Source organism: Dermacentor silvarum, unplaced genomic scaffold (genome assembly GCF_013339745.2).
Source record: "Dermacentor silvarum isolate Dsil-2018 unplaced genomic scaffold, BIME_Dsil_1.4 Seq22, whole genome shotgun sequence".
Lineage (NCBI taxonomy): Eukaryota > Metazoa > Arthropoda > Arachnida > Ixodida > Ixodidae > Dermacentor > Dermacentor silvarum.
In genome coordinates, this window is record NW_023605880.1 from 1 (window position 1) to 60001 (window position 60001).

The following is a 60001-nucleotide window of genomic DNA, read 5'->3' on the forward strand; positions in this document are numbered from 1 at the left end:
TGTCATTATGGACGCTGCGTTTGCACGCAGAGCTTGCAGGATAAACATCAACACGAGTACTGCCGCCATCATAGTTAACCTGAACAATGAAGAAACATTTTTAGCAACCAAACTCTAACAAGCATGAGCTGTAAAGAGCGAACAGCGAATGCTTTTAAAGGAAGACCTCTCAAAGCAGCACCCATTTAAGGCACACCAACCAGAAATTTCCAGCAACCCCCGCAAGAGAAACGAAAAGGTGCTTAAAGTGTGTTCAGGTTAAATATGACGGTGCCTGTACGTTGCTGTTTGTCTAAGGCTCTTACTTCGGTGACACTTTTTTTAGCACACCGTTGAGCGCAAGGACAGGTCGTCCTTGTTGCGAGTGGCAGAAGCTTCCCGAGATGCAACGGAGCTTTGCAAAATTTTTTTGTCCCGCGGAAGCACTTAATCACTTAAAGTACGTTCAACTGACGCAAGTCAGAGTAAACATCAGGGTGCTATATGATCTATGCAAATCACGTTTTTCTCATGTGAGAGGTTCAAGTGCGACAAACCGAAAGACGAGCCAGGACGCAAGAGTAAACCTTTAGAAGAACGGACGTATCACGTTAGGCGTGCCCCTACAGAGCTTGCTGCTGTCAAGCTAATTTTTTAGTGACGACAAAATTTGAATTGTGATGAAACATATCAGTATTTTGACAAAATTAGTGCAAATGTCTCAATATTAGTCTCTTACCTCGAGCTACACTTTCGTTCAGCTTTTTCTCGCCCATTAATTATACCATCTAGAAATTTTCTGCGGGCGATGCACTAATATACTGTGCGCATCTATTCGTTATCAATCAGGCACTCTCTTGCCTACCTAGTTCTGAAACAAGGTGCGTTTACCCGTGATTGTTTGTAGAAATTTCCCACAAATCTTTGCCACTGCCTGCGGATAGATGATCAATATGGAGGACCAAGAAGTGGAGGGGGAACCAGTGGGACATCAAGAAGCACGTAATGTCGGAATAAAGAATAACAGATGAAGGAAAGCAGCTGCCTGATAAAATTGCCATTTTGACTCATTTAGGCAACACTTTTCAAAATTTTCGTTTGGCATTATTTATCTCTGCTGAGCCTAAAAAAAGAGCCCCAAATGAAGAGTGTTAGAAGTAAATGTGCCTGGGTCTTGTATAATTTTTAATTAACATAATTCTAATGGGAGTCATTGGGACCTGTTGGTTTCTTCGTGCAGGGCACGTGTGAAAAGTGTAACCGTAAAATTTAGCTTTCTGGAGATGTATTTCTCCTCTCCTTATTTGTCCTGTTATCTATCAAAACAAAATGTTTGTCCTTCCACAATTGATAGCATTAAGCACTAGCTGCTGTTATTTTTTTTTTCTCGACAAGTTGAAAACCAACAACTTTGTTTTTATCACCAAGAGGCATCTCATACATGCACACGGTGTCCTCATTCGTAATGAAGGAAATTAGCTAAACTACAAAAACAAATGAATGTTCCAGGGTACGTCTAAATTATACTGTGTTTTATTATCAAGACTCATCATCATGATGATGGCTATTATATAAAGGTGAAAGTAATGAAGCAGTGCTAACACAATTTCAAACAGCTCCACGCCTACAGTATATGGACAGAAAAACGTCGTAAGGGGGAATTGCCACGCTTAATATGAGGTGATAGGGGTTTCGTTGATACTACCTTCGTTTCAAAAAAGCAGACCGCGACCATTCGAAGCTGTATCGTCTTGCAGCAGAAAGTTCTTTTACAGACGAATCAATAGCAAACACCAGTACGTCTGTGAAGACGACTGCGAAGCAAAAAGAAAAATTTTGGGGGAATTGAAGTTTTACCTGGCGTTGTAAAAGTTCCCTCGAACAAAATGTGTTGGAATGAGTCGACAGCGTTCAGAATGGTTGCTCACGTAATGACAATAGATAGGTTCTGCAAATAGATGTGACGATTTCGTGTACATGGAAAAAGTAGCATAACCCCAATTGTAGGTCTTATGCACAAATTTTTCAAGGTGCGATCATTTCTTATCATATTTATCACACATTCAGGTTCAATGAAGTGCTCATTTAAGTACCACCAAGTTCCAGTAATTCAACTGGAATCATGCAATAAATTTCTCCTATAGGAGTATGCAGTGTCTCTTGGTATTTTATCGATGTATGACTCAGGATGACTTTATACAAACAGTTCGTATTAACGTTTTTGCAGCCGAGCAATGATAATTTGAAATCAAAAGTGTTAGTTATCTTCACTGGCTCAAAAATTAAAATAACTTGTACGCAGTTCTTCAAGCTGCGCATTCCCCTCGACCAAGGGCCGTTGGATGTGGAGGCGCTGACGCGGCAGCTGCTCAGCATCAAGCAACAAGCAAAAGACCCCTCGGAGAGGCAGCCTTCCGTAGGTGCCTTCACTACCGAGCAGAGGCGCACATGGGCCGGCATCTACGTCAAGCTGGCACGCAGTGAGTGCATGGATTTCTATTCTGCTGTTCATACAGTAACCCTGCATTTCGGAAACATCTTTCGAGCACCTGGATTGAACACGCGATTCTTAATCCAGGTGTTCCTCTCTCACGTGGTGGTGCATCTCTCGTATCTCCAATTCGAGTTGTTCACATGACTCGCGAAGAATAGCTGACAAAAGACACTGTAGGGCCGCCTTTGAGTCACCGAATATTGCCCAATGATTAGCCGATTGTTGGTTAACGTAACCAACGGCACCTCGGAGGGCAGCAAGCTCCGAACCCGTCAATGTTGTGACGTGGGAAACCCTGTATTTCATGCTGTTTTATCTTGATTGGATAACCAATGCGCTGCTGAAGCTGGTGTGAGTGGAAGAACCATCCATGTGTATGCGGACTCGGTCAGTAGAAAACATGCGAAAAATGAAGAATTGCTGGCTCCACATATTGGCTAACGAAACAATTAAAATCATGCAGAGCGAACGCAATCCACGTAAGCGAAGCTTTGGTGAGCCGGCAAGACAAAACGGCGCATCACAATAAGAGAACCCTGACGCATTTCGGCGACGATCGGTTCCCGTAACTATCCCCAACCATGGCATCAGACCTTGCAGAAAGGTGACCCAGCGGCACCACCTACCACAGTATCTAAACCTTGGATAAAGCACGTCATCCCAACCGCAGCCAGCTTCCAACTGGAACTGTAGACGTGGAGCTCAGTAAATATTGTTCTGAATAAATAACGCGCGGTTGCATAGGCTTTTGCTTTTACGTTTTTTTTTTAGTTTATAATTGTTTCTATGCGACGGGCCAAGCGCCTCAGCGCAGTAGCTTGCATCGAGAGAAGCTGCTAAAGGTGTTATTCTGCCTTTTTTTTTAGCGTGCATCTGCGATCTATTCAATGGGTAGAGCTTCTGGCTTGTGCACCCGAGTGCAAAACCCACTATGGGACGCGTAATTTTTTTCATTCAGGTATTTTACTCGGTGAGACAGATGCGGCGGAGGTAGGCAAAGAAAGCTTCGCTGTAAAATAGCGTTTTTGTATAAAGCACTCCTTTTACCGAGTACATCCAACTTCTACGGCGGCCTGTTCAGCCTGGATCGCTTGGAGGAGTGGACGCAATCCAAGATATCCCGGCTTTGTGACACACTGAGAGAGTGCAAGGACGATGCTATGCAAATGCAATAAACTATACATTCACTGAAGGAGATGCGCCCACGGGCCATCTCGTGTTTTGGCTTGTTCTTGCTGTTTTTTGTTCTGGTTCTGAGACATCTCGCGTTATGGCCCCTGACTTTTTCGCGTTACGTTTACGCACCTGTATTTCCCTACCATGTTTGTAAGAAACAATGCTAGTGCAGCATTTACGTGCGGATTTCTATTTACACTTTCTCCTTATAGCCCCATTCATACTGTTAGGCCATTGCAAATTGTTTTTGTTCACTTATGCTGAATAAAAAAAAAAGGTGGGCATTGAGATGCCAAAGAAGCAGTGCAAATTGCGCAGTCACGCGGCATATGCGTCAGTAAGTCTAAGAACTATTGCTTGTTTGAAGGAAGGTACAGCACGCGGCAGACTAAAAAAGATATACTAAAGTATATGTTTTTTTTTAGTCTTGAGTTATTTGTTTGTCACTATAAAAATCTTCTGTTTCAGTAGATTGTAAATTCAGCACTGCTAATGAAATCTCAGTGGGAAGTCAGCGCTTGTCTTCGTCCCATTTACATCCTTGTCGACCTTAGCACTGTTTACTTACCAAGACCATAGGCCATCTCAATTCTAAGGAAGACAGGTGTCCAATAGATTTCCTCATCAGGATTCAGGACACCGAGTGCTTTCATGCGCTAAAAGATTCTTATGTTGCGTGATGGCCACGCGCGGAGTGCACATTCAATATCGAACGTTATTGAAAATAGCTATATAATAAATAGGACGCGGCACCAGCAACGGTGCGAAATACCACACGCGAAAGCATGTACGGCCATCGGCTGTAGCATTTCGGTCACATTTTACAACAGTAAACTCCAGGCTTCTCTCTCTCTCTCTCCAAGTAACTTCTTTATTCAAGAATATAAGGCAATCCGCCTTTTTCATTTTCGTGTGCTGCCCTCTGCCGCGCGCCGCTGGAAACGTTTTGGAAGGGTGTTGGGGCTTTCGCCGGTTGATTTGTGAACCTGCGTCCGTGTTCAGTGCGCATCGGTTGTGCGTTTCGTGGATCGCGAATAATTAATTATTAATGGCTTCTGCGAGGCAGCATGTCGTTCCTGGAAGACATGTAGCACTCACCAACTATATACATGTAGGGTGAGCAGAGGCGCTATAACGTAAAATGATTCCAAACTGTTTTGATTCCAATTTCTGCAATCAGCCTCCACGATTGGTCAAAACATTTTCGGGCCGCTCCCAACTTTGCCTGTCTGTCACGCGACGTCACGAAAACCGCAATAGCTCCCAATCTGATATAACGTGTACACACTGATGATGCATGATTAAATCGCACAAAAGAAAAAAAAATCATTCCTGATTCGATGTCTTTTCACCAGTAGCTCTCTGCTATTGGTCCAAAGTTTTCTGGCTACGCCCACTTCGCCTGTCTGTCACGCGACGTCACAAAACCGCGAAAACTCACCACGTCAAAGTGACGTGTACGCGAAAAAAAGGCATTAATATGCCGAACAAAACTGAAAATTTTTCTGAATAGCCACAGACTGCCCCGTTCCGAAAGGAATCAAAGATGGCTGCCCACCGATCGCTCAGGCCCTCGCTACTCGCACCTGCCGGTGAGCATGTATTTATTTGCGCATGATAAACTTTTTTGCATGGCAGTAAAACGTTATCGAGCCCTTTCGGCATGCATACGACATCGCTCTGTCAACTCTTCCTTGTTGAGGATCCATTTTAGCGGCATTCTTATCCTTCCGTTTCACGCCGCCGCGATTTTCGACCAGCCACCGCTAGCTAAGTAAGGCGAAGCGGACCAATCGGAGAAGCCGGCACCACCCTCTTCATGCGGTTATCTATTTTCACTGTGCTGGCTCGGCCCCATCGAAACCCTCTCCACTAGAGCGTGCTCCTCGCCTCTTGTCAGCCAATTAGATAAGAAAAACCGCTGAGTGTAGACAATGTTATTGGTTTTGAAAGCGAACAAAGGTGAGATCCTATAAACGAGGAGAGTGTTTGATTGGGTTGTTCAGACAACGCTGCGGGTCACCGCCCGATGCTTGCGTCGGTGGTTACGTAAATTTGACGTCAGGAGTTTGGAATCAAAATGGTTTGGAATCATTTTACGTTATAGCGCCCCAGGCCTGAGTGGGCTGTTTTGTTTATAGTGCGGCCGATAAAGGCACGCTGAGTTCCCTCTGCCGTCGCGGCTGCTTTGGAGTTTGTTGTCGCTAACTCCTGCACTTGCACCTCGCTTTTTTTGTAATTCTTTTTACACATTCTTTAGACATTTGGCATAAATAAGATGTTTTCGAGTGCGCAGCCTTCCGCGTCGGATTTAGCAAAGCGATGCACTTAATTGTTTACATCGGCATCTACAACCACAGATCGTTGTTAGCGTCAAAAAATGGGGGAAAGGCGCTGATATGAAAGAATGTCAAAACGTAGAATAAAACACACATATCTGCTCATATGAGCCGCGTTGTTCCATCGTGAGACGAGTCAGTATAAGCGGCTGAGCCACTTAAACAATGGCGGCTGTGATCCAGTTACAAATGTCGGTCTGTTAATTCTTTACTGATTCTCGCTTTTCTTTAACTTCGCGATAGTTAGTTTGCACGTGTCATAAAGCATTATTAGAGCAAACTGTGCTCGCACAAGCGCTCATTTAAAGGCCCTGTTGTTCTCCTGCAAAAACGCGGATGTCATCGCTGACACCGTTGGTATATAACTGAGCCAAGCAGCTGTTTATGCTGCTGTGCCGAATGTACCGTCTCTTGTTTCGGGTTTGACGCAGAGATAAAGAGTACATCTCAGGAATTATGAAATGTTTCAGCAGGCCAACACGTAAAAACCCACCCATCTACGTTGCGAATACGACCGGCAGCCTACGGGAACGGTGACGTACAGATGTTGGCACAGGCGTTGGGCACAGCGCTGTGTCCCCGCTTGCAGCTTATTGCGTACGCGGCGATCGAAGCGAAGGGTAGTTTATTTCAAATCGCTAAGGCTAGAATTGGACTATAAAAGCAGTTTCCTTCATTATAACTTGCTTACTTTTCAGTACCGGTCCGCCGTTAGCGGGTGCGCGAACTCAACGGTGCCAGGCCTAACCTTCGCTGAGCAGGATCAACATTGGCTCAAACCTATGTGCACGGATTGAGAGGGTCGAATATTGTGCATTTCAACTTCATAGGCATGTCTTGACTCACTTTGAGCGCGATTATTATTTATATATACTAACGAAGCCGTTGCGGCTATCGCGATATCGGTTTGACGGCCGATCGCGCGGGGTTCGGTCGAACGATGGTCGGCACGCTGATTTTATCGGTGCCGTCGACAAGAAAGTCCGTCGCAGTACGACAACTCGCGCTCGTCGGTTACGTCTTGTAGGCCCTGGTATGATAAAATGGTCTCAGCGACACAGTGCTGAATGGTCGGTCAATCGTAGGCGGGCGCGTCTTGTCGGTCTCGTATCGACCCAGTGTTACCGCGCCTTGAACGAGTACGTGAAGTCGGGCACACGCTGCCACTACCAGCAAGCGAGGACCGACGCTGCGAGAAGTCTTCGTCAGCAACGTGTTTTTAAGTGTCGTCCAAGTGTAACGCAGGGGTTTATTGATAACTTTGCTATTACAGCCATGAATGCAAGGCGGCAACTACGTGGTTCCCTGTGCAGTCCGGACGTGCCCTCACCGCTTTCTGTTAAAAGTGGAGTTGCAGTCTTACGCTACGCACGTTTTCGGTACCTCACCGACGTCGAGCTACCAGTGAAGTTTCAACGAGGTACACATGCAGCACGAGTTTGCACTTGCAGTAGAGCGCGTGCGAGCGCATTTTTTTTTTTTTTTCCCGAGACGGGGCCGCACGTTTCCCCGAGACGGGGCCGCACGGCCGCGCGCGCGACCCTACCAAAACGTTTCGCGACGAATGCGCCAGGGAAGGGCGCATGCGCCGTAGCGCCGTGAAAAAGGCGGATTTCAGCATTTTCACACAAGTACCACATAATCATCGTCTTGACATCTGAACGGGAACGTCATATACCCCAAATCGTTCATACCGTCAGCGTCTTGCTTAAAGACAATGCTGCAAACATACATGATGACAACGCGGGAGTCTGTACCTTGCTCCCCTTTGGGAGATCGAGCGAAAACAGTGCGTCCCTTCGAAGCAACTCACCACTGTGGGGCTGTCGCTGGCGGTGCAGGTAACGTGAACCAGAGCTCGCTGCAGAGCCTGGAGACGTGCCTATTGGTGGTATGCCTGGACCGGCCGCTGAGCAGCTTGCGGCGCCATTACGCCAGCCTGCGCCGCGAGTCCGTGACGCTCGACCTGGGAACGCAGGCGGCCCACCTACTACATGGAGGCTCGGTGGCAGATGGCAACGCCGCCAATCGTTGGTACGACAAGTTTATGCAGGTAAACGACCCATCAGGTTTTTCTTTCTTTCTTTCTTTCTTTTTTTTTTTTTCTTTCTTTCTTTCTTTCTTTCTTAAGGCTCTACATAACCTTTAGCTTTAAAGCATGTCCACGTGATCAGCGGTGACTGGACGTTGTCATAGGAAATTACACGCCAACGTCACATCTAAGCAATGACCAATGCAGGCAATAGCCTGCACATACGTAATAGCCCTTAACCGCGAGCACTTTAGGCAAGACGCGCTGTGATGCTCTATGTCTGTATGTTGTCAGGGCACCCAAAATATAGCTTCATATTCAAACCAACTGGAAGTTCCGGGCACGAATGATTGTCCCACGTCACTTCTGGAAAATTATACATTCGTATATGATTAATAACAACCCAACGAGTCTGTACGCAACCAGAATACCACACATGCTAGAGCACTTATGGGCGCGTCTCTGTGCATATGTGCATTCGTGTGTGTGTGTACGCCTTTGCAGCAGTGCATATATAAGGCAATGTCTCAGCGACCATTACTGGTGCTGTTCGTTGGCGATTCTTTCCCACCCGTAACAAATCGAGAAGGCACCGAGGGGAAGAGCTGCGCGCAGTGACGAAACCCTCGAGTGGTGGCCGCATATTCAAATGGCAAAGTTGGTCTCTCGCGAGACAGTAAAATCGGGCGCGGAGCACCTGCAGCTGTATTCGTTTCGTCATTGCAGCGTGCATGGCTTCCAAATAGCATGTGACGACCGAAGCGAAGGCGGCTCGTAATGAGCTGAGCACGGTGGTTGCTTAGGAGCGTCGTTCAAGGATGACCGACGAGCAGTGGCAGGCGGTGAAAGCGATAGATATGACACATCCGGTGCAGTTTACCGAGACATTTCAGAGTGTCAAAAGATCAACAGTGCCTCATGCACTATACTCATGGCTACCACGTCCGTTACAGATTCAGCAATGAGCCGCGGATTTTCGTTTTGCTGTTAGCGTAAGAAGCAGCTGTCTGCCAATGTCAACATCGCTCATTCTGCTTTCCTTTTTTCCTTCCTGTTCGACCTTCCACCTCCCGGTTGCCAGATAGTCGTCAGCCGTGACGGAATCAACGGCATCATCTGCGAACACTCGGCCTCGGAAGGAATCACCGTTCTCAGGTTCTGTGAAGAGTTCCTCCAACACATGTGAGTGCGCAAGTATGCAACTTCTGTATTGCAAGTGTTTACAAAGAAGGAAAGGAACCATAGTTCGTATTCATAAAAAAAACGTTTTACACTAAAACCCTTCGTAAGAGCAGGTCTCAGCCAATCGGAATGTTGGGCATATCACCGAAGATATCGACCAGTGGTAAAACGATTTCCAGAACGAAAAGCTTGGTTAATTCGGCCCCCAGGTGTATAGTGTTAAACTAACTGCACTATACACAAGAACGGCACCAAAAAAGCAGTGCTGATATTTAAATCTTGTCGCTATTTTGTCAACTCAAGTTTCTGAACATAAAAAGCTCTGGCATGCTCCAAGCGTCCGTCTCATGTGATCATAGTACGGAAGGAAAATTCGGCAGAACCCAACTCACGATGACTGTCGACGTTATCGCGATTAGCATTGAAGCAATGTAGCGACGCGCCGTATTGCCACCACCTACACGCGTCCCGTATGAGGAGGCGTGTATGCAGCCGGGTTCCCTCTCTTGTGATTCCCAATGAACACGCTGTGCCATCTAACGCCGCCGCCGCGAAATCAACGCGTAGCGCTTGTGTGAATACATATTCAGACAAGATTGCGATTAGCATTGAAGCGCCGGATAAGTTTTAAAACATTTTTTGTCATTGAAAAGCAGCACATAGCCAGTGACCAAAGTTGGCCCGATAGTTAGTTTCCAACCCTGTTCTCTCAGCAGCACAGCAGGCCTTTGTTGTACCTGTTAGACCCGGTCTGTTTTCTCTGCCCCTTGTCTGCGTCTTTATGCGCTGCTTGCAACTTTCTTAAACATGAACCCATTAGACCATGGACTACCCATTGATCCAAGTTGGCGGGAAAATGATTAGAGAATGAGCCCGACAGAAACACAGTCCCTTGAAAGTGCGTGAAGTTCTCAAAGAATGATAATCGCGTATAAAAAAATTACTTTTATGACCACGTTAATCGCATAAAAAACAGCTTTATGACCGCATATTTATAGCAAAAGTACGCGGCACTGACAAAATCAAAAAGTAGGCATTTTAAGTGCCTGTTACCTTCACTTTTACTAAATGATCTGCAGGAACGGTAGTGGATTTACGGAGTTCAGCCGTTTACCAAGAAGTTCAATTCGCCATAACAGGATCTGTTCTCAAGCTCTATAAGAGGCATAAGTAAAAATTGCATCTAAAATACTATGTTCAAAGTATTCATCCTAATGTTCCTTATCTCAAACTCCACAATCAAAGTTCTGAATGGAGACAAAAAAAAACGACTTCACGTAAAAGCTGCAAATATGTGTGCCAGATGCATGTTTCCGCGCCTACCCAAATCGTAGCCTTCCAATTCTTTTGCCGTATAGGCCCTGACGTGGATCCGTTCGCTGAAGAAATAGCCAAAATCACCTGAGTTTGGAGCTGCCATTTATGCTCGTGAGGGGCTGTCCCATGATTGTGCGCTGGCTACACTGATGAGGGCGTAGAGACGGACTAACGGCGAAAAAGCAAAAAGAAAAAAGAAAAAAACGAACAAAGGCAGGCCTGAATTGCCCATAGAATTTTGTTAATAAAAGTGAGATAGAATAGTGTTTAATGAGAGTAAAAGCGGAGAGGTTTACTGAAAGATCCTGCTACTCCACGTGGGAGTAAAGGGAAGTGGAATTTCAATTTTTACTTACCATCTGCTGGTGCTTTTGCCCCATCTTTGTCCCCGTGTGCACCATGTGTGAGTGGGTCATTTCATGCGTCACACTTGTCATCTGGAGTACCATGCTGGGCGTGTATACAGGCAAACAACTCTAGCACCCATATCTCTGTCTCAGTCTACTCCGCTGTCATTGACAAACCAGCTCGAAAATAAATACCGATCAACACAATCCGTGAGGGGAGGGGGGGGGGGATTTTATCCCGCGCATTTGTAGTCTTCGCGACACCAGCGTATTTCTCACACCTGTGTGGTCCTCTCCTCTCGCCAGGCAGCAGTACCAACAGCAGCAACAGACACCTCCTCCTGGGTCCCCCTCGATTCGAACGAGCTCCCTCTGTGCCCAGTACCCTGTTTCGCGACTCAGCTGGGACCTTGGTGACGACATGCTCAAGGCTCTCCAGGACGCCATCAAGGCCATCAACACGTGGGTCACTCTCCCTCTCCGTTGCCTACCCGTACATTGGCATATGCCTGTAACGTTGAGAATTTCAACGAAAAAAAATGGAGGTTGCTCCTACCTCTCGCTTTTAAAATCGCGGAAATATTTTTTCCGGAACTGCAGTTTATGGAAACCCGCCTTTCTCGTCCTTTTGAGCGAGCTGGTTGGTACGGAAGCGTAGCAATGCCTCTTGTAACAGCAGTTCAAAAGTCAGAAAGCACTGATCACGGCAGCTGAGTGCATGACGCCATGCTAGCACGTTGACTGTTCACGCAGTTGAAGGAAGCGTTGGAAAATGAGCAGCAGCGTTCGTTGCTTTCTTCGTCTCGTTCACGCCCGCTTTGCCACGAAAGAATGCGGGGTACACATTACGCGACCCAACAGCTCCGAGCGTTGAGACTTTTTACTATTAAGCTCTCGGTTGGCTCGCCGCGGCACGTTGAATAGCTCGCGATATTCAACCAGCCATGTGCAGTCATCGTGCGCTTTATCCTGTGTGTTTTGTTGATGCACTGCTGAACTTGCTCGATTCTCCTGTACAAGGAAGCCAGAGGCCGTTCTGGATTCCATGATTGGTCCAAGCGAAAATGTCATCCTGAGCAAGGAGCAATTTTGAAGCAATAGACACACCGTAGGGTACACACGGGAGCGTTTAAAAGCCGCTTCAAACCGGCACTGACTTTCATCTTTGATAACGAATGTTGTCATTTCGTGTAAAAGAATAACTATGTACTAACAGCATATTGCCCCAGCAGCTGCATGGTGGTAGCAACAGCATACACACCAAACTGTTCTATTTGTTACTAATTTGGCCCCGGACTTGCACAGCATTTTAACGCGAGAGCGTTAAGGGCCCCATTTCGCAGAAAATCCAGTGCCAGCGTCGACGTCCGGCGTCGGCTCCATTGTCCGTATGGAAAACACCATCCCGAACCACGCCTCCTGAATCACGCAAGTCCTCCGCGTGGTGCATAGGCGTTACTGAACTAATTGAATTTCCCAAAGTAATATGCGTCAGAAAATTCTTAAAGTACGACTTACGCACAACCTATAGACATGATAGCGTCGGATTGTAATTTGAATACACGAGAAAACATGATTCTGTTACGCGGAAATTCAAACACAAATCTCTTTTCCAGCTGCCGTTTGAGGTCTGCCGACGTTGATGTCGATGTTGAATGTGGCTTCCCCCTTTAGAACGGGCGGACGCTAGTGCTGCGCCCTAGCCGTGGTAACAAGAATAAAAAAAAGTTGTCGCAGTTTCACCTGAAAGGCGAAGCATCAATTGCGATAGCAAACTTGTAGAGAGCTATACGGAGTAATGATATTAGCTTTATCAGCTGTATAAACTTGGACATGCAGCAGCATCGGCAACACGCAGAACTGTTGTCGACGCCATCGGCGTTTTGCCCGCGTTCGCTCAAAATGCGTGCGGAGTTGGTGACTGTTGCCGGAGCCTCTGATATAAATAGGCACTGCGTGCCGCAGCTAAACGTCGCCTCCCTTCCCTCCCCCTCCCCCACGGCCTCTCGCTCGTCGGAAGAAGGCGCGTTTGCTCTACATATATGGTGATTGTAAAGGAGAAAAGAGGCGCCTACTTCTGCAGCCCTTAAGCGAGCACGGCGCAGAACGCGCGTTTGTTCTCCGCCGTGCGTTCACTCCCCGTGAAAAACGCGCCCCTCGCGCCTTTTCTCTCGCACATACAGCGTTCGGCGCGCGGCGACGATTTCTTCTCCAAATGACGTCATACGGAACCTCACGGCGACGGCGACGGCGACGCCGACGGCAGAAATCTACTTTTGAGTGTCCATATAATTGCTATCGCAATAAAATAAAATAAAAGTGTGACTAAAGAAAAGTAACAAACAAAACGGTTTAAAACAAAAGAAAAAAAAGAATCAGAGAGCTCGCCTTCGTGCATAGCGATCGCCGCCACCGTTTCCAGGTAAACATTACGGTTACATAAGCTGCACTTCCCGGGAAGCGGTAGAAGCAGTCTGGGATCTTTGAATGCTATCGTATTTCGTTCTTAAAGGCGAAGCTTAAGCGTCCTCCAAGTTTTAGATACAGGATTCGTGTTTCCGAAATAGCGTGCGGTGATTGGAGAGCGAAACAAATTGACAACAGCGCTCCACGCGTCGGGTTTCACGTGCTGTGCGTTCTTTTCGAGCTATAACGAACAACGTGGCTGAAACCTGCTCTCTGTCGCACAGAATTGGAGTTCGCAGTGCCATCGCGTATGCCCCTATACAGCGAGGCATATAGTCATAAAAGGCGGCTAGAAAATTCCAGCTACTGAAAGGTAGAAAATGTTCATTGATGACACGTTTGCGATGTATTTTGCAGCCTGGCCGAAGATGTCGACCTGTACATTCTGCATTTTCCGAACTACGGAAAGAACTTCATCAAAGAGCAACGGATCAGTCCTGATGTGTACATCCAACTGGCTCTGCAGCTCACATATTACAAGTAAGTTTGCCATTGACCGTCTAAAGTACCGGTGCACATACGGGAAATCAATCAATCTGAAAAATTATAATTGTGAGCACACAAGCATGAAGAAAGCGGCAATGCGTCTGTCCTAAAAAATTCGCATGCACTGTGAAATTTCTTTTTATTATCTTATAACGGCTACAGTATGCCTGAAACAAGAACGAAGACTAGACAAAGAGACGTATTCAGATGAATGTAAAGGCTACAATTTTTATGTTCTTAAATATATTGTCTCTTTGATGACATCTCCTGCCTTTATCTCAAGTTTGTACGGAAATCATCAGTACGTGTCATATGAAATTGGATCAAGCTATACTGCCACATCAAATACAAAACTGTAAGTATTCTAACCAGCGATGCATGCAGGAGTATACTCCAGATAAGGAGCCGCCGAATTTTAAACGGTGACAACAGTTGTGTAAAGGCCAATTACTTTCGTGTTCATATTATTTTACAAAATATAAGCGCTGATACTGTTTGACCAACATGGCATTTGTAATACAATATAGCTGCGCCTTTAAATATATAAATAATTTGACAAGTTGAAATGGCTGGATAAAGGATACCTTCAAGCGCAAGTACTATTTAAAAAAAGAAGATATACTAAGAAAAAAAGTCGCAGTTGCGCCCGAAAGGCGAAGCATCAATTACGATAGCAAATTAGTAAAGAGCTATGCGGAGTAAGGATAGTAGTTTTAACAGCTGCATAAACTTATACACATTCGCATACTAACTGAATTAACAAGCATAGCGTCAGCGCGCACAAGCAAACATGAATAGATCACACTCGATGACCGCACACTTAACGCTGTCAAAGCGCGGGCGTGAGCAAGCGCGGGCTTGAGCAAGCGCGGCAGCAGCAGCGAGCGACTGTTCGTGCGGTCTATCGCTTGAACGGAAACTGAGCGGTGAAAGCACAGCGCATACAAAGGTAGGAGCCGTTTTGCAAATCGCTTTCAAGATACGGTGCGCCCGCAGCCGCGCACAGTATCGACACATTACGGAAGCGTTTAGGTGCCTCCATATTGGGCTGATAACGCTTCTGTTTTCTGTCTTTGACAACGAAGTTTACGGTGCTACAGTCGATTCAAAAGCATGAAAACAGTTGTATGAATGCGTTCAGCGTTTCATGATCATGTTAAGTGACTTAACTTCTCATAACACTAAGAAATTGTTTGTCTAGCGGCCCAAGATGACGGCGCCCATGAATGGAACATAAAATCGTCTATAAGTAGGCAGTTGCTCGCAGAGAAGAAGCCGCACCCCCTCCATCCCGCGATGCATTCCCGCTTTCCTCCTTTCGCGTGCTAGATTACAGTTCCCCTTGCGACCGATCGCAAGCGACGCAGTTGGTGCCGCAGCACAACGTCGCCCCCCCCCCCTTCTCTTCCATCTCCCCACGGCCTGTCACGCAACGGAAGACGTCGCGTTTTCTCTCCGCCGTGCGTTCGCTCTCCATGAAAGCTCGCGTCCTTCGCGTGCTTTCACGCGCACATAGAGCATACAGAACGCGACGACGATTTTATCGCCCTTGGACTTTACATGAAACCTCACGGCGACGCCGACGGCAGAAATCCGCTTGGAGTGTCCACATAATTGCTATCGTAATAATAGTAAGTCAGGATCACTTTATTATATAAAACACATAAAACGAATGTGTCGACATGTGGTGGCGGCACCTACTATATTTCACTTGCATGTGTAATTAAAGTAGGATTAAGGATATTTGGTTAGCAGCGCGACATTCTACATGGTAAGTAAGAAAAGTTGCAGAAAATAGCGCTGATTTACAACAATTTTTATTGCGCACATAAACCAGGCTTAAATACCATGCTATGTCACTTGTCTCACTTCCCCTGTAAATCGTCGCGCTGCTAACGAAAGATGCAAGATTACCACCATGCCCGTTCAGCCACCCTTGAGGATTGAGGAGACATGTCCGACTGGGCACAAACTATAAAAAGCCTTTCTCTGGACAACGGAGGGCACAGAAGCAGCTCCCGCAAAAGCGTTTCTTGCAGCGCATTATTATTATTATTATTATTATTATTATTATTATTATTATTATTATTATTATTATTATTATTATTATTATTATTATTATTATTATTATTATTATTTGGTATGTACACATATACACACAAGGACACGAAGGAAACATGGAGGGAGCAAGCTGGCAACTGCCACCGAGAAGGGCCACAACGCCTGCCTACTTTTTCAGGAGGAGGGAATAGAGGAAATGAAAAAAAAGAGGAAAGAAAAGAGGAAATAAAGAAATGACGGAGACACAGACAGAACTAAACAAAACGCAAATGATGTCTATAAACGGGAGGCCAAGTCAGTATCCTTCAGAAATGTTAGCAGGGCTCGATGGGCCTGGTCACGTCGAGCAGCGCACCCCCTTGGAAACAGGCAATCGTCAAGGGTCGCACAGTGCAGTCCAATAAGTCCGTATTCCTTAATTAGCAATCTGCGCTGCGCAACGAATGCGGGACACTCTAAAACGAGATGTTCAAGTGTCTCGCAGGAGCCACAAAACGTGCACGACGGACTGTCCACACGTCCTTGTCGGTATAGGCGTTCGCGCACTAATACAGATCTAACCCTTAACTTTTGCAACAGTGCTCGAGCACAACGGGGCACGCCTCTACCACGAACCCGGGGAGGGAACAATCCGTCTGCAACACGCTGGTCTGGGTGCTGCTTTAGGAGGTGTCGGCGTATCAGAAGACCAGCGTTTTCAAACATACAGGAAATGTCAGGGCAGTCATGTTCGTGGTGGACACAACTTGAAGCGAGGCGATCAGCCTCTTCATTTCCAGTGATGCCCACGTGCGAGTGTATCCACTGGGCAATGAGGGACGCTCCACGCGAAGTAATTTTGCCGGCAGATTCTAAGATACTTCATAAAATTGGGCTATCGGCATTTTGTCTCAGTCTGCTGAGAGCAGCACAAGAGTCTGTAAGAATGACGACCTTCAGTGCGTTTAATTCTTCGTGTACGTCCTTAAGAGCAACATCAATCGCTGTCAGTTCTGAAGTTGTTGATGAGGTCGGATGAAGTATTCTAAACACCCGTCTGATGTCAGTCGACGGGCAGAAAAAAACTACAGAAGTGCCTTGGGCGTCGCTGTGTACAGATGCGTCCGTGAATACTTTAACTTAATCTCCGAATTTTTCAAATTGGTGGGACTGGGCCAATTGGAATAGCGCATGGATTAATAGAGAGCATGCACAATATTCACAAGAGCATCAATGCTAAAATATCTGCATAAGAACAGATGGTACCACGGCGGAATCCATTCGGATCATGTGTGTGTCAAGCACGCGACTGTTCTTTAAACGACTACTCAAATGACTTTGTCACTTTTCAATGCTACTCTGCATGGGCAGCAACAACGTACACGCAAAGTATTTTATCAGGAAGAAAAGCAAGCAAGCGTCGTCAAACGTTTATATGCACCAAAGTGCATAGTGTTTCGTGCACAAGTTATGCAACAATTATGTAATTGTACTTTATTATAAATATCAAGACCAGGTAAATAACCAGCGGCGCAGGGCTGGTTCTTCAGCTCTAAATGCCAAGGCCGCGATTTTATAGCGATGCCTTCCGCTTGATTCTATTCCATTTCATCATCCATCGTTCACGCCCAGCTGTTCCCATCGATAATGCGGGTGGAGCGTCACTCTGACCACTGTTGAAGCGCGAAAAGCGCGAAAAGGAATATTATCGGAAAGGCATCGCTACAAAATCGTGGCCAATGCATCTGACGCGAACGAGCTCGCCTATTCACCTGTGGCCCTTTCCCTCCGGTCGGGTAACCAGTGACATTGTCCTGTAATTATCCTGGAGCACACAAATTCTGGAGTACACAAAATCGTGCAGTCGCCGTCATCGGTCGACACGCGCGAGACATTTTCTAATGACGATTGCTTATTTGGCGTGTGCGTTGTCTCCATAACATTCCACGGACGCTAACCATCCCCGTGTCCTTTGAAAGTTTATAAACATAGGAATAGCAACTACCTTCAAGAGTAATCCACGCCTGGGAGCTCCAACAGATACTGTGAGTGTCTTTCCTGAGCGCTTACCTTGGTAAATGAGCAGCTGACAAATTCTAGTGATTTCTGCGTACGAACGCGCCTCTTCGACCAGCTGGAATTTCGAGGATTTCTTTATAGGCACGCGTGTTTTACGAGCTTGAAGGAAGGAAAGAGTGGAGAAGAAAAGGCAGAGAGTTTAATCAGTTAAGCACAACCGGTTTGTTACCCTACACTTGGGAGCGGGATGGACAAGAATGAAAGATGGGGAGGAGAGAGAGAGATATAGAGCACATAGCACAGCACACGCATCGTCAGTCACAGTCCGTCACTCTTGCGTGGTACGTGACATCACTGTCACAGCCGCTTGTCCAAGCCCGTTTCTTTCAAAAACCTAAGTAGTCCTTTCATCGCCTTCAGCTGTGATGTCTTCTGTCGACGACATGTGAAAATCGTTGCAACTGACATTGACCTATTGTCAAGGTGCGCTAGAATGGTCGCCAGGGACTGTCTCTGAACATTGTATTCAGGACAGTCGCATAGAATGTGTTCTAGCGTCTCCTCGCAAAGACAGGCATTGCAAAGAGCGTTGTTGGCCATTCCAATGAGAAATGAATAAAATTTCGTGAAAGCCACCCCTAGCCATAAGCGATAAAGCAGAGTGACCTCTCTTCGGCGGAGTCCAGTTGGCATACAGAGATGCATCAAAGAGGGCAGGTGGTATTGACGATTGCTCCGGTTGGTCTAGCTGCTTGGTGTGCACCATAGAGAGAGCGTGATCTCCTGTGCAAGCACTCGAAGTCTTCTGGCTGCGTCGGACCGTGAGAGTGCTATGGCCTCTTCCTGTGTGTCTTCAAGAGCTGCCCGAGCGGCGTTATTCGCGTCTTTGTTCCCTATGACGCCGCAGTGACTTGGCAGCCACTGAAACGTCACATGGTGTCCTTTCCCGCGTGATGTATGGAGTAGGTATCTACTATGGAACACGAGCTGTTCGTATAGCCCGTGACGCAGAGCTGATAGCACAGATTGTAGTGCTGCCTTTGAGTCACTCAAGATTGACCATTGTCGAGGGGGTTCCCAATTGACTAAACAAAGTGCAGCGCGCCAAGCAGCTAGTTCCGCAGATGTCGATGTCGTTGGGTGGTCAGTCCTAAAGCTAATGGAAATTGCTCTTGCTAGGACAACCACAGCACCGGACGAACACTGGAGGTTTGTGGAACCATCAGGTACAAATATGTACACTGTCCGCATACATCTCGTGCAAAAGAAGCAGATACAGTTGTTTCAGCACAGGCGACGACAGCTCAGATTTTTTTACTGATTCCTGGTACACTGAGATATACTGTGGGGCTAATAACACACCAAGGGGGTATCGATGGTTTAGATGCAGCGGTGAAACCCGAGAGAAGTTTGTCGTTGTACTTGACTATAGTTTTAGAGAACGATGACTTGGTGCCTGCTCTGAAGGTAGTGTTGCAAGGTGGTGATAGGGGACACGTGCAAAATGTCTGATGTGCGCTCTCAGGGCTTCCACCGTAATGTGAGTTTGCATTGGATGATCCTGAGCAATCGCAATAGTTGCCTCTGTTGACGTGCGTCTGGGTAAACCAAGGTAAACTCTGAGTGCTTGAGCTTGTGCTGCCTGCAGAACACGAATATTTGTCTTGAAAGTGTTGCTCAGTACAGGTAGACTATATCTTAGAAAACCGAGAAAGAGAGCTCTGTAGAGTTTCAGCATTGCGTCTACTGACATCCCCCACGTCTGTCCTGCCAAGTATTTAAACAACTGGGAATTTGCTGTCAGTCGCTGTTTCATGTAGGCTCCGTGCGGGCTCCAACAGAGGTATCGGTCAATTATTACGCGAAGAAATCTGTGGGTTCTGACATAGGAAGTGATCCGCCCATTGATTGAGATGACATAAGGCGTCATTGGTTTGCGAGTAAATGCCACTAGTGCGCATTTTTTTCTGGTGATATGCTGAGACTTTGTTTAAACAAGTAGCTCGCTGTCAAAGTTGCTGCTCTTTGAAGCCGCGCACGTATATGAAGACGTGTGACTGCCGAAGTCTAGACACAGCTGTCGTCTGCGTATACTGAAATCTTGATTGTAGTTGGCAAGGATTCAGCAATTCCAACAAGAACGAGGTTGAATAGCGTCGGGCTGAGAGCACCGTCTTGAGGAACGCCCGTGCTGGTATAGCATCGCGTAGTTGGGCAATCGCTCAGTTAACACAAAGAATGATCTTGCAGCCAGGTAACTTGCAATCCACAAAAGACTCGACCCCAAGGCCAACCTTCGCAAGAGCATCTAGAATGGCCTCATGTAATACGTTATCGTATGCGCCTTTCACATCTGAAGAATAAAGCTGCAGATAACTGCTTACGAGACCTTTCATACTCGACATATGAAACGAGATCAATTACATTCTCTATGGAAGAGCGGTCACGTCGGAAACCAGCCATGGAACTCGGAAAAATCTTGTGTTCAAGGTACCATTACTGGCGCCAAAGGATCATCCGTTCCGTTATCTTTCCTACACAGCTGGCCAGCGCTATTGGGCGGTAAGAGGTGAGCTCGAGTGGGGATTTGCCCTGCTTCAAGAGTGGCACCAGGCGGCTTACTTTCCATTTGTCAGGAACATTTCCCTCCTGCCATGAGGAGTTCTAAAGACTCAAATTCTCTCCGTGCGGATTCTCCGAGATAGCACAAGGCTCGGTATGATATACCATCTGGACCCGGAGATGAAGAGAGCCTGCAGAGAGCTAGTGCCGCCTCGAGCTCCTCCATTGTTAAGGTCCATGCGGCCATCACGGGAATGGGGGACGTCACTTCGGCTGAAGGATTTGGACGAGTCGCTTGGTCAGTGATCCGCGCACAAAAGTCTTCTGTGACATCGATGTCTTGTCACCCTTGGAAGAGCACGAGAGTCTTGAATGGAAAACGCTGTTCCAGAAGGCAACGCAGACCTTGCACCATTTTCCAAATGTAATATGTGCAAATGTACCCACTACAAGCAGTTAAAAATCACTTCAGTATCTGTGAATAAACATAGCAATAATAGAGACGGAAACAAAGGAAAGGCATAAATTGGTATATTCACTAACAACACATTATGTCAGTCCCAAAGTTCCCCACAGGACACATAGGCAGCCAGGTGGTTCAGAACATTATACAGACTCAGCATAAAACAGGCATGAAGTGCACCAAACAAGGTTCTAGTGCAGAAAATCAACATGTTAACCCTTCCGCTATCACAAACAATTATAAAAATCATACCACATCGCCATCTTTACACTAAGGCCAAAAGAATGCCAAAGAAAGGCAACATGCTAACTTTCACTAAACAGAAGATTGCCTCTAGTACACATAATTTGGAAGTAAACTGATAAACTTGGAAATCAACTTTCTTGCAAAACATACTTTAAAGGAGTACTGAAACAAATTTCTGCCTCATTCATTTCCCTGTCTTTGATGCAAAGTCATCCACTTATTAAATATGGCATCAAGCCTTAAGAGGCCAACAAATTATTAGTTCCATCATACCTTAATGCAACCATTTCAAAACTTGCATCAAAAGTAGCATGGGTTCACACTTAAATCAGGCCCTCCTGGCTGCATCATAGAAATCGAAGGTGATTGCAGTGGTGGTTGCATCACAGAAGATGGAAGGTGATGGTTGTGGCATGGCATGAAAAAACCACTGATGTGTGGGTGATTCAGCTCTGTGCAGTGGTCACAGGCCACACTGAACCTATTGCCAAAAGCCAAGTGTGATGAGTACTTGAAGGGATAATCGTGAAGACAAGGTGAAAAGGGTGCCCCATGTTCCCTTAAAAGCTAAAGCAAAGGACCAGGCTTAACCCTTGTCAAATATACGGGAAGCACAGAGTAAAAACATCCTTTACAGAAGTATGCCAATCTGAGCAACTGATACATCAAGGACAACGAGGCTGTGTAAGAGTTCTCACACCCATCAGAAGCCCCAGGGGTCTCTGTAAATGCTTTGAAAAGACTTTGCAAACACTTCACTATATCTGAGCTTTGTACAGAGACATACGTTTCTCCTTCAAATAATCTAAAAGGAAGAAACAGTACAGCATGAACATACTCATAAGAACTGGTACTAATATTGATCTTGGCCAAAAAGCCCAGATGCGACAGCCACGAAATGTTTGTTGATTAGGGCACCTCCTAGCTGACCTCCAAGGTGGAGACAGTGAAACGCGATGCCAGAAACAAAAATTATAGGTTACTGGATAAGATAAACCAATGAAGTTGTCTATTGTGTGAGGTATGCCAAGGTAACTCTTAATTTATAACCATTAATAATTATGTTTCAAAGCAAAATCAGGGTTCTGATGCAGGCTGCATTGCTGGCTGTTGTTTGATTGATGTTATACCAGCCATGCCACAACACGCCGGCCATCAGGACATCAGGTTTCACTGTTGCCACACTGTTGCGGAACTCATCATAACAGCTCTGCTGTAAAATTGACAGAAGGGCTGATTTGGTGGAGCATGCCCAGCTTTCAGTGACACTTTCATGGTGTGGCGTTCAATCACTGCAGCAGGCTGACTGATGGTTATTAACCCTGATGAAGACAAAGCCCTTAGTCACAAGTTGGTGGCTCCAGGATTAATGCTCCAGGATGAAGGTTTTCTTGTTTGTCCAGTGTGAACACTGCCAACAGTTTGTGATAACACATGACCACCAGAGCCAATTTCCAGATACAAACAGAAGGCCTGCTTTGTTTCATAGATGCACTGCACTTGGTGTGCATTTTTAGCTCTTCATGTTAAAAGATAACATAATTAATGACTAGTTGTATGCTCAAGAAACTGAGGCATCATGCATTATTACAAGTTCAGCAGGTACCTAACAAAGTGAGAAACATGAAAAATGAAATTTAGGTCAGTACTTGTATGATATGTAAGAGGATGCTCAGCAGTATAAGCGAATACTGACTCATACTCACAAATATTTCGCAGGTTATGTACTCACTCACACTCGTCAGCACTCACTCACGTCCTACTTATGCCACTCAGACTGATCCAACATTCACTCACATTCAGTCCATTCCATTCACAATTACCCGCACCCAGCCACTCTCACACTCAATCGCATACATACTCATGTCCACTCACACTAGCCGCCAGTCACTTGCACTCATATCTCACATCCACTCAAATTCATCGGCACTCACTTCCGTTCATACTCCAACTCACACCCTTCATCACTCACTAACACATTATCTTACGCCTTTGAAATGAATGTGAAGAGTATGAGTCAGTGTGCTCGTGAATGAGTATGCCGACCTATACTAGTACTACTGGTCATACCAATACAACTCCCTGTGATGACCAAGATTCATCGATGGTTTGGAATTATACACCATGTACAGTGCAGAAACAGGGAGCCTTCTTTTTGACAATTTAAATTACAATGGGGGGGTTAGACAAACCTTTCCCATGCTTGTTCAACGTGTAACTGTTGCTTAAATGGTAACAATATTGACAACAAATGAGCAAATTTAGTAATGTATTCAAAATGCTCACAGGACAAACTGTGGCAAGTTGCAATGTGTCACATGAAGTGCATACATCATTATTTATCACTATACACAACAAGAGTGACTGGAAACAAGCATTCAAAACCAGTATATATGAATGACGTAAACAAGCAGTGCCTGAAACAGCCCTGAGGCATAACCAGCATAACTACCATAACAAAACACAACAACACCCGTCTATATCTGTCCATTCAGCAATGACAACAAAAGTGTAGTGGTATCCGTTCAATACCAGATACAAGTGTCAATGCAAACATAACGTTGTGGCAAAACTGCTTACATTGGCGGCTTGCTGGATGTAAGAGCTGTCATATGAAGTTGCATAACCCTGCATATTGTCTTGCCCATGGTTGTTCTGAAAATTTAACAAGAACAAAATAAAGAGTAATAAATAACTGCCCTTCCATAAGCTGTGCAAGGATAAAAACACATCATAACGTTCACAACAAAACAAAAACCAAGGAACTACTATATATAGTCAAACACAAGATCTCTGACCCTGGAAGTGAACAGAGCAACATAATATAGAAACAATATATCTCAGACATAACAATCATATTACATCTCTTGTAAGTGGCTGGCTCTCATAAGAGCTTAAGAATGGAAAATTAAGAGTTTTGTTTTCACCTACACTCCATCCCCCCCCCCCCCACTTACTTATTATTTTTTTTTTTTACATTTAGAAGCTCACTGCCAGAAGCATTAAATGCCGTATTAAATGCCACATCAATTCTATTAAAGACAACACAATTGCAAACAGTACTTTTCAATCTGCAAGTTCTTTCTTGCACAGGGTGTCAAGAAGCGCTCATAGTTTAGAGCAACAGCGACTGCATAACACCAAACATATGAGGACTTCACCCTATCCAAAAGCACAGTCTTTCAATATTCACAGAGCTGCATCCATGCTAAGATGCATCAATCTCGGATGGCAGACAGTTGAACATTGATGGCAGCGCCATGTTGGATGGATTTGCACAACCATTGAATCATTCCATGGACTGAATGAACAAAGGCGCTGTGGTACTGAACCACCGAGTGATTTCTTTGTTGCTGAAAGTGACTTGGCACTAGTGATCCATGTCACTGAGTTCATCGGATGATTACAGCATCCTGTGAATCTCCCTATGCCAATATTCATGTGTTCGGTAATATTGGTGTCACACGTACACTTCTGATCGCGATCGGGACCGATCCGGATTGAGCTCAATCCGGATAGAGTGTTGCTACACGGTCATTTGCGATCGTGATCTTGCGGGTTCCAGATCCGGACAATCACGATCCGTGAAACGCGATCGCAGGCTGACGTCTGCGCTCTCTACAACGCTAAAAGCAAAAAGTGAAAGCAGCTGAATAAAAAAACGTTTAAAAACTTTGTTTATCAGCAATAGTAAGCTGTAAAATTGAAATATTGGTAAAATTTAACCATATTTTACAAATCTGAATTTGTAGCGAAGGCATTATGCAGTTCTGAGAGTTGCTGATGATCAGAAGATGACAATAACTCGATCCGGATCATTGGACCATGTAGCAGTCACCATTGTTGATTGCGATCAAGTAATAAGAAATCACGCCTGAAATGTTACTGATGAGAGTGAAACATTTTCAAATATATTTTGTGGGCAATAATGTGGGGAATTTGTGCACAAGTAGGGATCTGCAAAAGCTTCTAGTCAAAGGGATCAAACAGTACCGTGTCTATAAAGCAGCACCGCAAAGCATCACATCTTTTAGTTTTACAAGGCTTTCAGTGGCTGCCTACTTGGAACTGCAGTATTTAGAATAATCAGTAATCTTAAACAGAACTTTCATCAATATAGCAAACCATATTTTCTCATTTTTGGCATCCTGACCAGTTGCCGGTACTCAGAGAATCAAGTTCCTCAATCCTACTACCCTTATCATATTAATATTAATATATTAATGCAAACGAGGCAAAATATTCAGGGGCACAAAAGGATGTGAGTGATGGCCTACACTGTAGAAAGATTGAAAGATAAACCTGATTTAGTAGTCATGAACTGCTCGAAAAACTGTGAGAGTTCAACGAACCCACCAGATAAATGTTTGTGCTTGTGCATTGTTACATTCTTCTGCCACATCATTTTACCCCAGCCTATTTCGCAATGCTTTGCAAACTAATGTAGCTGTCAACTTTACTAGGGTGATGCAAAAAAATTTGCAACCTCCACAACCCTGGTTACACAGTATATAATTAATCACAGCACAAGCAATTTAAAAGACCCAATAAAAACTTCAGTCACCTGCATTAGGTCAGACAACTCAATTTTTATAAAAGAAAGTTTAATGCAAATTGCAGCACGGTATGAATGTAATAAGTATAGCATATGGCGGATAAGCATTGTGCGAGACGCAATAATAAAAAGAATAAGTAAGGTCAATCAGTAACGTTTTCCATGACATGAAAGAAAAGACTAAGCAAAGCACACTACTTTAATGAGGCAAGCGAGTCTACATATCCACGAAGGAAAACAAATCTTTTGCAACTGCAAGATGGGGAGTAATCATCACAGTTTTGTGGGACAAAGGCAACAAGGGGGTGGGTGGGGGACGCATTCCAGCCCAATTGTTGGAGCTTGGGCAATGATGAGCTGTGTCCACCAGTAATGAAAATAATGCCTAGGTCTTGCTATATACAAAGTGAGGCAGTAAAATCTACCAATAAATCATGTCCCCAAGGTACTGCCCACAATGAGAAATTATTTAAAAGGGGTTAATGCTGCCAGTACAATAAAAACTCATTAAGGCCACAGCAACAAAATTTTGGACAGTGTAAGAAGTCTAGTTACAGGCAGGGGCGGTGGCAGGATGTTTCTTTTGGGACGGAAGGGACTGAACATGATTCTCCATTTTCACTGGGGGTGCATGATGGCAATCCATTACTTTGCACTACGTGATGCTAGAAGAGGGGCAATGCAGGGGCAGGAACAAATACAACGAAGTCAGCCACCCCCTCTCACCCCCCTTTAAAGCTGCCCTTGGTTACAGATAGTGTAGGTATAAAGCAGCCTCTGTACAAACTTTTACGTTTCAGATATAAGTGGATGCGGCACGAAAAGTTAGCAAAAATATGTCTCGATACTGGAAAATGAAAAAAAAAAATTACCCTGTTACGGTTCATCAGAAGTGACGCATGACCCAGACCTATAACTAGTACAGCTCCTCGACATAACCTCTTAGATTAGACAGTGCCCGGAGCTGCTCACACCGCGCTGATAAATCTCGGAGGTGACGTGCTGGGATTTACGTCATGTCGACTAACCACCACATGCATGCACTGTCTGCTTGGATGCTATTTAAACGCTGCTAATAGGAAAATTAGACAGTTAGCCTGACACCATTACCAAGACTGCTTCAACAGTATATACACTAATTTTATAAGTAATTTAGACACAGTAAAACTTCCTTGCAATTGGCCTTTAAACTTAACATAGTTTTCCCTAATCATTGATATTAACAGCATTAAAAAGTGAAACAAGAAGGAGAAGACAGATCAACAACTACGACTCAGTCACCTCAAAATTCTACAGGCAGTCCTTCCACGAAATCGTGATACACCCATGAGAGCACTACACTGGTTGAGCAGTAAATAGCGAACACACAACAGTTACACTCGCAGCACAAGCACATATGCATGCAAGACTATGAAGAGGAATCGTGAATAGACAAAGCGTTTACCCTTACATCACTTACAAAAAAACTCAATTTTCCCACTCAATTTTCCCACCCATAAGCAAGGTAATGTGCCACCAAGTCACTCATGTCACCAAGAATAGACACACCACAGAGAGCCAAACTAATCCCTCGCCAGCCACAGAGATTGTATGCTCTCAGTCAAAGGTTCCAAAGCCACTGCGCATGTGAACAGAGCTGCCGTCGGGTCACATAACAGGGCCCCTGCAGAGTTTCTGCTGCTCCAACACCTTGCAAACGGAGGGGGACAGCACCCATCACAGTTGTGAGTGTTCAAACATCAGGGGCGCTACAACATAAAGCTATTCTAATCTGTTTCTATTGCATGTCTGCCACTAGCGCCTCAAGATTAATCCAAATTTTTACGGGCCAACCCCATTTCACCTGTCTGTCACATCACGAAAACTGCACCTTCTACATTCTACACCTTTTTTCGCCGTTAGCCCTACGCCATTGCTCAATTTTTTCGGGGGCTGTGGCCACTTAAGTCTTTCTGCTATGCAACATCACAAAACCACGAGAACTCACCACGTCAAAGTGATGTGTACACACTAAAGATACATTAATATGCCGAACAAAACTGAAATTTTGGGGGAATAGCCAGAGACTGCTCCATTCCGAAAGGAATAAAAGATGGCAAATCGTTCTGGCACTGGCTATTCAGAGCTATCAGAGAGAATGGATTTCTCTGTGTATAATCAACATTTTTTGCATGGCAGTATAACGTTGTCGAGCCCTTTCGGACATTTATGCAACATCACTGTGCCATCACTTCTTGAATGAGGATCCGTTTTAGTAGCAATTTTTAACCTTCCATTGCACGCCACTGCGATTTTCGACTAGTCACCGCAAGCTAAGTGAAGGGAAGCAGACCAACCGCAGACGCCAACACTGCCCTCCTCATTTCATTATTTACTTTTTCTGTGCCCCCCCCCTAGCTGGGACCCATCAAAACCCTCTCCAGTTCTGCGCACTCCTCGCCTCTTGTCAGCCAATTAGATAAGAAAAACCTGTCAAGGTAGGCAATTCTATTCCCTTTTAAAGCACACAAAAGTGACCTTCTACAAAAGAGGAGAGCGTTTGAATTGGCGGTACAAAAAAAGCTATGAGTCCTGACCTGATGCTTGCGTCAGTGATTAAGTAAATTTGACATCAGAAAATTAAAATAAAGTCAGAATGAAGTAGTTGTACATTATACGGCCCCAGGTCTACAACAGCCACGCAACAGGGCTCAGTAACAGATCTCATCAGTGTTGTCAATCAATGACTGCCTGTTGCATAAAGCAGTCTCTCGTCTCAGGCAAGGGAGGTTCGCGCCACCCTGATGCCCAAAGAGACAGTTTGCACAAGCAGGAGAATTAAAGCCTATGCACAAATTTTCTCTGAGTTGCATTAATCAATGCATTCTTTTTAGTCTGCGACCGACTGTGTCTCTGGTGCGCACCCTGCTTCACATGCTACGGCATTCCACCTACCCCCCCCTCCCCATATACAGAAAACATAGAGCCTCTCAGATTATTACCCTTGGCACAGTATAGACGCAAAACCAAGATACACGACACCAGCACCCACAGAACTCACACCAGTGGTCTAGAATTTAAGTTGCAATGTTAGCTGGCAATACACCAATTCAGTTTGGAGCTATATTGCATGTGGAAGTAAGGTGGTGGAACAGCTGTACTTGTCACAATGCTCTCGTTTATTAAACATTTAGCACAGCCCTAAATCGTTTGCTATCAGGAAGGCTTTCCGGTTATGGTGTCAATTCAATAATGTTCATCCACAACATGCAAAATGTGCTGGCTTGCACAAACAAGCTGCTTGTATAAACATTTGAAATATTGTATTTTCAAGCACCTGTATATAAGCCTCAGAATTTTAATATATCATCTGACTCACTACTAGTGAAGCATGTGTGCATGCATCATCGATTCTCTGCTTCGCAGTCTGCTCACCCTTGACCTTTAGACACAGATGAGGAGATCCCCACTGTAGTTCTGCAACATTCCTTTTTCTTTATTTACTACTGATGGACATAAGTGCATTGTGAAAGAAAAAAAAAATTACACCCCCTGTTCCCTACCGCTACGCAAATTAAACCTCTACCAAAATAATGTTAGCATGTCACCATTGCATCTACAAAGAAACGATAAAAAGAGTAGTTTGTATCATCATATTCTACAGCCATTTTTGCAAGCTGCAGCCTGCTTTAAAGGTCTCATTCCAGCACACTGGAATTGAAATAACACAAACATACAGAAGTCCACTCACTAGCAGATGCTGTACTTTACAACTTAAATCCTCAATCATAAATGGAAGTTTTTTATGCCACACAGCGATATGTCAATATCATATGCACGCTTTAAGCAGCTCTGTGAAGGACATTTGACATTTCAACCAATGCAGGCCACTGGTTAAAAATTCAAAATGTTAATTTTAAAGAAAAAATACATGTGCCCACTGCAACTTAACTTTGGTGCACCACACTGCAACTAAAATGTATTCAATGCCCTACCAACACCTGCAGAACAATTTCAAGAGGGCAAAATAAAGCGAGACACAAGAAACAGGAGACCAAACAATCTCGTCAACACAAATACTTCCTCAATGAACTGAAACATTACGATAAACTTCAGTGGCCTTCAGAAAGGTTTTTGTCTTGGCCCAGAAACAATACCAATGAATGTATGCAAAGGCAGTGTCAAGGAAAATCATGCTTCCAGTGTTATTTTGTCTCTCTTGCTGTCTCAAATTTAATAATCACAGAGCTGTGCAGTGCCCAAATATATTCGTGTATGTGTTGTGCTGCCCTGCCTTCCTTCTTTTTGGGGGGAGCAGTACTAACTGCATCGTGCATATGAGCCGTCACCGTTACAAGCATAACAAGACATCAATCTACAGCCTAATACAATGCTGCAATACAGCCTGCAAAGAACAAGAATGAAAATCGCATAGTACCAAAAGCTGCCACAATTTCTGGCAAGTAGTACTGCATAACCCCCTGAAAATCACGTCAGTGGAAGTAAATCAAAGTAAATCAAATATGCTGCTCATTTGCAGAAATGAAATGCTAACAAGAAAGTATGATCAACAATTAAGAACAAAATCTGAGCAGAAGCTCCAAGGAAAATAGATTAGAAGTGCGCCACCATAATGAAACGAACTGCTTGGAGAAGTGTTAGGATATGAATAAAAACAACAGAGTATGTTTTCTCTTCGTGAAAGTAAACGTGTATAATGGCAGTTCAAAAAAAGAGCATGCTAACATCCCCCAAGCAGGCTGTAATTACGTTCATATAATTTGACAAGAAATTCAAAAGGGAAGAAGAAGGCACAAGCCGCACTGCAACCACTCACATATGGCAGCTGTTGCCCTTTCACTCCCAATACTTTATTGTGAGCAGCCTCAAAAACACCTGTGCATAACTTGGGCTGGTTTCTTTGAGTACAACGTAACCGCCATCTTATTTTCCTGCTAGTTATATTAGCTCAGGCTGTCAAACAATCTTTTTTGTCCTACGTTATGTTGGCTCGGTCTGTAAAACAACCCGATCATGGTAAAACGATCAAGTAAAGCAAGGCTCGCAAAGGAAACGCGCAAAGCACCGCGCACGTTGTGAGGCATTTAAAGGCACTGGGCTCTTGTGAATCAAACTGCGAGCAGTTTCAGCGCAGCTGTCTCAGCTGTCAAAATGGACCACTTAGTGATATCACAGTGAACAGTGATTTATGGCAGCAATCACCGTTCTGGCTACAGCATGCGCGCCTCACGAGCATCAGAAACAACAGTCGTAATGCATCGGCGTCTGCGCAGCTGATACGCGCAACGGAGCGCGGCGAATAACTAGCGTTCACGGAATTCCCGATGAGAAGAGTGGCTCGCCTCCAAGACTTCGTTGAATGGCCGGCCGTTGCAACCACGGGATTTGCGGTTTGGGCGCGCGTGCGTCATGCGATTAAACAGACAGCGTTGGCCGGCGGTACTCGCATTTCCGATACGGCACGCTTCGCACGAGGCACGACATGCAGCAGCGTCCGCGATTGCGTTTCCCTCCAAAACAATACATGCGGCAGCGATGCCGAGCTCAGTGTTACGTAACCAGCCCAGAGTCGCGACAACGGTTGATGTCTGGCAGCGGTCGGCGCGAACAAGATGCCGCGGCCGAGAGAGTACTACGTAGCGCAATCACGGTAGCATGCACGTACCGAGTGCTCATAAATTCCGGCCTGTGCCAAACGTTGGGTCGGTGCTGCTCGCTAGAGAGGGGCCCGCGGCGCACACGGGGATAAGACGGGTCATCGCGCGCAGCTGTTATCACGGGCGGCTGTCAACGATACACGCGGAAGGCTCGCCCAGGACCGCAGGACACGGACGAACACCGCGTTTCGTACGGACCCACAAGCACCGCAGGAAGCGAAAACAAAGCGCGCGTACGGAGTTTACCGAAGTCGCTTCCCCCCTTCCTCCCCGCAACGCAATCGTTGGAAAAAGTGGTGTGCTGCTGGGTATCTATTGATCTGTTTTTGTAAGGGGGCCAGCCGCGCAGACACCTCGGAGCGTCTCGCTCGAATTTAGCGTACCGCCGCTTCGTTTGGGGTAATGCGAGCGGCCGGGATGATGGTCCGTACGGCACACGAGCGTTGAAACGTCAGCGCGCCATCCAACTGGTTCGTAAGCAATACATTTCAGCGACAGCAGAGCGCCTCAGATCAGACGCGTATCATAGGAACGATCAAGTCCGGTAAACGGTTTCACATAAGCGCGCCAGGGCACTGCGGAACGCTCCAAGCGCGTGGATACACCAGCTACAATACACAGGGACGCTGATCGATGTCCAAGGCAACAGAAAACGGTCGTCCGCGATGTTTTCTTCGTGGTCGCACCGTGAGGCTCCAGCGACCGTTTTGTTGTGGCGCGCCGCAGAGACGCCGCACTGCACAGCATGAATGACAACGGACACTTACTCGGGTTGCCCCCATCACTTCACGCATGATCTGCTCGAACGCCGCCGTTTCTTCAGCTTGTTTCTGATTGTGCAAAGCGATCTTCTCGCTAAATTTCCTCGGATTCGCCATGATAGAAAAGCGCCTCGCTACTACGCGATACCCTCGACCCCGTCCACAGCGACGATAGGTAATGCGTCCATTGGCCGCGCTGGTGCGCAGCGAGCGCGAAAAAAACGCAACAGCAGCAAAGAGTGTGCGCGATGACGGTGGCTGATGAAAGTTTCAGTGAGTAGACCCTAATTTTGTCACTAGTGTTTATTTTGTACACCAAAAAAGTTGGCGCTGTAATCGCTAGCGTGGTTGTATTATTATTATTTTTTCTGCGAATGCGTTTGCAGCATATGTGCTGTTCGGCAGAGGAATGCCGCGCGGACATGCACTTTTTTGTTGCAAAACAGCTGTTCCTCTCCCCTCCCTCTCCATCCCCGATACATTTTCTCTTCCATGTGTTTTCAAATGGTGGCAAATCGGGACGGGGCAATAATCCAGAAGCGCTTCGTTCCGCATTGTATTTGTTGAACGCAGCCCTACACTTGCGGCGGTGAACTCGCTGTAACGATGTACGTGGCAAAGAATGAGGGTCGCTTGTTAAGAAGCTCATTGCCCATCCCGCTATCTGGAAAAATCACGCTCTTTGGCAGAATGCAAAAACGGAGAAATAGCACCTTCCTGTCTAAGTAATGAACTATAAGCGTTGCGCTGATGTTTGTATAAATACGGTATGTTACAGTATGTACCATGTGACGCTGGCTAAAATTTAATTTATGCATATATATGAAAAAAGTAAAGGCGCATGCAAGGCCCGCTTCTTCGTGGACATTATATGAACACAAACTACGCAAGACGTGGGTGTGAATTCACGAAGCTTCCTTTCGTAAATGATGTTTGCCAACGTCGGTCGCCTTTGCTATATAATATGTCCGACATCGCTATTACCCAGCATCTCCTATTACGAAGAGTTTATACGAGTGTCCCACGGCGCACTTTTGATTGCGATCAAGCCCGATCCGGATCGAATTTCTCAGTCGTGATCGGCTCCTTTGCGCAAGCTGCGCGAGTGAGTCAATCGCAGTCGAGAATTTCTATCCGGATCGGGCTCGATCGCGATCAAAAGTGGTCATGTGAAAACGGTATTAGCGTAACAACTTTTTGGGAATGCGGACTCTGGTTGTCCTAAACACCGTAGCTATATGCCGTTTTAGAGCGCAGCTCTTAGGCGACCACTTCTGCAGCGACCGTTGTGGTCACTTGTACCCGAGCGGCCGAGCGAACGAGCACAGCTTAAGATGAGAGCGATCGTGTAACCAACCGGCGGCGCGCCGCTACGGCAGTCACGTGACAGCATAGACGACTCCCCCCCTCTCGAACTATCCGTCAGCTCCGTCCGGGAGGCGTATTTCTATTTGCGCCCACGCACATGGATGGATGGATGGATGGATGGATGAGGCTGAACCCTTTAAATCGGGCGGTGGCATACGCCACCTAGCCATGGCTATTAACATAATTTGTACTTTGTGGTGGGTGAAATTTCACCCCTGCCTTAATTTTATCCACCAATCAGATAACCTCTGTTTGGTTATTTCTACCCGCTTAAAGTCTATTTTGCCTTCACTGTCCCTAAACCCCAATGCTTTGAAAAAATCAGCCCCGTTGCCTTGCACTGTAGGGTTAAGCCCCTTACAGAAAAGTATGAGGTGTTCAGCCGTTTCCTCCTCTTCTTCTCCACACGCACAGCACAACGTGTCTATACCTTGGTACTTGACTCGGTACATCTTAGTCCGCAATACTCCCGTCCTGGCTTCAAACAACAAAGAGCTTCCCCTAGAATTATCGTAGATATTTTCTTTGGCAATTTCTTGCTTGAAAGTTCGGTATGTGCCCAGTGCTGATTTCGTCTGCATCCCTGTTTTCCACAAAACCCCTCTCTGTTTCCTTAACCTTTTTCTTAACCGCTGTTTCCTGGTTTGCACCCCTCCTGCAGTCCAAATATTTGATTGACAGTTTTCTGGTCAGCTTCCTCCATTTTGTATCAACATTCCTCATGTACAAATAACTGAAAACTCTCCTTGCCCACCGCTTTTCTGCCATCTCTCTCAATCGCTCCTCAAATTCTATCTTGCTGCTGGCTTCCCTGCACTCGAATGACGTCCATCCCATGTCACCCTGTACCCCCTGATTTGGTGTATTTCCGTGTGCTCCCAGAGCCAGTCTACCTACCCCTCGCTGCTTAACTTCCAACCTTGCTCGAACCTCTGATCTCATGCACAGGACCGCATTGCCAAAAGTCAAACTAGGGACCATCACCCCTTTCCAAATCCCTCTCACCACTTCGTACCTATTGTAATTCCACAGTGCCCTATTTTTCATCACAGCTGCATTTCTGCTACCTTTAGCCGTCACATATTTTCATGTTCCGTTAGGTACTCAGCCCCATTGTTTATCCACACTCCAAGATATTTGTACTTATCCACCACCTCCAGCGTAACCTCCTGTATCCTATGCTCGCTGCCCTGATTATCATTAAAAGTCATGACTGCCGATTTTTCTTTACTAAACTTCAAACCTAAGCTATCTCCCTCTTTACCACAGATGTCCATTAATCTCTGCAAGTCTTCCTTGCTGTCAGCCATAAGTACAATGTCATCTGCATACATCAGTCCTGGTAATGACTGTTTAATCCATTCTCCCTGCTTGAAATAGGAAAGGTTGAAGCCAAGTCCGCTCCTCTCTAATTTTTTCTCTAATCCTTGTAAATACAGCATGAACAACAGAGGTGACAGAGGGCACCCCTGCCTAAGCCCCTGCTGTATCTCTATAGGCCCAGATATCTTGTTTTCCCATTTTATAAGCACCCTGTTACTTTTATAGATATCTTTTAAAAGATTTCTTACTCCATCTTCCACCTCTAGAGTGCCCAGTATGTCCCACAAATCCGTTTGGATTACACTGTCATAGGCTCCCTTGATATCCAGAAAGGCAAGCCATAGGGGCCTGTGTTCCTTTTCTGCTATTTCAATACACTGTGTCAATGAGAACAGATTATCTTCTAACCTTCTTTGTTTCCGGAACCCATTTTGTAGTTCCCCCAGCACCTCCTCGCTCTCCACCCATGCCTGCAGTCTGTCCTTTATAATCTGCATCACCACCCTGTAAACCACTGACGTCACTGTTATGGGACGGTAGTTGTTTATGTCGGCTTTGTCCCCCTTTCCCTTATATATCATGCTCATCCTGCTCAGTCTCCACCCGTCGGGGGCTTTACCGTCCATTATCATTTTGCTCACAGTGCTCGACCGCTGGCGCCACGCAGCGCCGCTCGCGTGTACCATGTTTCTAGCCGCCGCCGTTGGAACGGGGGAGGCGTTGACGGAGAACACGCTGGGCTGGTGGTGACTAGCCTGCTGTTAGGGGATCGGTGGTATTCCTAAATAAACGCATCACTGGTTTGATGATCCAAATATAATCTCACTATCAGGGAGGGAGCAGTCTACCTGACTGGAGCAGTATTTTTTTTATTTTATTTGGGGTGTTGCGGAGCGCAGCGTAGCAACACCCCAACGACCGCCGCTTCGCGTCGGCGCCCGTCACCACGGCTTCCGCCATGGCACCGGGGTTCAACCGACCGCGCTGGCAAACGAAGAGGGAAAAAAGGGAAAAGCGTGATATTAAGAAAAAAATTCTAGCCAGGGCGGGTTTCGAACCCACGTACGCATTATCCCGAAGCGAGCGCAGTAACCACTCAGGCATACAGCCACACCTCCAAGGCCTGCATTCATGCGAACCATATGATTGCGTTCGAGCGCCCTCGGCGAAAGAAACCACCTAGCAACGCGGCACGCGCGAGCGGCGCAGCGTGGCGCCAGCGGTCGAGCACTGTGCGTGGGCGCAAATAGAAATACGCGTCCGGGAGCTGACGCGTGCAGACGGTGCAGACAGTAGTGCGAAACAAGTTTCCGGCTAATACCGGACGCGAGTACGAAACCAGCGGTCGGGCGGGTCCGCATGACACCAGTTTCCCGCGCGCACGTCACGGAAGCGGGCCGCTCTCATTGGTCTCTTTCATCCGCGGCACGCGGCAAACCGCAAAAAATCGGTCCAGCAGCGATCCCTCCCACGGCAAGAAAAACCTGTTTCCCGGCTGCTTTCGCGGCGCGCGTTTTGCCGCTAGTGTGTAGGTGCCGTAAAGCGGAGGTGAGTTTGGCGAAAGCGTGAGAAGAAAAGCGTAGTGCGGCGGCGATGGCTACGAGATGGCGCCAGAGTACCGCGCAGTCTGGGAATATAAGGAACTGGCGTACGTTATGCATCATGAAATAAGGCAGATACGGCAAAACAATTGTTGGATTGGAAATAGGAAACCTCGTTAAAGTGGTGGAACAAGGAAATAAAGCTAGCTATAGAAGAGCGTAAAGAGGCATCTAGGGCTCATCGCGAGAAGCCAAAAAGTTAGGATTACACCAAGAAGAGGTGCTCCTTAGATGGAACACATACTGAGAAATAAAAAGGGTGGCGAGTGAGCTCGTGCAAGAGAAAATTAAATGCGCAAGTGAACGTTGGGTGCATATAAAATTCACAAAAGAGACAAAGGCACCCCAAAAAGATTCTGGAACCATATAAAAGCACTCGGACCTTCAACGAAAAACTCGCAAACTGCTATAAGGGATGAAGACGGTAACATCTACGAAGGAGACGATGCGCTGCGGTACATCACAGACGTTATAAGGGAAAACTTCGGCACGATAAAAAGCGTAGTTCAGACAACAGATCCAGCAACAACAGAGAGGCCTGAGAGATCAAAACTTAGCATAGAAAGTTATGCGGTACATCACAGACGTTATAAGGGAAAACTTCGGCACGATTAAATGCGTAGTTCAGACAACAGATCCAGCAACAACAGAGAGGCCTGAGAGATGAAAACTTAGCATAGAAAGCTTTTATTGGAAAAAAGGTAGCAGAAAATGTCCCTAATAACACGGTAGCAGGACCCGATAAAATCCCAATACAGCTAATCAAAAACATCGGTCCAAAGAGCAAGACACTGTTGACTAATGCCATAGAGCAAGTGATTAGAACAAAGAAAATTCCCGTTTGATGGCGTGAAAGCAAGCTGAACCTACTCTACAAAGGCAAAGGAGATAAGGATAAGACGAGCTCGTACAGGCCAGTTACAGTAACGTTGGTGATATATAGAATGGCAATGCAAGCCATAAAATTATAACTGTCGAAGTGGGTGGAGAAAAAAAATGTATTGGGCGAACAACAGAATGGGTTCAGGCCAGGCAGACGCTCAGAAGATAATATGTTTGTACTAACTCAGTGCATAGAGATTTCAGTAGGTCAGAAAAGACCTTTATCGATAGCATGGCATTTCTAGATATTAAAGGAGCTTATGACAACGTAGACAGGGAATATAGAGAAAAGCAAGTACAAGTTGTATGGGAAGGTCGAAAAGGTAATGAAATGGTGGGAATTCACCAAGGATTGAAGCAAGGATGTCCTCGGTCACCATTATTGTTCACGCTTTGCGTTAAGGGTATAGAAAGACGACTGGAAAACAGCGAATTAGGTTTTAATTTATCCTACATGCGTAATGGACAAATGGTGCAACAGAAGGTCCCCGCACTGATTTATGCGGACGACATAGTGCTACTAGCGGACAATGCAAGAGATTTACAGACACTGGCCAATATGTACGGCAATGCAACGAAAAATCTAGGACCTCAATTTAGCACAGAGAAATCGGGAATTACGATCTTTAATGAAGAGACGAGTAATTATGTGGTGTCATTTCAACGACAAGTCATACCCATAGTCAAGCAATATAAATACCTTGGCGAATACATAAACGAAGGAAAGACTTGCTGAAGCACCCACCAAGATAATCTGAAAATAAAGGGGAAGTGGAATGCAGCAATAATGAAACACAGAGCACTGTGGGGCCACAACAAGTATGAGGTGGTGCGTGGAATCTGGAAAGGAGTAATGGTGTCATTGCTAACATTCGCAAATGCCCTTCTATGCTTAAAATCGGATATCTTGTCGGGGCTGGAAGTTAACCAAAGATCGGTAGGCCGGTTAGCTTTGGGAGCCCATGGTAAAACGACAAATGAGACCGCGCATTTGCTGCTATGAAAAGCGTAATAGCATCTTTGTGAATACGGGCCCAGAGCACGATTTCAGAGAGTTCTTGGGCTAGAACTGTTCGTAAAAGAAGTGCGAGACAATCGTGGTGTCGGACATTAATTATATTATTAATAATAGGAAGTTTTATAAATAGCACACCTGAGTGTCTCTGCGTACCCAAAGCCCCACGCGCTGATTACGTTCATTTGTACTCACTTCACGTTATTTTGTAGATCCTTCTCGCCAGGCCCGTCGCCAGGAATTTACGTGCCAAAACCAGTTCTGATTATGAGGCACGCCGTAGTGGAGGGCACCGGGTTAATTTTGACCTCCTGTGGTTCTTTAACGTGCACTACAACGCAACCACGCGTGCGTTTTTGCATTTCGCCTCCATCGAAATGCGGCCGCCGCGGCCGGGATTCGATCCCGCTACCTCGTAACTTGCTGAAGGCCTTGGCTATTTCAGGAACCACCTATATTTCAGTAATTACTTTCGGTAAAAATTGCAGTATTGAAATTATGTGACTTTTTAAATACTACTTTATTAAGTTTTATACTTTTCGTTTTGAGACGAATCTTCCTAATAGTATAATATTTTTATACGGACGATTCGTCTCAATAGGTTTCATTAATAAAAATAAAACAGCGTTACTCAGAGCTAAAAATAAAAAGACGAATAGTGGGAATATTCGTTGTATTGAAGCACACTCAAGAAGAGCTTCACCCGGCGTCAGGCGTGGAACGGTCGGCAGTGATCTCGTCAGGTCCCACAAGTCCGCGGCGCGGTGCGTCCGTTTGCTTCTTCCTTCTCCGCACTGGCTCCTAAAGTTCGTAGGCTTTAAAACATAAGTCTCCGTGCCTTTTTCGTAAACGTTGCGATTATGTTGCTCACGTCAACGGACTCTCTCTAGAGCGACATCAGAGCCAACCTATTCAATCGTACCTCAACAGAGCTGTTGCGAAGTTGGGTTTTGAGGCGCTTCAGCATCGAAAAGTGTCTGCGCTGCGGTGTGGCGGGAGCCCTGCTGGAGAACCCCCTCCCCCATCCTCCCCTTTCCCCTGGCTATGGGCCTGCTTCTCGCGTTCTTTTGTTCGCCCGGCCAGCGGTTTGCATCCCCAAACATTGGGTCCGCACAACCAAAAGGCTAAATATATAGCGAAAGCGTCCTGTCAATGGCAAAAAGCTCTTAGGGACGAAAAGTTCGTGAATTCAGCCCCTTTATCCTCATGTGCAATATGCACTACCTATCATTGGTTTAAAAGCATATGCGCTTTTGAACCGGTGAGGACCCCCAATGTAGAAAGGAGGAAGGCCACCGTCGGCGTTCGCGCCAGTGCCAGTGTGCAGAATGCGATACTTGAAGATGGCGAAGACATGCGAAGTTCTTTAGCGAACACAGTGGCTTCTATGGGCTTATAAATAAAGCAAATCGAGACAAAATGATAACTTTTGCTGGCCAGGAGTGCTATTCCGGACGTTGTAGTAGTAGTAGTAGTAGTAGTAGTAGTAGTAGTAGTAGTAGTAGTAGTAGTAGTAGTAGTAGTAGTAGTAGTAGAAGTAGCAGTAGCAGTAGTAGTAGTAGTAGTAGTAGTAGTAGTAGTAGTAGTAGTAGTAGCAGTAGCAGTAGCAGTAGTAGTAGTAGTAGTAGTAGTAGTAGTAGTAGCAGTAGCAGTAGTAGTAGTAGTAGTAGTAGTAGTAGTAGTAGCAGTAGTAGCAGTAGCAGTAGTAGTAGTAGTAGCAGTAGTAGCAGTAGTAGCAGTAGTAGCAGTAGTAGCAGTAGCAGTAGTAGTAGTAGCAGTAGCAGTAGTAGTAGTAGTAGTAGTAGTAGTAGTAGTAGTAGTAGTAGTAGTAGTAGTAGTAGTAGTAGTAACAGCAGCAGCAGCAGCAGCAGCAGTATTTTGTTTGGCAAGGGGGAAAAAAGACAGCGGGCCTCGTAACTGTCTTGCGCTTGCACGGGAACCTGAACTGTCCCGCGTCCGAGGGGAAGGGGGGTGGGAGGTCGAAGCTTACAGGTATAGAGAGAGTGAGAATACGTGAACATAAAACAGTTAACACTCATTTAACAGTTACATAAACAGAACATAAAACAGTTAACACTCATTTAACAGTTACATAAACAGAACATAAAACAGTTAACACACGGACGCGTCTATATATGGCGCATCATGCACGGAGCACTGTACTGTCGAATTTGCAATCTTGTCAGCTCTGATTGGTCCAGAGGGCTGCTGCTGCCTCTCTGTTTGGATAAAAACACCACCATTACAAAATTTGGCAAGATGCCAGAATTGGACAATGTCCAAAATAGCCTCTTAGTAATATATATCATGTAGCTGATATCAAAATTTGTGCAAGAATCATCATTAGAATCACTGATTATAAAATTCCACTAAATATACATGTTTTTAGTAGCAGCATTAGCGTCACGTTTATAAATCGTAGAATTGGATCCAACCGGTGCTCGAGATACGTCCACATAGGCGTATCTGCCAGGGGGGGGGGGGGGGGGGGGGGGCACGTGCCTCCCTCCCCCATTGTATGCCATCCCCCCCTCCCCTTTTGAAAGCGGGCACTTTCGGATGCATGCCGGAAAATCCAACAAAACTACAGCTGATGCTAAATTTGTTTTCTTAATAGAGTGGCCACGTAAGGAATGTTTTTCTTTACTAAGTATCTCCTGCTTGGGCAGCGAGGATCGTCTATATTGTGGCTCCTCGTGACGCTCTAGCGAGCGACGCACCGGATTCTCCATACACGCTTGCATTGCGGAGAAGCCTGGCGCTGGACAGTTCTCGCCCTAAAAAATGTCCACTTGCGCTACTTGCATCATGCCCACTTTTTTGGGACCGCTTAACCGTATTCGAAAACAAATTAGGCTTGCTATATTTAAACTGCGGGCGAAAGGAGAGGTCCGGATAATATTTACAGTCAGCCGCGCCCAACGACTGCTGCACATTACGGCATGAAATCGCTGGATTATCAAATGCTGGAACTATTGCATCTCCGTCCAGAGATAGTCTCAGTATCTTGTCACCATCAAAAATCTAATCAAACCAATTAAAGGTATAACTATCGAATTTCATTGTGTAATCACGACTTAACGGGGATATGTTCGTGAAAATGACCGTGGTTGAAAGTGCGAAGCCATTTCAATAGCAATAGAATACTGAATTGAATTATTTCTAAAGGCATGTGTCACTTCTTTTTACGATTTTTACGATTTCATTTTAAGGCCGTGTTTAAATAAGAGCTACACTATTACTTGTTTCCGTACAGGAGCAAGAACAGCAGATATTTCATATTTTGCAAAAATGGAACCCACTTTTGGTGACGTGTACCCGTAAAGGTTGCGTATGTGCTCTAAAAATGGTTACTGAATATTCGCTTTCTCCCAGTTTTTCTGCGGTATACACGGTATTTAGTTGTCTTCCCCTGGTATCCTCGGTAAACTATGCGGGGCACGGTGTTTATATTTATTCGAAGTAGGAAGCAATGTTCTGAGTAGCAGGCGATTTATCTTTATTCTGTTTAGGTTCATTACAGCCTTTGTAGAAAGTTACTGATTGAAGTGTTCCAGGGTGGCCATACTGCCGCTAGTCAAAATGTTTCCCAGACTCCTAAAACAACTGCACAAGATATGGACCTGAAATTCCGTGAAAATATGGATAATTTCAAGTGCAATGCGTGGCGAAACTTTCACTTTCCTGTTTTAAATGCAAGTGTTGCAGATAATTACTAATTAACCATCGTTCTTTCCATGTGCTTTTGTGCATCATACTAGATGCGTAGTTTGTTTCTCCGGTGTCCCAGGTGAGCTAAACAAGGCATCTTGTTTATATCTGGGGAAAATTAGCGGCATAGAATGGGCAATATGTAGGTAATGTCACAAATGAGTGGGTTAAATTCGCCTTTTTCCAACAGAACAGACGGCTTCACTGTCGTAGATTTAACTACAACTGAGGTAAAATTTTGCGAACTTAGGGGGAACAATACGCCAATTTTACCGTGGGATGTGCGATGGTAAATGCGTGTATGTGCAATGGTAGATGCGTGTTGATCAAATGCAGTTTAAAAAAAAAACTGTAAGCAAGTATTCGAAAGTATCACGCTGCTGTTATTGGCTAGGTTTCCCAATGTCCCAAGAGAACTCTGCGTTTTAGATATTTTATACTTTGGCAGAAAAGGTAGCATTTTCAGCAGAATATGTCGCAAAGTTGTAATGTTTCTGGCTTATTTAGGAGCGTTATGAATAATTATTGAACCCTCTTTTTTTTCTCTTTACTTTTTCATGCGTGATATATTGGGTTTACCTTGTGTCCTCACCGAATTAAAGGAAGCAGCTTCTCTATGTTTTGTGACTCAGAGGACCAGGTAATGTTTGATGTGTAGGTGAAGTTCAAAATAAATGAGTAATTGCGGCTTTCGCAATAAATTACGTATGCAGCGCTCTAGAGTGTTATGACTCATAAGACTGTCTAACGGGGCAGAACTGAGCCCGCAGCCCTCACAGAACTATAAATGCCACCAACACCAAATTTATCGAAAATTTAGGGTACGCTAGCTATGAAAACTCTCTGAGCGAAGTTAAATGAGGTTGGATCAAACACGGTCTTTAAAAAAAAAAAAATTCTTATTCAAGTGTTAGAGCGTGTGATATGATCGCTTCCAGCTATGCTTCCCAGTGTTCGGATATAGCTGTAGGTTAAAACAGATTTATATTTCATGGAAAAGGGAGGGGGGTCATGGTAAGTGCAATGTGCGACAAAACTTTCGCGTTCCTGGTTCAGTCATATTTCCCCCTATTTTCATACGTCATAAGGTGTTCCTAGTTGGTTTCATCGATGTCCTCGGTGAACTAAACGAGACACTTTGTTTATATTTGGCGAAAATATAGGGCGCGGTATGGGCACTATGTAAGTAAACTTCAAAGACAGGGGACTAATTGTGATATTTGCAGTAAATTGCGCAAGCACGCGATCCGGAGCTCTATGATTTGTTTTACGAACAAAGCAGAATTGATCCCGCTGCGCTGGGATAACTGTGAACTCACCCGATATATCAAAGCTAGCAAAATTTGAATTAAAGGGGGGGGGGGGGGGGAGGAGAGAGTAGGGAGATAAATGGGAAATGTAATGGCAAAGTAAGATTTGTTAAGGAATTACTGGCTTTTTGAAAATTTCTAACAAGAAATGCTTTACAGCATTACATGTGGGCAAGGTTTCAAACAGAACAATCATATACGGGCAACTTTTTAAACTATACGATATAATTGCAGGTAAGTGAAACTTTTATTGAAACTGATCGAAAGAAACAGCTTCGCTGGAAATTTTGTTGCAATTCTGCAAGGTCACACAGGTCTGCTGCCTTTTTTTTTTTTTTCTTGTGAATATTGCAAGTCATTTATGTTGATTGTACTTCGTTGTGTATAACCTCGACAATACGATTACCTTAACTAGCGATACATTCGTGTTGTAGACTTAAACAGCAGGTACAATTTTTTGTTTAATTAGTAAAATTGTCTCTAACAACTGTACAATTTTTTATGCGCACTGCACGACCCGCCGTGGTTGCTTAGTGGCTGTTGGGCTGCTAAGGGCGAGGTCGCGGGATCAAATCCCGGCCACGGCGGCCACATTTCAATGGGGGCGAAATGCGAAAGCACCCGCGTACTTAGATTTAGGTGCGCGTTAAAAAAACCGAGGTGGTCCAAATTATTCCGGAGTCCCCCCCTACGGCGTGTCTCATAATCAGATCGTGGTTTTGGCACGTAAAGCGCCATAATTAATTATGTGCGCTGCACTGCTGCTCCTGGGCAGGATCAGGGACCTCTGGGCATCCACTGCCTTTTGTCGCTGTATCATAGATTTTATATTGTGTCAAGAAGTAAATGCAAATTGAAATGATTTTTCGGGCCTACGTGGTTCTCCATGTGTGATTGATAAAGATGTCTATGTTCGTTAAACATAAAAATAACTGACAGACGCATTTCCACGCTTAATTTTTCGCTTAGTGCAATAGTAATTCGAGATGTATGTATGTATGTATGTATGTATGTATGTATGTATGTATGTATGTATGTATGTATGTATGTATGTATGTATGTATGTATGTATGTATGTATGTATGTATGTATGTATGTATGTATGTATGTATATATATATATTAGAGGGAGAGAGAGAGTCTATATATATTATAAAGGAGATTTATTGAGGTTCGAAGTGCGAGCCGGTCATAGGATGAACCGAGCACAGTCCTCTCGCTCGAGCTTCTGCTACGCGCTTGATCCTGCCGATGCTGCTGACTCTGCACCGACGTTCGTCATCTTCCTTACAAGGGCCCCACGGAAATACAGGAGCCATCCTGGCGACTTAGTTGTCCGGAAGGACGATAGAATGGTGATACGGCTTGAGACGCTGAACGTGAACGACTTCGCGGTTCCGACGTCGCATGTCGGACCGCGGCGTGAGCGGCTCGACCAGGTAATTAACGGGTGATGTTCTCTCGAGAATGCGGTATGGCCCGTCGTACTTCGGAAGGAGTTTTGAAGCGAGCCCAGGCGTGCGGTGTGGCACTAACAACCAGACGAGGGCGCCCGGGAGAAAAGTGGGAGCCGAGTTCTGGGCGTCGTGAACGGCTTTTTGACGGTTCTGGTCATCTGAGGTGAATTGTCGGGCCAGCTGGCGACATTCTTCGGCGTGTCTGGCTGCTTCCGAGATCGGCAGGCATTCGGATGGGTCCGGCCGGTAGGGCAGAATGGTGTCGATTGTGTGCGAAGGATGACGGCCGTAAAAAAGGTAAAAGGATGAGAATCCGGTAGTGGCCTTGAGTCGCGGTGTTGTAGGCGTAGCTGACAAACGGAAGAACTAGGTCCCAATTAGAGTGATCAGGTGAGACGCACATGGCAATCATGTCACCAAGAGTTCGATTGAAGCGTTCCGTGGTACCGTTAGTCTGTGGTTGATAGGCAGTGCATTTACGATGAACAATAGCGCATGCAGCAAGCAGTTGTTCGATGACTTCAGATAAGAAGGCGCGGCCTCTGTCGCTTAAAAGTTCACGTGGACCTGCATGACGAAGGAGAAAACGGCGTAGCATGAAATTGGCGACCTCCTGCGCTGTAGCATTTGGTAAAGCAGCAGTCTCCGCATAACGTGTTAAGTGGTCTACCGCAACGATGATCCACCTGTTGCCGGTAGGAGTCAACGGAAGTGGCCCGTAGAGATCTATGCCCACGCGATCAAAGGGTCAGGATGGGCATTGTAAAGGCTGGAGTTCACCGGCGGAGTTGTGCGGTGGCGCTTTGCGGCGTTGGCACGGACGAAGTGGCGAACGAAATTGTACATTCCCCGCCAGTAATAGCGGTGTCGAAGTCTTTCGTAGGTCGACGTGGAAGGAGGAGCAGATCGCTGACCGCAAGGTTCGTGGAATGACGAGTAACCATGTGCGTCCCTCTGGGGCATAGTTGCGTCGATACAGTAGCTGGTCTCGAATCGCAAAATGAGGAACTTGGCGCCGAAACGTTCGTGACGCTGGAACTTTCGACGTATCCGAGAGAAGTTCGAACAGAGATGCAGTCCAGGGGTCATTACGCTGTGCAGCAGCGATAGTGTCGAAGTCCAGAGATGACAATGTGCACTCGCAGGAGGAGTCGTGACTGGCCTTCGGGGGAAGCGGTGATCGGGATAGCGCGTCAGCGTCGGAGTGCATTTCGCCCGGAACGGTAAACCACGCGGATGTCGTATTCCTGAATTCGCAATGCCCAGCGGGCAAGGCGGCCCGATGGGTATTTTAGCGTCGACAGCCAACATAGTGCGTGGTGGTCGGTCACTACGTGAAAAGATCGGCCGTATAAATATGGGCGAAACTTGCCAAGCGCCCACACAATGGCCAAACACTCCTTTTCTGTTACGCTGTAATTGGTCTCCGCCTTGGTTAGCGTGCGACTCGCGTATGCGACGACGTATTCTGTGTGGTCAGGTTGACGTTGTGCCAACACAGCGCCAAGGCCTACACCACTTGCGTCAGTATGAATTTCGGTTGGCGCGTGAGGGTCAAAATGGCGAAGAATGGGTGGCGTCGTGAGAAGACGGCGCAAAAGGTTGTGAAGGCGTCGTAACACTCTGGAGACCATGATGAGAGATCTCTAGAGCCACCAAGGAGCTGCGTGAGAAGTGATATAATTGACGCAAAGTTTCGAACGAATCGGCGAAAGTAAGAACAGAGGCCGATGAAACTGCGTAGCTCTTTGATAGTGGTAGGTTTTGGGAACGCAGTAGCAGCACGTAGCTTCTCGGGATCCAGGCCAATGCCCTCCTTTGACACGACATGGCCTAAGATTGTGAGCTGACGAACAGCAAATCGACATTTCTTCAGGTTAAGTTGCAACCCGGCTTTGGTCGAGCAAGTGAGTACGTGCTGGAGGTGGAGCAGGTACGTGCGTTTCGAAATCAGAGGCGAACACCACAATGTCGTCAAGATAGCAAAGACAGATTTTCCATTTGAGGCCACGCAGAACATTATCCATTATTCTTTCGAACGTAGCAGGTGCGTTGCAACGTCCGAAAGGCATGACGGTGAATTCATACAAGCCGTCTGGTGTAACAAAGGCAGTTTTCGGGCGATCGGCCTCTGCCATCGGAACCTGCCAGTAGCATGACCGCAAATCCAGCGAAGAAAAGAACTCGGCTCCCTGCAAACAGTCCAGAGCATCATCGATGCGTGGTAATGGGTAGACGTCCTTCAGTGTGATCTTGTTCGACCGTCTAAAATCAACACAGGAGCGGATGGAACCGTCTTTCTTTGTGACAAGTACCACGGGAGAGGCCCATGGGCTCTGTGAAGGTTGAATGACGCCTCGACGAAGCATGTCATCGACCTGTTCTGCAATGACTCGACGTTCCGTAGCGGACACGCGATATCGCAGCGGTGAGTGAGCGCCAGTGTCGATGTGATTCTCGATTGTCGATGCACGGCCAAGAGATGTTTGCGCAACGTCGAAAGAACGGCTGAAGTGCTGAAGGATTGCGAGAAGTTGAGATCGCTGCGAATGTGTCAGATCGTCGGCGATGAATGGGCTGAACACATCTGTCCATGCTGAGTCGGCTACGGAGAGGGCACTCAGTTCATGAACGGCAGTAGAAGGCACTTCGTCGAGGACGGAGACAATTCGTGTTGAATCAACCGACTCGACGTAACCAAGGTATTCGCGGCGGAGCAGTGATAGCGGCGATGAAAGATGATTGTAAATGGGCATCGTGCTGACACCGGCGGCGAGGTCAAGAGCTGCAAAGGGCAAAGGAAGCGCTTTCCGGGTAACAAAGTGATGAGAGGGCACGAATAAGACCGTCCCGTCGGATATAGCACTACACGAAACTGGTACGAATGCTGAAGAGCACGGGGGAATACAGGTGTCTTCTTTCACGAGAAGTTTAGCGGCAGGATGAGCATCGACCGAGGCCAGGTCACCAAGGTGGGAAAGTTCAATCTCAGCCCGAGGGCAATTGATGATGGCATTGTGGCGTGAGAGAAAATCCCATCCTAGAATAACGGCGTGGGAGCACGATGAAAGAACGATGAACTCAATCGTGTATAAAACGCCCTGTATGGTTACACGGGCTGTACAAGCAGCTGTAGGGCGAATGGGTTGAGCACTTGCCGTTCGAAGCGACAATCCAGACAGAGACGTCGTCACTTTACCAAGCAAGCGGCAAAACCTGGCATCCATAACTGAAATAGCGGCACCGGTATCGACGAGGGCGACTGTAGCGACATCTTCGACAAACACATCAATGACATTGGCAGGTAAAGGAGGAGGACTTCGGCATGTCGACACTTGCGCAGTTCTTGCTTCAGGAACTGCGTCGTCTAGTTTCCCTCTTCGTTAGAGACGGGTCGCTGACGCATTGGGGAAAGCGATCGGCGACGTGGGGAGGGTGACCGGAAGCGTTCGAAGCGAGGATGGCGATCATTCTGGGAGCGAGCTGGTGATGGATCGAAGGGTCCATAAGACGCATTTGGATCGGGCGGCACATAGGACGCTCGTCGATCGTCATCGAACGCCTGAGATCGGCGGCGGCAGAACCTTGCGACGTGACCGGGATACCTACAAGCAAAGCATATAGGGCGGTTGTCCGGCGTACGCCACGGGTTAGCGACGGCAGTGCTGGCCCAGGGAACGGGAGGAGGAGGGCGGTGCACAGGCTGCTGGAAACGTGGTACGGGCGCACTGGGAGGGGCCATTGCAGCAACCGCAGCATAAGTGACCGGTGGTGCCACGGCATCCTGCTGGGGAACAGCTGGCAGCGCTTTCGCGACCTCTTCATGGATCACATTACGGAGAGGAGACGGCAAAGTGCTGGCAGGCTCCGGAGTGATGGACACCAGAGACAGCTGTCGTGCGACTTCTTGGCGGACGAAATCTTTGATTTGGGTTATCAGGGAGGCTTGTTCGGGGCCGGTGGTCAGGCTGCAGAGTGACGCCGCATTAGGTGTGGGATGTCGCCTGGTCAGAGCTCGCTGCTTACGCAATTCATCATAGCTCTGGCACAAGCTGATAACGTCGCCAACAGTGCGCGGGTCCTTGGCCAAAAGCATCTGGAACGCGTCATCATCGATTCCCTTCATGACGTGCTTGATCTTTTCCGCTTCCGTCATGGCAGCGTTCACGCGCAGGCACAAATCGAGAACGTCTTCTATATAGCTGGTGAACGTCTCACCCGTGTCCTGTGCGCGTGTACGCAAACGCTGCTCGGCTCGGAGTTTCCTGACGGCGGGTCGGTCAAATACTTCGGTAATCGACGTCTTGAACGCCGACCACGTTCGGATATCCCTCTCGTGATTTCGGAACCAGAGACTGGCGACGCCCGCAAGATGGAAGGATACGTAAGCCAGCTTGTCCGAGTCATTCCATTTGTTGTGAACGCTCACCCGTTCATAGGATGACAGCCACTCTTCAACGTCGTTGTCGTCGGTTCCGCTGAAGATGGGAGGTTCCCGCTGGCGAACGGTGCCAGCGCAAGGGACGGGTGGCGATGGAAGAGTCTGCTGGTCGGCGTCCGGAATGGCAGAGGGTAGCGTCCGCGAACGAAGTTCCAGGATGGTAGAGTGGAACGTTACCCCCCCCCCCCCCCCCACTCGATAAAGAGTTGGTACGCCACTGTACGTCCACACAGTATAGAATTGGGAAATCAGCGTCAGTTTCGAGATTTTCGTCCTCTAAATCAGCACGGGCAAGATATATATATATATATATATATATATATATATATATATATATATACTAAGCGTACCTTGAAATGCCAAACAGCTACGACGAGATCCCTTCACATGTTCAAACCAACTGGAGGCCCTAGAGTTATGAAACATCTCCCTGTGACGTGCATGACTGGTTGCACTAGTCGCGTGAATCCCGCTTTACGTACTCGACTGCTCACACTTGCGAATAGACCTTTTTATTCGAAATATGCCACCGAGATTTAACTACCGTTGAGCTTCTGTAGAAGCTACCATGCTTTCTATTGTGCGATAGTACTTATATAGCGAAATCGGGCCCGAAATTAATGGCGCAGAGAAACCCCGCACATTCTTATACAGCATACAAAACCCTAAACTCAGAACAAAGAACAAGTACTGTTGAGTACATGTACAACAACCAACCGAAATTCCGGTGCCGAAGCCGACGCTCCTGCACGGGATCCAACTTTAAACGTCATTCAGGCGGTGGCGCCACGGTATGTCCTCGCGCCCTTCGATTTAGCATACCACGTGACATTCAAAGAATTCACGAAAGCCTTCTACACAGATTGAGACTTGGCGTGTCTTTTACTCGATATGGTATTACCGTACGTGCGGATAGCCTGAACATTGATAACTCCACCGTACCGGACATTATCGACCACGTGCTTTGTGGGTGCCCGCTGTACTTGCGAGAGGGACAATCAACGGCTAAGTCTTCGGCACACCTTGACAACCGGATAATTTTCTTAAAGTCTTATTTAAGGTCCCTGGCGAAAAATGATATGTGTGTCAGGCACCGAAGACCAATTGATGCGACTTTTTCGAGAGAAAGTGAACTGGATATGCGACTGTAATAATAAGTGTTCCGATGTTTTTATTATTCATGCGACTCTGTTTGCGACTCTGCTTGCGACTCTGCTTATTATTCATGCGACTCCTAATCATGTTCGCTTTCTGTCTCTACTTTTGTGTCCCTTAGCCCAATGCTGAGTAGCAGGCAAGAACACAGTAGTTCAGGCCAACCTCTGAACTTTTCTCTTAAGATAAACTCTCTCTCTCTCTCTTCCCCACTCAATTTCGAATTTAGAATATGTGCAAAAGTTACTGCTTAAAAGGTTACAATTATAAAGAATATAACTTGTTGATATGTGTATTGGTGATTTTCACAAAGATTTGGTCTCCGCCACTGCATTGATTGCTTGCCAATAAAATTATTATTTGTCTCAAATACTTGGACAGAGTTGAAGCTGTAACAAGTGCTTGCGTGTGCGCTCATGCGTGTATGTGTGTCGCTGATGTCCTGAACGGCTCTCCGCAAAATAGAAAAAAAAAAGGACCCGCAGTATAACTAAAGCACGAGTGCGGCTGTGAACAACAGGTCGATGTTGCAGGTCTGAACACAGCAACTTGTGACGTGGCCCTGACAACTCAATTACGAGCGAGCTGTTTTCATCGTCACGGAATGTTGTCTGTTCACTGCTAAGGGGGAAAGAGGGGGAGGGAGGAATGGGGGAGGGGGGTATCATGCACGATTTAAGCTGTCCTTTGCTCGCTCCTCCTAATCTGCCTCTCTGAAAGGCTCACTCAGATCCACCGCTATGATGAGGAACGGACCGAACGTTCCCAGGGTGCTGAGGGTGCATCTGTTGTTACCGTTCGTCGTTTGATATAGTAGTATTGTGTGAAGGAAACGTTGTGACAAGAGGTTCATGGTAATTTAAGTCTGCGTGATTCAACACAAGCAATGAAACGATAGATACCAGAAAGAATAAAATAAAAGAAACAAGAAAGGGGGGGGGGGGGGGGGGGAGTGAGAAGCAATACGTTAACAAAATAATTCAGGGGTGTTACGTGCCAAAACCACGATTCGATTATGAGGCACGCCATACTGAGGGACTCCGGATTAATTTTGACCACCTGGGGTTTTTTTAACGTGCAACACGGGCGTTCTTGCAATTCACCCTCATCGAAATGCGGCCATCGCGGCAGGGATTCGATCCCGCGCCCTCGGGCTTAGTAGCGCAACGCGACAGCTAGTTAATACGCTACCACGGCGGGTACGCAGTAAGTTGTTTAGCGAGTGCGTAATTCCAATCCCTTACATTACATCCAAGCTTAGTACATTTGACAGGCCGGGTAATGGCTATATTACCTGTTCCAACCATGATATATCGTAATTTCCTATGGATATCACGAAAGAGGAATGGGCCCGCGGGACTAGATCCGGTTGGCCGACGAAGAATCGGTTGCCAGCGCAACAGACTATTATAGGAAGTGGGCCGAGCGAACGCGCGACGCCTGCGCTCCGGCATCCAATGATGAGCTCGAGTTATGTAAACAGGCTGGCTGCCGAGCGCCTGCTGCTAGCTTTGTGCCAGTGATTCCGTGCAGTGCTGTGGGAGCTGAGGGGCGCCATTAACTCGATGGAGTTGCAAAAGCGTGCCCGTCGATCCAGTCGTCCTGTCAGCGCTGCATGAAGCGCGACTCATAGTGGCCATTGGCATTCCAGCTGTCTCTTTTTTGAGACTTGCTGACGCAGTAATCATGAGCCGACAGCGTTCGCGCTTATAGGCATGGTGGGCCAGGGACGTTTGTTGAGCCTATAACAAACGGCCATACCAAGCCCGTTCTGCAGCCATAGCTGCTCTGTCAGCGCAGCACGGAATAAGCGACTTCAAGAAATGCGCTTCAGATTGAGGCCGACTGGGTCAGATTGAGCCATGTATAAGGTGCGGAGGAAGGTCGGTAGGGTAAGGTACGGAGGAAGGTCGAGAAACAGATGTAGTTTTTTTTTTCCCCTTTTCAGTGTTGTGGCGCTGCAGTAAGCTGCTGTGTAGCTCAAATGGTCGTTATTTCTACCCCTATATTCAGAATTGAAATAGGTCTGTAATTTATGTTAGTTTAGTCGTCGCCTTGGAAAATGGCAGAAATCTTGGCCACCTGAAGACGCCTAAGAAAAGTGCCCGAAGAAACGATGAAATTAATGATGTACTCTAAAACAGGGGTTACGATAGCAATGGCATGCTTAACTGCCCTAATTTGTATGTCATCCACGTCGCAACAGCTGCAGCTGCTGGTTTTAAGAGACATAAATTCAGCCGTGACCTCCTGTGGAGTTACTGGAAACAGAAATGCATTTTCGCTAATTGTGGGTTCATAAGCCGCACAGATTTTTCAATACGTGAGCCCTCCGCAACGATCACTGTCCCGCAAGTATTTTTAAGAAGGTTTCAGTACTTAAGTGACAGAAAGAGGCGAACTACTCAGTCTCTGCAGCAGTCTCTCTTTACCATTGCCTCGACGAGCTTCCATTAGTAAAATACCCCCCTTTTCCCACCCGGGTCTTGGCCGCGCCAAGAACTGCTGAGGAGAGCTTACAGAACAAGGTAAGCAAGAGCACAACGAACACACAACGGATGTGCCAAGATATAGGTTAAGCAATAGCCTCACCTTCTATTCCCGAGACCCCTATCTTTTTTTGTTGCTGACGGAAGCGGATATCTGGCACACTGAGTTTCGCTGCCTATCGCCACCTTACTGTTCGAGTTACCCTCGTGTATTTCCTTTCTTAAAGCGTTAGACCTCAAGAGGCATTATGCCTGAGGGCAGGCTTCCGAAGTAAAAAAAAAAAAAAAAAAAAAAAAAAAAAGCGTCAGGCATAAGCTATGCGCGGTCAATAACGTCGACAGGCAAGGTTACGCGTAAACTTGCACGGGCGCCTCTAATTTCACTCTAACGTTGTGTTAGAAAAAAAAAAAAGAAAGCTATATAATATTTTTTCAGTTTTACTGCGCACAATGGGTTTGAGAGGTAAACGATATAACGTACGTCACGCTCGAAGTCAGCCTTTTAAATGGTCATCAAGGGCAGGCTAAGAATGATAAGGAGATAACATTTGGTCCGGACAGAGTGGAAGAACTGATGTTGTTCAATGTCGTGTTGTAATTAGCGTAGTCATAATTTTAGAAAATGAGATATGTTCAAGGCGAAATGAAGCGCGGTCGCTCGCAAGCGCAGCAGACATTCTCAGCGTGGCTCTCACGAATCCCATCATACCATAGTCGTAATCCTCGTCATTGATGCATACTTTCCACTCAGATTAAAGAGCCAGCTCATCAACAACATTGTCAGCACGTCGTGATTGTATAGTTGTGGTACATGTCAAATTGACCATAAATAAAATTTTCTTACCTTTGTTCAAGAATAAAGGTTGATTTCAACCACGAGATGCATGCATGTGGATGTCTTCCTTCGTTTTAGGTTGAATGAAACGAATGACTAGAATTGTATTTAATGAACAGGTTTGTGCAGTAAATGACATAAGGATGGCAAAGATCCGTGTCCTTTATTTTTTACTTTTTCTTTCAGTCAATAGCGTGCATAGCAATACATTAATTTTGGATGAATGTTTCGTAAGCCCTCTGCAAGTCGTACAGGCCAGCGCTATAGGCAAGGCGCTGGACAACTGTCATGCAGCGATTTTGTTTTGCTTCTTTTTTAACTTTGGCGCAGGGGCGACATATGCTTCTGCTCAAGGAAACGGCGTATTTAACCTACACAGTAACTATCTCTAGTCCCACTATTGTAGTGCCAGCCATATACATATACTAGCGAATTCACTGTTGAAACCGTATCATCTGTTGAAATCTTACGTTATGTCTATTCATCCGACCTGGTTGAATTTATGTATACACGTTTTTATGTTCCTTGTCTTGATAGTTATTTCGAATCCGGTGTGCTTTATTTTGTTCTTTGCCACATATGCGGCTTCTTTTTATTCCCCTATTTAATGATTTTACATAAAAAGGAGTTAACCGCGGCGCCGCTTTTAGGAGCCAGAATCTCCTAGCAATGCCGCACATAAGACTTTCCACATTGTGAAGTCGACTGACTTGGTTGAGAGAGACTACCTCTCAATGAGCGTCTCTTCATATGCGCGATTTCAAAATGGTTTTTATTATTTTGACCGTTCTTTTATTGTACTACCTGTACCTCATAGTAACAGCGCGGTAGGAGAGAAATGAGACACAGACCTAGCTGATCTACATTTAATTTTTAGTGCATCAATCTGCTCTTCGTTTATTTTTTTGGCCTTCCACTTTCCGGTGATTTATGCAAGCGCAGCTGCAGTTTTTCCAGCGGTCTTATAGTAGCCTTCGGGGGCATATTTGGGAGTACCTAACATTCTCTCAAATGACGAACAGCTGCGAAGCTCGCAAATGGAGACTACGGGGTTGCCACTCCGAGCTACACACAATGGAAACAACGGCGAACATCGCGCAGCGGGCAACAGGTAACGTTGCGACAGCGAGGAGCCACGTACGTCGCTTGCGATAACTGCGCTCCCTGACGACGCCTGCCTGCAGCTTGCGGAACGCGCGGGCCGCGCGGGGGTTGTTCCCTACTTGCCGCGAAAGGAGTCATCGCATCGTGTATGCGCACGCCCAGCGCGCACAGCTGTACGACTGCATGACACAAGCCTCTGCAAGAAGCGCGACTCACGCGCGGCCGAAACTTGTGAACGCTGTTTTTGATTGGTGTCGCGTTAAGCGAGCAAGTACAGCGAGCGAAAGCAGTGTTAAAGAAGCGACCAGTGATGGCCTGACAGCTACAAAGAGCGACGTACGTTCCATAGTTCCGCCCACGGCGAACGTGGTTTGTAAGGTCGGGGAGCGCTTGGGAGATCCCGGAAAAGAAAAGAAAAAAAAAAAAAAAGATAAAAAAATACGGAGAGCTTTTTCTCCTCGCGCGAGCACAGCTGGTGGGTCTTGAGCCATCGCTAGAAACGCAGCCAGCCGCGGGCACAAAACCGCTGCTGCAGGTCTCGTGCTTCTTCGCCGCTTCTGTGGCGGCGGCCGCCTCTTTGCCGACTCGCTAGAGCAGCAGGCACGTACTCGTAGTTCGTTCCCAACACGCCGGATGCTATCGGACTATGGTGGGGTCATTTGTGGGCGCGCGCGCGCGCGGTGTTTTGGCCGGCTTCCAAGACGCTGGAGCGAGAAAAAGAACGGAAAGTAACGCCGCGCAAGACAATAAAAAGAAGAAAAAAAAAAGAAAAAAGAAAAAGTTCCGAAAACCGGTTCCAACTGAACTACTGTTCTCCGTCTTCCTGCCGACTTATTTGTTGATTATGGTCAAGGCCGCGCTCGGTACGATTCAGAATGCGCGCGATTTCTCCGTACTTAATATACCCACCTTTCCTCGTGAAGGTCCGACGAAATGCGTGCGGAATCCGCAGGTGTGTCGCAACCCGAGCGCGCACGGCGCCCTTTGCGAAGATCGCGGGAAAGCTGCAGCAGCAGCAGCAGCAGCAGCAGCTGTGTTTTGCGAGTTACATCAACAATGCGACTCGCGGGCCTTTTCTCGAGCCGCAAGACGACAACGAATGTGACAAATTAGTGCGAAGACGACATTTGAGAAACGTTGCCATTTTTATATATAAATATACAAAGGGAGGTAAACGCACTACGCGTGCTCTCGAACATATCTGTCGCAGTTGCGACTTTTTCTTCTTTTTTTTTTTTTCTTTATCATGTACGCTATAACTTCAAAAAAAAAAAAAAATGCTGCTACGCAGCAACAAACATTGAACGTTTCAAAAGGAGACACAGGTACAAGGTGTGTACTTCGCTGTACCATGCACAATAACGTCCACCACCCGGTACAAGAGGGTGGCTCCTTTGGTGGACAGTCGGGGTGGGAGTGGGTTGCGAAAAAAAGCCCGATGATGCCAGGCGCAATACTATTTGGCATTGGTGGTGTGTCTTTGATCGTTATGGCCAAGAAGTGGGAGGAGCAATAAGTTGAGAGGGTGCTTGGTGAGAAATGTAACGATGAGGGGCAAGGGTGATGGGGGAGAGGGTAGGGGGGCTGGATTTGGCGAGCACTCTAATGTGCGTTTGTGACGCTTCTTATATTATCTAAAGGATAAAAGAAATAAGGGGAGAGGCTGAATGAAGAATCGGTCACCGCACTTGCAAGGGTCCACGACCTCTTGGAAACTCGCCGCAACTCGCTCGCTCGTTCCGAATTGAGATGCACACACTTGGGTGGTATAATGTGTAGCACTTAAAAGACACGTGCACAGGGAAATTGGTGTGCTACTTCCGGAAAGAGAGATAGAGAGACACGCCACAGTATATGCATCTGGTGTTAACTGGTGCTAACGCACTGGCTCTTGGTACCAACGGCGGGCGCGGGCGGCCTTCCACAACAATCCGACTGCATGTTGAATCATAAAAAACAAAAAACAAAAAAAAAAAACACGAAATCACACGGGTGGAGGCGGCGGCGACGGCAACGCAGCGGCCCGTGGTGGGCACCCGGCAAATGCCCGAGGGCTAGGTGGGACAAACGGGGCATCGAAACATCCCGGCACGGAGTCGGTCCGCCGTCGTTCTCTACGGTACTAGCCGCGTCGAAGAACCGGGCGTTGAGTCGTGGCATGGCCCACGGTTGCAGGCGCTCGAGTTGGAAGGTCTTCGCGCCGGGTCGCACCGGTCGCGCAGCGGACAGCTCACTTCGCGCTGTCGCGTGCCCGGTCCGCACCTCACTGAACACTGGAAAATCGAAGAGAGAGGGAAAAAAATGGCGGGAAGAGGGGTTAGTAAGTCACGACTTCAAGTATACACCAAAAGGAAACACAAAATTAGGTTACACTCCTAAGGTATCCTTGAAAAACTCCATTTTCGTTAATTTCGCGGTAGGATGGTTCATTACTATATAAGAGAAAATGAAGGCCAAACATCCAGTTTTTGAATTTCGCGCCGAAACCACAAAGATATCACTGACGTGCCAGCTCTGTGGTTCGAAGTCATGATACACTGGCCCGCTCCTCTCCCAAGATCGCTGCAGATGCCACGTGCGAGCGCAGCCAGAAGATACGCGCGTATTTTCTTTCTTTCTTTCTTTTTTTTTTTTTAAGAACGACGTCATCATGCCTAGCCTTATTTCTAGACGACGTCAGCAAATTTTAATTTGTGCCATGGCGTCACGACAGTGTATATGACGACAGGACCACCATTTAGAGGTCGACTTTAGCATTATCAATTACGTTTCACAACCTTCACACTTGCCGATCGAGTGTTATCCTTTTACGTGCGAGAGGCGCGTAGGAGTTTTAATGTGTCGGCACTCGATCGTTAAGTAAAGGAGAATTCGTCTTCTCAATATCTATCTATCTATCTATCTATCTATCTATCTATCTATCTATCTATCTATCTATCTATCTATCTATCTATCTATCTATCTATCTATCTATCTATTCCATTTGCATTGGAGGGAGCGCACGTTCTTCTGTGCAGTATTCATACGCGCTATTCCTGAACCACGTGCATGGCACGTCTCGCAAGCGAATCGCGCGCGCTTCGGAGCCGGCTGCTAGCCGAGCCACAAAAAAGGTCGCGCGTTGAAACTCGCTCGCCAATCGATTTTCCACGTGGCGCGCGGGTGATTTGAACCCGCGAATTCGATGAGCGAAACGCCGCGGCCAGGCTGCCGGGGTTGTAGGCCACGCCTAGCGAGGCGGCAAATAATATGTCCACTCTCAACAACGGTCTCATCGATGAGTACTTTCATTGCTTTCCTCAATACGGCGCCTTGTCCTCATCAAGGTCACTTTTGCAGCGAGCAAGCGTAGAAAGGGCCACGATTCTGGCTGTTCCCTTCGGATCGCGCCGCGTAGCCGTGCGGGTTGATGAACACAATGGCAGCGTCGGCACATCGTCCATTCCACGGCGCGCACGAGAAAACGCAGGCGGTTTAATCTGGTGCCAGATGGCTTCTTTTGCTGACACCACGACATAGTTTCTAAATAAGCACTTTAGAGGAGAATGTGGCGCTGGTGTCTGTGCAGGCTTCTTCAACGACGCTTCAACCATAATGGAATCAGTCAACCATCGTTTTTCTACATCTTTCGAGTCCAAGGGTCGTATACGACAATATAAATATACCAGCTCGTTGGGGCTGCTAACAACGCCGTAAGATTTCGCCACCAGCCAAGTGCCAGGGCTGCTGTTACAGTAATCGTTTTCCGGTACATGAGTACCGGACCTCCGCTAAGCTAAAGCTCAAAAGCCGCCTTCTTCGCTCTCTCCTCTCTGCTTGACCTTTACTTCCCTACTCTCACGCCTTCAGCTGACTCCAGTTTAGATGTCAACCGTGCGCGCTGGACAGTTACAACGCGGTCCCTCCTTTGTATTTAGTATTTATCTATTTGTTAAATAAACAACCTATTTCTACTAGTTAGTACTCGTTCCCTTTTTTTTATGTATGCGTTGCGTATCTAAAAGCTGGTAGAAGGCACTCTTACCCTTGACCACTCCGATGTTTGCCACGGCACGCACGGGTCGACGTTGCACGTGGACTTTTCTGGGGGCTTCAGGTGCTGCGTGTGGAGGTAGCAGGACTTCTGGGGAACCTCTTTCTGCGTCACTTTGTCCACGCACTTGACTCGACGGTGGCGCTCCCCGCCGCCGCATACGCGAGAGCACTGCGCAAGCAGGTATACAGACACACACTTCCAGCGTTACAAGAGCCCGAACTGTGCAAGAGAGTTTTTAGAGACAGGTGACCGGAAGTAAGGTGTGACCCAAAGTACAAAAGAATGCAATGAAGAGTACAAAAATGATGTTGAAGCGACGAGATGGGTCAAGTACAAAATAATATAAGAGGTGTTCGGGTTCTTTTTATTTATTATTCAATTACGGGGTCTTATACGTGCCAAAACCTCGATCTGATTTTGAGGCACGCCGTAGTGGGGGACTGCGGAATAATCTGGACCACCTGGGGTTCTTTAACGTGCACCTAAATCTAAGTACACGGTTGTTTTCGCATTTCGCCCCCATCGAAATGCGGTCGCCGTGGCCGGGATTTGATCCCGTGACCTCGTGCTCAGCAGCCCATCACCATAGCCACTAAGCAACCACGGCGGATTGTTAGGTTTCTGCGCATGCGCAAAACCGACGACGCTAATACGACCTATTTGGTCATGCGCATGGCCCCGATTTATATATGGCGTCTCTCATAATCGCAAACAACGAAATCGACTATATGAACAATGCAAGACGCGAACGTTGCCTTCCACGAGTGTGGCAATTACAGTCGAACAAGAAAAACACGGCGTAACAAACAATATAGACGTTTCAATGCTGCAACTACGAATTTGTCCGTACTTATGCAAGGATGACGCGGTTTCCGAAACGTATTTAGACGATCGACTGCGGTGGTTACGCTCAGTTCATCAGAGCGGTGTTGCGAGCGATAAAAGCACCATCTCTGTATGCCACTATAGGGATGAAAGTGCTATTTGCTGTCGCGGTAGTCTGAAGCTAACGGCACTTTGCTACAGCCGAACACCAATATCATTGACCTTGCCTGCCACTGCAACAGTCGCGAAAAGCGCGCACGCCATAATATAGTGATTACGGGTTTTGACAGCCATCACTGACGAACACTGACTCCACGACGTGCCACGGC

At 46.5% G+C, this 60001-nt stretch overlaps 1 protein-coding gene and 1 long non-coding RNA gene across 2 annotated transcripts; one reads left to right on the forward strand and one right to left on the reverse strand.

Moving 5' to 3' along the window:
• Nucleotides 1-2281: 2281 nt before the first annotated feature.
• On the forward strand, nt 2282-13816 carry LOC119434752 (choline O-acetyltransferase-like; the record flags this gene model as incomplete). Its single annotated transcript, XM_037701828.1, has 5 exons — nt 2282-2459; nt 7830-8041; nt 9102-9202; nt 11173-11328; nt 13690-13816. Coding segments are annotated over 5 exons (774 nt in total), but the record flags the coding sequence as incomplete, so codon positions are not given.
• Nucleotides 13817-55954: 42138 nt separating this feature from the next.
• On the reverse strand, nt 55955-59107 carry LOC119434751 (uncharacterized). Its single transcript, XR_005188653.2, has 2 exons — nt 58836-59107; nt 55955-57084 (listed from the first exon to the last, which is right to left on the reverse strand). It is a non-coding gene; the product is annotated as an uncharacterized LOC119434751 (long non-coding RNA).
• Nucleotides 59108-60001: the final 894 nt, after the last annotated feature.